Raw genomic sequence first — 70713 nt, 5'->3', positions numbered from 1 at the left:
CCAACCAACCAACCAACCAACAAACAAAACCAACCTACCAACCAACCGACCAACAAACAAACAAACCTACCAACAAACCTACCAACCAACCAGCCAATCAACCAACCAACCAACCAACCAACCAACCAACCAACCAACCAACCAACCAACCAACCAACCAACCAACCAACCCAAAAAACAAACCTACCAAGCAAGCAAGCAAGCAAGCAAGCAATCAACAAACAAACGAACCTACCAACCAACCAACCAACCAACAAACCTACCAACCAACCAGCCAATCAACCAACCAACCCTCCAAACCACCAACCAACCAACCCACCAACCAACCAACCAACCAACCAACCTTCCAACCAAACAACAAACCTACCAACTAACCAAGCAAGCAAGCAAGCAAGCAAGCAAGCAAGCAAGCAAGCAACCAGCCAACAAACAAACAAACGAACCTACCAACCAACCAATCAACCAAAGAAAGAAAGAAAGTAACAAACAAACAAAAAAGTCATCACGGAAACGAGCATGGACTTACGACGGAAAGATCACAAAGCTCTTGAAAGGAATAAATGGATAGGGTATATGTGAAGCTAGCTCCGACAGGAACATTGCGACAATGAGAGACTTAAATAAGACGCGATTAGCACCGCGGCATACATGATTTTACACCATTTGAATGAAATTAAAGTAACCATCTATTATATGTGATAAGACTGTTAAAAACAATCAAAACGCTCTGTAATGTTCCGTTTGTCTTATGAGAGGATGCGCTAAAGCACACCCAACAGCAATTAAAGGACGCATACCTGTCAATGATTGTTTTTGTTGTTGTTGTTGTTTCTAGGAATTGCTTTTTCATGTTCTTGGTACAATATTAAACACGAAAATCGCATACATGATGACAGTCATAATATCTCAAGTATATACAGTTGAGCACTTGCATGTGACGCGTGATGGATATGAAAGAAAACATTATGGCATCAAACTTGGAAAAGAAGTCATAAAATATGAAGAAACTACGAGTACGAGCTGAAATTTGCTCGTTATTGACGAACTCCGTATATCTATGTCAAAGTCAAACATCCATGCATTGTACAACCACTCTTATTTAAGTGTAGTGAAAACGATTGATGTCAGTGAAATTGAATGTATTTTATTACGATTATTCTGTTATATTTTCCTGTGTACAATTTTAATGTAAGAAAAACAAACAGAAGGAAGGACTAGATTAAAGCAGGATGGAGATTAAAGTCAAACCATATAGGCATATAATATGCGATTGTGTAAAAGTAGGATCTCTCTGGATGCAGCATTGAATCACACGAATGCTTCTTACAAGATACAAATTTAGTGGGAAAATGAGCAAAGAAATGGGATTCCATTTTCTTTGCTCATTTTCCACTAATTAATTATATTCTTTCTGGGGCCTGTTTCATTAAGCTGTTCGTAAAGTTACGAACAACTCACGAGCGACTGGTGATCAGTTCTGATGTGCTATTATTATCAAAATTTCCATAATTCAGCACAAGATCAGTTTATTCTGTCTTCATTTGTAAGATACAAATTTGTGATTTCTAAAGCTTAATGGATGATAATCACCATGCAATTATCATAATACAAATGACGCGAATATTCATCAAAGGCCTGATTGGTAGGAATGCAACAATCTTATGTAGACCTACAAACTTTACTGACATTGTCATAATTATAACACATGCTATAAGCAGCATCAAGATTTTGGTATGTTTGTTTTAAAGGGGAATTCCAGACACTTTCCATAAATTCGAATCATGTATAATGTAGTATATAAATTGATATCTCCATTATAGACTCATGGAATTTATTGTCGTCCTAGATCGGAAAAAAATAATACTCTGGAAAAAAAAGACACCAAACAAATTACACTGAACAAGGACGAAAGTAGTGATGTACTAATATATAAGTAATTCCATCACGCAATGCAGCTTACTTAACAAGTTCATCTGTGCAGAATTAACATACATGCTTTCTTCTTTTGTTCTGCTTGAACCTTGAGCCCATTCTCACATTCCTACATGCCTATGGTGAGGTTACATGTCATCATCTTTGCTCGTTATGATTTGTATTTTGAAAAAAAAAATCTTGTTCCTCAACCGAATCACAGATTCTGAATGTTGTACCCATAACCAATTTGCAGTTATTCAAATATGAAAGTTTGAAAATCATCTGGAGGTCTCCTTGAACTATCAAGAAGATTGTTGCATATCTCGATCTACTGATTGACGTTCAATGATTGAATACAGGCCTCGGCAATGACGTCATTGCTCTGCTGTTGAAGAATACAGTCTAGAACCGATCGTTCCCAAAGCGGCGCCACGGTTTGGTGCATTGACATAAAAGCAGCCTTGAAAGAACGCACCAATTTCTGTGGATTGCCTCCTGCCCTCTGAATGATACGTGGGACCGTGTAAAAACTTGCTGTCGTGAAGGACAATGCATATAACTCCGTTTGTTTCAGTCATTTTGTAGTTTTCTATTGGTTATAGACAGACTCGGAACATTGACGTGATATAGTAGAGTAATAGGCTAGCTAAGCTAAGTGTCATCATGTGTAGTGCTACTCCTCGCATATAATGTGCCTTTTCTATCAACGTTTCTCGGCGCAACTGGTTATTTTCACGCGGAAGGAAGCCCATCATGCTTCATTTGATTACACACTGACGTTAAAACAAAGTAACTGACGATATATCCTGATCATGTCTTCTCTAGCCATCGTGAAAATGGTGAGAGGGGAGGTGACGTACCCCTCTCCATATGCCAATGGTGACGCCAGTAGAGGACATCAAGGATTTCGTAGGACATTAGAAGAACCGACATTACTGGAATCGGAACACAAAAGTTCCAAAGCGAGTCTTCTGTCACCACCAAGAAGCAGTGCACAGGTTGCTTTAGCCAAGATGCCTTCTCCAGGCAGCGTGAGGAAGATGTTCACCGGGGAAATTTCAGCTGTGAAATTGGCAAGTATTATTATCATTATTATTTTTTAGAGTTAACATATTATACAGTGCTATGAGAAATTCACATGGGTAAACAAGTCATTCAATGATTATTGTTTAAATAACATTTTAACCGTTCCTTTTGCAAGCATCTCACTGAGATGATGGTACCAAGATCAGTCTGAATCTGCACGTCAAAATGAGGTGCAGATTCATGGCAGCATATAGACCGGTAGCTACCTCAAACCAAGGTATATAGGCCTTATACACACATGTTCATGACATGCAGTATGTCGTAAACTAAAGGTACATGTATTGGACTCGGAGCATGACATCGTAAGCCAAACAAGAGGTATATAGGATCTATGACAGCATGTTCATGCCAGCATGTCTGTGCCTCAAATCACAAGTAGCTACACTTGATGTGAAATGAATGCATAATAGCGGAGGGGTTCTTCAGTATTATGATAATATATACACCCCACTAATTTTCCAAACCACTCCTCACTATCCTACACTGTACCCTTGTTACCTGGTGTACAGATGCATGTGTAGGGATTTATTTGCACTCGCGCACATTTGGCAAGACAAGGACATTCAGTACTTGTATTTTGTTCTTGTTGCTGGCAAAACATGAGATCCGTCTACCCCTTCGACAGCACATCGATTTCATTGAAACTTTTAGGGTTATGCTTGTTTGATTAAGCATTGACCTTTCCCCTCCCAGTCGAATAGAATTATAAGGGATCATATACATGTAGTTTCCCAGTAATGATAACTTGAACGGGAAAAAAAAGTCGATAAGACAAACGTACTCATCCATCACAAGCGAAAAAATGAAAAAGTACTCATTTGAATAACTGAACTTGAAAATATCTGTTTGTTGACATAATGTAAAGGGCTGTAACCTTCGAGGATAGATTGGGACTACCCTATAATCTATAATCATAATCTGCTGTATAGCCAGAGACAATTCTACCATGAGCGACAACATAAGACGTGTGAGACATTTGGTCATCTTACCGTCGAGTAAGAGCTCAACCATTTATTTAAATTCATGGGATATCGATTAAAATAGCATTTGAAGTATTTAATGCTGTATTTAGGTGTTTTTTTTGTCACATCAGGAATTACGTTCACACGGCGATCCTTCACTTCCTTCACTATTGTCATTCATTGCCACGTGATGACATTAAAATTAACTTAAGACATACTGGTATACAGTGGCGTATCTAGGGGGGGGGGGGGGGCAAGGGGGGCTCGTGCCCCGGGCGCCACTCCTTGGGGGCGCAAAAAACGAAAAAAAAAAGAAAGGAGAAGAAAAAAGAGGAAAAAAACGAAGAAGAAGAAAAAAAAAAGAAAAAAGAAAAGAAGAAGAAGAAGAAAATGAAAAAGAAAAACAAACTCGCCCGGAAAGAGGGGGGGGGGGGGGGAGGGAGAATGGTGGGGGGGGGGCAGAAAACCAAATCAAACAAGATAAAAACAAGACATGATGATGACACGGACAAAATGACAATGTTTATTGTGTTCACACAAGAATTTCATGTTCTATCAGCTGAAATACAAAAATTTTCGGCTCGCTCACTGCGCTCGCTCGCCAAAATTTATATAAAAAAGAAGGTAAGAACAAAACATGATGATGACGCGGATAAAATGACAATAATTTATCTATTGTGTTCACACATGTCATTTTATATTTAGCAGGCAAAATGTTTCACGGAGCAGCGACTGCAATTTCTTTCGTTCTGAAGCGATCGCCAATTGGATCAAAACAAAGGCGCCAACGGTTTCGAACATAGGGGGAGGGGGGCGCAAAAAAAAAATCAAGCAGGATAAGAACAAAACGTAATGATAACGCGGAAATATACAAATTTCGGCTCACTCGCTCGTACAATTTAGAGTATTTTTTTCAAGTCCACAGTTTGTTGGTATAAATCGTTATCTATAAGGCCGTCACTCTATCTTGAGTAGAATTGTAAGATTTAATAAGCAAAAAATGACAACAATTCCATGTTTTGTAAGCTAAAACACAAAATTTTTCGGCTCGCTCGCTGCGCTCGCTCGCCAAAATTTATCAAAGAAAGAAGGTAAGAACAAAACGTGATGATGACGCGGATAAAATGACAATGTCTACTGTGTTCACACATGTCATTGTATATTTAGCAGGAAAAATGTTGTAAGGAGCAGCGGCTGCAATTTCATTCATTCTGAAGCGATCGCCGATTGGATCAAAAGGACGCCAACGGTTATGAACATGGGGGGTTGAGGCAAAAAAAAAAAACAAATAAAAAAAGATAAGAAAAAAAAAAACGTAATGATGACGCGGAAATACACAAATTTTGGCTCACTCGCTCGTACTAATTTAGAGTATTAGTCCTCAGTTTGTTGGTATAAATCGTCTTCTGTAAGGTCGTCACTATATCTTGAGCAGAATTGTAAGATTTAATAAGCAAAAAATGACAACAATTCCATGTTTTGCAAGCTGAAATACAAAAAATGTTCGGCTCACTCGCTGCGCTCGCTCGCCAAATTTATCAAAAAGAGAAAAAGAGAGATAAGAACAAAACGTGATGATGACGTGGAAATATACAAATTTCGGTGCACTCGCGCGTACTAATTTGGAGTATTTTTTAAACCCTCAGTTTGTTGGTATAAATCGTTATCTGTAAGGCCGTCAGTATATCTTGATTAGAATTCTAAGATTTGATAAGCAAAAAATGACAAGAATTCCATGTCTTGTAAGCTGAAATACAAAAATTTTCCGCTCGCTCGCTGCGCTCGCTCGCCAAAATTTATCAAAATTCATTACATTCAAATCACCCTCAAAAGACCCCTTTTAAGTGCTTGAAAAAGCATATGGACTTTGTCTGAGTTTGTCTTTGTTGGGGTCGAACACTTTTTCAGAAATTAGGGGCGCAATTTTCGCGCTTGCCCCGGGCGCCGTTTTCCCTAGATACGCCACTGCTGGTATACAAACGTGTCATCTTATTTCATGTCTGCTTTGATACATTAGTCGAGTTAACGTAAGATAATGTTAAGGTGCATTACTTTTTTTCCCCCGTTAAACCCAATTTGGATATCAATGATCATGATATAGTGCGATGACAATTTTGATCAGTTACACTTATAATAAGAGATAAGAATACATCCTTAGGTTCTATTTCCCAACAAGCAAATTACAAGTTCAACCATAAGATGGATGGTCATAAATAATAATCACACTACAGAACGCATCTTTCGTGGTTTGATTCGCAACAGATGATTGACTATTTTGTGTGTGTGTGTGTGTGTGTGTGTGTGTGTGTGTGTGAGTGTGTTGGGGGGGGGGGGGTGATAAAGCCTCAAATTAAGTGATGTACAGCTGTAGTTCTTTAATTGGGCGTGTTGGGAATTCCCCGAACACCCCAAGCCTGATCAACAACCGCAAATTCATGACGAGCGCCATCTAAAGTGCAACTCTGGTTGATTTCTTTGTAATATAGCAATAAGGGAGTTCATAGTTAGTGCATGTCTCATTTGACCCCTACACCACAGACTTTGAAATAACATGGGCATGTGTTATGATCAAGAATTCCTTCTTGAAGCATGTCATCTTGTATTAAATCAGTGTTGAGAAAGTGCATGGAAAGATTATGCTAAAAAGTGTTGATGAATGACTTACACCTGTACATTTCAATTTAGTCTGAAACACATACATTGTACTGACATAATTCAGATTCTCTTAGGGTGCGTTTATAAGATTTTGCGGGCCTAGAATCACTGTTTTGAATCACTGTTTTGAAACACTGTTTCAAATCACACTTTTGTCAGGAGAGCGTTTATAAGATTTTTTTTTTTTCTCCGAGCGTGTTGGGGCTCTCGCGCAGACTGTGCCATTGCGCAACTCACTCTGCGCAATTTTTCCTCGGCAAAAGGTCAAACAGGGTGCGCGCAAGGCATTGTGACGTCATTATAAACAGTGTTTGCGATCGCGGTTGCGTTTATAAGATTTTTGAAACACTGATTCTACAGAAACACTGTTTGTAAACGCACAAAATAGTGCGTTTACAAACAGTGTTTCAAAACAGTGTTTCAAATCACGGCGAGCGTTTATAAGATTTTTTTTTCGAGCTAGAATCACTGTTTGGCCAGAAACAGTGTTTCAAAACACTGTTTCTGGCCAGAAGAAAAATCTTATAAACGCACCCTTAGTTGCTCGAGACTTCTGTACATTTTAAAGTCAGTGGCAATTACATGGACATTCTCATTTTGACCTTTGTTCTGCACATGCGCAAATCACAACCGTGAACTCCCTTATTGATTGTCACACCTCTTAATTATTATCATTATTCTTTTCAGTCATAAATGTGTTTTCCATGATATTTCAACCTACATCGTAATGAGAAATTGCACATACAGCTGTATGATGGGTTGTAAAGCTACTCAAAGTGAAACTTTTGAAAATCATGCACATGGGGGGGGGGGGGTTCAAAAATAAATCTTGATGATTGTATAGTTCTGTATAAGATGAATATATAAATACATGCAGTTATCCTTGCATAAGGGGGTATCATCATCACCTTATTGTCTACAAAGTACAATGTACTGTGAAAGACTCTGATTTATCAAACAGATTACATTTGTGTATTTTAAACTGTTTCAGTGGTAGCCAAAACAAAGAAATACATTAAAATACCACAATCATTCAAACTGTCTTGTGAGATAATGACTACTTTTCTACTCATGAATTTAACTACTAAGATCAAGTACCACAAGAACATAATATACGAAAACAGAGTGTAGTTAAGCAGAGTTAGAGAAGGGGGGGGGGGAGGTTGGGTTGACAGAATAGATCAACATAAACCAGTAAAGCGGGTATGGGATGAATACATTCGATTGACTAGTGTGCATTACATGCATACTCTACAGGGCTCACAAGGGTAAATATTTCCACATAGAGAATTGTGTTAAAATTCACAATTCAAAAAATTCTGTAATATAGCTGAGAGAAATGAGAAATGAGGTGTTTCATCTTCAGTAACTTGAAAAAGTGAGACATACCCTTTCATCCATTAAATTTCCATGGCGGGTTCTTCAGCTCAAGCTCTGTTCGCAAAGCCAGACTGCGAGTTCTTTTCACTCAAAATATCACGTATTTTCTGTACATGCGCCCAATCAACAATTATACCCCTTTAAAATTCCATGACAAAAGCTTTCATCTTCCAGCCAAAATGCAGTTTGTAGAGGAATTCGTACTCAATATCCACAGCTATTCAGATTATCTTTTTTATGCCAAACAGCATTTTTGATTATTAATTTAATCTTTTCTTTATTTATTTTAGTATTTTTGGTACGATTTTGTGATGGGGTCAGGGGTATTCCATTATATTTACAAGTGTGAGCCCTATATCTTGTTCCATTGTGGATCAGTCATATTGAATCAGTTTCATCCACTCATCGGCAAAAGATAAACCTACAATGTACGTTCATCACGAGCTTCTTTTCTTTAACGTATCGTTAACGTATGTTTCTTTGCAACCTAAGTTCAATCTAATCAATCACAATCAACTGATGTTGTCTATCCAAAGAGGTTATCTCACCAAGTGATGTAGACGATATCATACATGACTTCAGTGATTGAGTTCGTGTGTAAAAGAAAGAAAGAAAGAAACAAACAAACAAACCTTGTATAATTATTATGTTGGTAATTTCCTTTCATATAAGCTGTTCGTGTAGCCCTAATAGACGAAGCTGTGCAAGCACGATAAGAATTTTACTATAGTATTTTTTCTTTATTATTTCATAGGAAAGAGAAAAGCTTCTTTGGCAATGTTTGGTTCGATTTATGTTGATAAGAAAATGAGTCCATGATGAAATTAAGTCACAATTAGTTTACATCTGACTTTCGGAAAACAAATCAGTTTTGAAGACATTCGTGTTTAAAATTGACAGAATTAGTCAAACTGTAGAGGTCAAACTTTTATTCGGAATTCATATAAAACATTGAATCATAAAAATGTCGTTAGAATATTTTATGTATCATACATCCTTCGATGAATTGTCTTGTGCTTATTGTCTAGCCAACGTCAGAGTTAGGTTGCCGTGACGTATTTGCACATGATTAATTGGTAGATTCGTTTCATGGCTCGCTTATTTTTCTTTTTTTTTTCTTTCTAATACAGTCTTAATCTCTTTTAAGGTAAATTAGGTGGCTTCCAGATTTACAGCCATTTCGTTTGTATGTGTGTGCGTGGGTGTGCACGAGTACCTATATTGCTTGCGTGTTTGCGTGTGTGTGTGTGGGTGTCTGTGTGTGGTTGAGCTAGCTGGTAAGATTTTCCCTTCAAAGCGTGTACTGAGTAGCATAGCATGCCTCGCCGGTCACGCACACGCACACACACATACACGCACACACACACGCACGCACACACACAAACACAGACAAATGTATAGCATAGTAATACCACAAACAATAGTACCCCAGCTCCCTGAAGACTAACATAAAGCTTTGAAACCCCATACCGAGTCACTCACTTTAAAAGAGTCTTTTTTTTCATAAAAGTTGCTGCGCCCTTTTTCTATCAAAAGGCACCCTTCTGTACCAAAACATCTCTGAATGATAGATTTTTTTTTTCACTTTACAAGAGTGAATGTCAAATTCGCTATGGCTGTGGCCTGTGGTCTCTATAGTTGTTTTGTATTCAATTCTATCATGATATATATCTGAGAAAGAAAGAAAGGAGGTCGAGCATATATGGTAAGAAAGCAAGGACAACTTCGAGAATGTAGTAACGACGTAAAGGTAGCAATGTTCTCATATCGATTCAAGCTGCCATGGGAACATGTGTATCAAGTGAACAGAGAGACTGAATCTCCGTATGAAACAAATGAAGCAAGTTATTACTAAAGGTGCATTTCGATTTATTGGACTCTCATGCCTTCATATTGCATGATAGGCTCTACATCCACACACTAACAGCAGCATGGTGTGCCTCAGTGACCTGCCATACTCGTGATACCCCCTTTTATTGTTATACCAAAGGATACAGCATGGTGTACCTCAGTGACCTGCCATACTCGTGATACCCCCTTTTATTGTTATACCAAGGGATGCACAGTTGAAGGGAGCTCCTAGCTAGTTTATTTTCCCCCTTTTTAGAATAAATTCCTATTAAACGTACTGTATGTATAACAGTTACCTCATCAAAGCGTTGACTTTGTGAAAAACAAATAAGGTCAGCTGCTATTTATTCACACTTTGTGATATGCAAATTAATACGCTTTGGAGAAGTCATGAATTTCGTAATTTATTGATATTGTATACTGAAATATCCATTTACATGTATGATTCAAATATTGGTTCCATGACGTATTTCACGTTCTGAGAAAAACTGAGAAAAATTGCGACGAATACTCTATAGATACTCCGAGACATTTGCACCGCCGATCTTTGCTCTGCTCATCACTGCTCTGCCGATATTTGCTGTAAATACCGCGGAGCAAATTGCTTGCAAGGCTGCATAAAATGTCGGCGGAGCAAATGTTGACAGAGCAATGGTTGGCAAAACAATAGTCTGCAGAGCGGTTGTTGGAGGAGTAATTGTCGGAGCAGTAAATGTTGAAGGAGCAGGAATGTCGAAGTCTTTGCCGAGCAGAACTTTTCTAATTTTCCGATGAATTATCGGAGGAGCATAAAAATAATAATGTCAATTAACTGTCAAGAAAATATAAAAAAATGAAGCTAGTGATACAGGTTCTCAGAAAGAAAAAGACAAAAACGGCAAAAATATATCAATAAAAGGGGCGGGGGAGAATAGGATCTGTTCACTTTTGTTGATTCGTATGACCACCACCTTGTAATGTTGCTACATGGACATAATTCGTCTGTAGGACAGTGGTAAACTTACTTAGTCATTGGAAGTAGGCTTAACTGTTCTCTAAAATAGAACAATGAAACATACCTTATACTCACCAAAGCTCTGGAATGTTTAACACCATTTTAGAATTGTACTACTCGTACTCGACATCTTGATGAAGTGACACCTGCGTCTTACAGCATTATACCACTACTGATCTATGAACACAAACGTGTCTGCTACACGATGCACACTGCCATTCACATCAAGCAATGTCAAGTGTCGGCCAGTAAATAGAGCGTACTTACCAACAAACCATACATGATAGAAATCCTTCTGCAATCTTAAAGTAGGTACAGTGTAGTTAATCTGTAAGTAGTTTAAGAACTATGTTCTTTATCCTGAATGCACATCACATAAACCATGACTATTAAGCAGCGTTTACACTTTGGCGAGTTGACATGGCGAGCTATGGCGAGTTAAGGCGAGTTGCCAAAATGAGGCACTCGCGATAACTCGCGTTAAGCTCACCATGTAACTCGGGATAACTCGCGACAACTCGGCATGGCTCGGCGAAGCTCGTTCAAGCTCGGGACAACTCTCCTTGAAGTCGTGAGCAGTCCCAAAATTTTTGAACATGTTCAAAATTTTTGCTAACTCGCTGTAACTCGTGCTGAACTCAGCTAGACTCGTTATATACTCGCGGTACTCGCAATAACTCGAAAGAAGCTCGAGATAAACTCGTAATAACTCGTAATAACTCGCCATATTTGGGTATACGCGAGTGCATTCCGAGTTTACTAGAGCGAGATACGAGCACTGCGATCGTATTACGAGTGAAGGAGAGGTGCCCGCGAGATTAGCGCGAGTTCAGATCGAGCACCCCGAGTTACAGCGAGTTTCGTATGAGTTTAGTCAGATTGCGTTGCAAGTGCGTATTGACATGCCAGCTGAATAATAAATATCCAGTGTTCTATATTTTTCCATATATGTTTTAAAACGAGAACACATTTTAATCGACCCACGCATGTACACGTACTTTTAAAACGGCCATTGTCACTGTATTATTACAACTAGCAAAAATAGGAGAGGAATATGCCCCGACCCAAGAGATCCAAGAGTTGTGGCCATTCAGGTAGTTAAACACCGAAAGAATAATGTCATTCAAACAAGGGTAGAAGTAGAAGAAGTGCAGGAAGAGAGAATGGAGACGGAAGAGGAGATCAATGACGAGCATGAGAGACAGGTAAAAGAACAAGACACCAAACTAGACCAGGTCCAAGCTCAAACTACTGAGCATCAGGCCTCGCCTGTCGAACTGGTTGGGGAGGAAAATGAACCCATTTTTCTCCACTCGCAAGGTTCTCCGTCTGGCACCCCAGGGAAGACGAAAAAAAAAAAAAGAACAAAGAAGTCCACCCCAAACAAGAAGTCCACCCCGAAGAGACGAAAAACACCTCACTGCATACACATTCACTGAAGAGCAAGAAGTAGAATAAACAGAGTGGTACAGATATCACGATTGTCTGTATAACAGGCGACTAAAGTCGTACAAGGATACTGCAAAGAAGACAAGGCTAATCGAAGAGAAGGCCAAGGAGTATACGATCCGGTGTGCTCCGGTAAGTGAAGATGAATATTAATATCTATTATTTAGGGGGGGGGGGCTGTGGCGGCAAAACGGAGTTTCGCTAAATATATTTTGTTGAATTCATTACCATGATTACTACTATGATTATGATTGCCATAATTATCGAAAATCCTGTAAACAACTGACAACACGACATGCATAATATTTAGTCCTGAAAATTTTGACCCCCACATATCGTTTATCCCGTTAGCTAGCTATATACTTCACTGTATGAGAAACAAGAATTTAATAAAGTTGTTTGTTTCTTTCCATTAATTTGTGTGATCTAAATTCCCAGTGTTCGATTTTTTTTTTCAGTTGAACAGCTGAACAATTTCCTCAAGTCTATGAGGACACAGTACAGCCGTCTGACGAACCCAAAGTCTGGAAAGGGGACCAGAGACACACCTTACAGTGAGAGAGATCAGTGGATTCTCAATACATTCCGCGTCCTGGAGGGACATATTGTGAGGATGAAAGGGAGAACATTGGGAAGGGTAAATATGCATTTGATTATATTAAGATCTGTAATAAGCTACATTTAAACAAAATATAGAAATCGCCATCGTGCGTCTTTCCTGTAAAAGATGTTGATCGAGTGATTTATTTATTTTTTGCAGACCTCTAAAGGACAAGTAGCATCCCAACCAAGAGAAGACGAATTAAATGCTCTTCCCCCGACCAGGATACTGAGACTGATGGGCATGATGACAGCAGTGAGAATGACCAGACCACCCAAGAAGCTGATGACCCCCAGCAGAGCATGAAGCTGGTTCCTCTTACACCAACTTATCAATTGTTGGCAAGGGCAAGGGCAAAATGAAAGGGAGGTGTACAACCCCCAAGGTGGCCTCTGAAGAAGCCAAGGACAGAGAACTGCTGGAAAAGGTGAATGTGAATTGTTGTTAAGAAAAGACAGTACGGATCGAGTAATACATGTATTTTATGAACAGTTATTTTTTGATACAAGTACATGCACGAATAACAAAATGACTAATCCACCATATTGTTAGAGGGTAAAACTCCGTTCGTGTGTTTATCATGATAACGCCATGATATAAAACCGGTGAAAAGGATACTCAACACGTACATTAAGGCCACTGCAACATTGTGGTTGATCGATTTTTAAAAATATTCTTAAAATGAGCTGCATGGCCTGTCTAATTATGTTCAGATTGATTAAAACAACCAAGAATATGAAAATAACGAACGACACACATTCACTACCAAGATGTTATATTTTTTTTATCATTATCTGCTACAATAATAATTCCAGAACAGTGGGGTGAAGTTTTAGGTTTTCACCTTTTGAAGCACTAAATGAAGCATAATTTTTTCAAAGGTTCAAAACATATATTCTGAAAACATGTAAGGACATGCAGCCCAGATTTTTTTAATGAAAATTGTAATTATCATCTGCTAGAATAATAATTCCAGTACAGTTGTCCATGAGGTGAAGTTTTAGGTTTTCACTCTGGAAGGACAGAATGCTTACTGTGAAGCATAATTATGTTTAATGGTAACTTTTACATCCAAACATATATTCTGAAAGCACTTTGACATGCAGCTCATTTTTTTTAACTGAACATAATGTTAAATACATGCATTACCTCTAACATCAAAACAAGAGATTAAACACGTAAATTGCGATTTGGACATTTCATCTCGACCATACAGAAACCTTATTTGTTTGAGTTAACTCCGTCAAAGTAAAATTATATGCATGCTTTCACCATAGGCATTTCTTCAAATTTACATTTTCGTCAACCAGTTGTATCCGAGTAATTGAAAATATTTAATCTCATTGTTATAAAGGAGTTACTTACTTTTAACATGTGAATTTCAAACTGTTCTCAATTTCGCTGATATTGTAGTTTTGTATATATCCACCTACATAATTATGTTTGAATTAATATGGCAGATGTTAAGGAATAAAGGTTCGCAAGTACATTTTAACACTCGATATTAAAACAAGCTTTGAACACTAAGTGTTGCAGTGAACAAAAATTTTGATCAGGCATTGTCCCATACACTAACATGAATTAAAATAACGCACAAAAGTATTACTAAAATTATTCAGTTCTTGGGGTTTTTCTGGGATACATTAATAGGTGATTAAACATTATGATAATAAACATTGTTCTGTATTAAAGAAAAGGAACAGTAAAGTGTGTCATTAATCTCAAGATCTCAAAATATGTTTGAGATTGTGATTATAACTGTGATTTTTTTTTCAGTACTCTCGAGATAATTTCGTGATACCGTATAATTCCTGGTTAACTGCTCAATAACTTAATAGTTTTGTGTAACATGGTGAAATATAAACGATGTACCCTTATGAGTATTGAAGTGACTGGTATCCGTTTATTATGTTGTAGCTCCTCCAGCGAGCAGATGAGGTCAGAGATCTACGAGGGTCTTCTTTCGCCTTGTCATCTCCCCCCGCAAGACCGCCCAGGTCTTCACCAGCTAACTCCGCCATCAGCGTCTCATATAGTGTCCGTACTTTGGCCTCCTCAACAACCAGGGTCTTGTCCAAAACCTCCTTTGAAGCATTTTGGTCCTCTCTTGAGAATCTCTTTTTCTGCGGCGCCTCCTTGACAACAGGGTCGCACCAATCGTGCAGAAGATCAGGGTCTCTTCTTCTTCAAGCAGAGCGAAAATGCTTCTGGCATCCATCTTTGAGCGCCAAAAATGTGCATTTCCCGCCCCTCGATCGTATAAAACTCTTATTACTCGTAATAAAATCTTGACAACTCGTTTAAAGCTCGCTTTAAGTCGTATAAAGGTCACTGCAACTCATACTAAGCTCGGTATGTCTCGTTTCGAGCTCGGTTCACTCGTACAACGAGCGTAGTGAACTCGGCGTTGAGTCTTATATCATTCATGCAAATTCCAGAAAAAAAAATTACATTTCGCGCGAGTTTGTGCGAGTTAACGCGAGTTGGAGCTCGCACAGCTCGCGCACGACTCGCGACTCCAACTCGCCAAAGTGTAAACGTTGTGCAACGAATCATCAGTTACTCGCGTAAAGCTCTTCATTCGTGTAATTCGGGATAACTTGCTACAACTCGACGCAGCTCGGCGTAACTCGGCAATACTCTGCTCAAAGCCGCGAGCAACTCCCAATTTTTACTTCTGGCAAATCGTTGCAACTCATTGCAACTCGTGCTAATCTCGTAATACACATGCATCACTCGTAACAAGCTCGCGATGAATCCAACATAACTTGTTATAACTAGTCACCTTGAGGTATTGTACATCCGAGTGCTTTTACGAGTTTCCAAGAGTGGAGTACGAGCATTATACTCACGACTGTGCTGCAAGTCAGGTTGAGTTGCCCATGAGATAACTAGCGAGTTTAGAACGAGAACGACGACTTATAAAAAGAGTTTCGCATGAGCCTATATTCAGAATGCGAAGTGAGCGTACCCTGACATGTCAGCTGACCTGTGAGTGATTTTCACTTTGCCCGAGTTTTTGCCAGAATCTCATCTGTTTTTTTTTTCTGAAACATAGTAGATCCGAAAGTTAAATCACTTTCTTGTATTTCCCTTCGTGTTATACTTATGTGTGTGTACATGTTCCCCATACAATTCATATTAAGATAAATTAAAGTAAATAAAACCCTTCCCCATTTTCCTAGAGACATTTATTGAACCTATAGATTTAACATTTTTGCAAAGTAGTGGCTTGATAAGCATAGTATTGGATCCTCGACCATGCATTTGGAAAGCACCAAAAGCGTTGCATTTCCCCACGCCTTATGCATTTCGTGAAAAGCTATATAAACGAGGTCTTGATAACTTAGGCACGACAGAGCCTCTGCGAATGGTGAGAAGCTTGGCGCGAATTTTGAGTTCTGTACAATGAAGATGAGACGTTTCAATATCCGTGCGATCGCTTTCTGCTGTGTTTTGGCTTATGCTAAAAAATAGATGTGCAATCTGCTGAGGTATTAGATCGTTAGACGATTCCTTATCGTAAACAGACACCCACATAAGAGAGGTAGATCTACGTTGGTGTCAAACTACAGTATGAACAGAAAAGTGCCGTGAAAAGCCTTCGCGGACAGTCCTGGATAACAGAGCCAGCAGTCACTTCAGCATCCATCATTTAGTCATTGGCGATATCTCGCTCTTCTGGTAGGCCCGTCGTCCCTATTATACGTATCTTGTGAATGCGATTGAGTGTCACCCATAACTTTCTGAGAAGAGTAGGTAAAGCAGACTCCAGAACAAGTCTTGAGTGGCAAGTTTGGGCTCTTCCCATCATTACAGAGGAGACTTATCGCAGAAAAGGGTTTGGTGGACTCGATCACAAGTGTCACCTATAAGGATTATCTCCTAAAGTCTAAAGTGAGGAAGAGCAATGAGATAGAGTAGGTTTTTACTGTGTGGATGTAGATTGCAATAAACAACATTTCCTCTACTTGCATAAATCATACGTATACCCACACTGTACGTTTTAGAAGATGACCCTCCAATAACTTGGGCTTTACGAAATTTCCACCTGAAAACTAGCGAAAGCACCTTCAAGTAGATCTTATTACTGAACAGACCAAAGTTCATCTTTGTCAGAATAACAGGTATAGATGAAATTGAGAATGAAATGATTCGTATGACACTACAAAAACAAATAAATTCAGTGTTTGGGGGTTATTTGTATGGATTGTACTACCAACCAATTTCATCTTGCTAAACTCTTTGCAAATGTTGGCAATGTTCAAAACAGGGACCTTGCTTAGCCGCAAAATCATTCGCTTTTAGAGTTTGACAAATTTCCGCATTTTCATGTTTTCGAGGGAATTGTGAAATTCTCACTGTGTTCCCCATTATTTCGTTACACTCACAGAGCGTGATAAAAATTTCCACCACGTTGTTTGGAAGTCAGACCCTGTACAATTCAAAGTTCGGCTTTGTTAAAGGGCATTTTCTTTTTATGATATTGCCACTGAGGTGGTGAGCAAACACAATGCTAGATGAGTGAAGGCCTTAACGACGATTAATAGACCGTGAAGTCAGCCCCTTGTACGTTGAAGGTAACATCTGACCTGTTGGATGTCAAGTCTTCATTCCCACACTCGTTTCAAAATCTCTATCTCATAATTCACAACTATGAAGTATCTTATTAAAAGATAGAAAATTGATCACGTGGCAAGGTTATTTGGCAAAAACGATGTGAAACTCGAGATTTGTTTCTGTATGTACAAGCAGAGACTATTCTCTTAGTATTATGAGTTCTGAGAACTGATTATAATTACTGTCATTTGGTTTATTTAAGGGCTATTTAAATTATGGTCGTGGTGAACTTGGCAAACATTTATTCATTGTCATTACTATGATTTTATTATCATTATTATTATTTTTTTACTGATGACCGAGAGCTTGCATTTACCCTGTGCGCAAAGTTTTAGTAATCTGTCAATCTCTGCACAACAAAGCTTGCCAAAAATCCCAGTTTTCCAACCAGACCTAGCAGGGAACCATATAGAGTTGTGTAGAGCGTATCAGGCCTATACTTCATTTTGGTGCAGACCGCTCCCGAAGCGAACCGCCCCAAGAAGTGTGTCTTTGTGTCTCTGCTTGAAGTTACAGGATGAAAATTTCACGGGCAAGATCAAAGATCACCCAAATTTACCATCATGCCGTAATTTTATGGCCATAAAATTAACGCCATTAAAGTGTACTAAAAGTGTCATTTATGACATTGTAGAACTATATCAGGAAACCGTTTCTTAATGTGGAAGGAATAATTCCAAAGAGGACGATATTTTGAAGATTTACACTAATATGAGGCATTGAAACAAATTTCGTTTCAAGTGTTGCTATGTTTTCATTAATGTCTTCTTCAACATAATTTCATCAGAGTATATTGGAAGCCTTAAAAACGAGTTCAAGATCGTACGATTTTCAACACTCTGCTGTCATGGTTCATTTTCATTTTTTGAACATTCGCTCTCGTTTTTGTATTTCATTCTGTTCAATTTAGACTGACCTTAATCTATTCAGTTTGACGACGTGAAGTTGTCATTCAATTTCGTGCCAACTGGTTAGACATTAGATACTGTATTATATTTCGTTCCAAATACAAATTTCGTTGCTACACTATGCACTCTGAACGTTTGATTTCAACTGTCGTATGATAAGTTTAGATATAGTTCTAGGTTTTTCTTATTGCAATTTATCATCTGTTTTTGGTTATGTAATTACCTTTTTCATTTTCGAAGGTTATTTAGATCATATCTTATGCGATTCTTTCCTCTTTCTCCACTTTCTCCATTTAATTTCTCCATTGCGCATTCTATAATATTCTTGCAAATCACGTCATGGTATCATTCATATCAAATGTACGGATCATTGAATACTTAAACACATAGCAAGTTATTAATGTTATTTTGATAGTAAACGTGTACATGACCCATGGTCTCATAGTACACTTTTTTGTTTATTTGCCGTTTTGCTTTGTTGATTGTCCCAATCAATATGGAGCTGTTAATTTGAAATACTGCATTGGGAAATGGCTTATATGGAATCTCTAAACCTGCATTGAACGTCATTGTATTCATTAATAAGCGAGTCAGGTTACAATGGAAGAAAGCCATTAAAGAGCTCACATACACATCATATAGATAAAATGTAATGCTGTTGTTCTTTTTTAGTTTTGCTATGTAGAAAATTTGATATTTGAATAGAGTTACACAAGTTAATTTGACACTTATATTGAAACAGTCGTTTAATTTTGGTACTCTTTTATTGTGTCTCTCAAAAAATATTGTTTTTTATTTCATATTGTGTAAAAGTTTTTATGTAAACTCTGACATTGATGTATCGGTATTGTTTTTGATGCACCAGGTGGGTTGGGGAGGATGGCCTGAGGGTTCAAGTCATTTAGTTGGCTCTTTCCAGACCCAGGCTGCCCAACCTGGTGCACCCATAACTCTCCATTGTATGTTGTGATTTTGTATTATGTAAGATTGATATTTGTGATTGAAAGCCGAATGAATAATCATAATGATGATGATGATAATAAATGATAATAATAGTGATAATGATGATAATAATGATAACAATGATAATTATAGTAATAACAATACTGCTATTAGTAAAGATATGGGTTTTCCCTCTTCATATCATTACAGTTGCAATTGTATTCACGGATAAACGCTTACATGGCCTATATAATTCATTAAATTCGTTAAATTTTGTTCAAACACAAATTTCAATTTTATATTCAAACTCCTTTATACTCCGAAAATTGGATTTAAATTAAACCATAGATAAGATCCTTCCTTCTGTATAATTCTTACGAAATGTCTTTCTTTTAAAATGCCATATTGCACTATTGTAATGATTTCACTTCTTTTCCATTATCATAGTTTACCTTAAACATAATTTATTTCTATATATTTTTTTCGTTTGTTCTTTCTTTCAAGTTTCATTTCATTCCTTATATTCAAATGCCGCCTTTGCACACCCAACTCAGTAGACGTCTTGCAAACTCTGTGTTGTCAGAAAGTTTGCATGGTGATGTAAATGGGGAAGGTTTGTGATATCACCATGTGTATGTAATCCTTGAAGGGACTGCTGTTTGGTTAAAGAACACCAACAAAAGAGGAGAGTGGAGGAGGGAATCTGTACATATGGAGAGTGTTAGGAAGTCAAATAATCAAAAGGTAGCGATGAGCCGAAATGTAAACAAAGTTGGTAAGTTATGGCTTTCCTTTCCCCTCTCTCCTCGTTTCGTGATACATCTTTCGGAATTCCACTTCTTCGTCATGCACTTCTTTTTCTCTATCTCCATGATTGTCCAACCTTCTCTCTCTCCCTCTCCCTCTCTCCTCTCTCTCCCTCTCTCCCTCTCTCCTCTCTCCCTCTCTCTCATCATCTCTCCTCTCTCTCCCTCTCTCTCTCTCTCCTCTCTCTCCCTACTCTCTGGTGCATCTTTCTTCTAACACAAACTTCCAAGCCCTTTTAACCTGGTCCTCACTGTATTCTTCTTTACAATATTCTCACTGTCTCCTATTCTCAGATCTCCGGATACTTGTAGTGCAGCTTCAACTTCCAGCTCACCCCTGCCCTTGAATTGTAACTACTGTAGATTTACCTTCCCAACACTCTCCCTAAGTTTCTTCACTCCTTCATGCTCCTCTTTCCAGGGTCAAACAAAGTCTTTTCAAGGGCTACGCATGGTGTACTCTTCCTGAACTTTGCATATTTTGCTCAAACGCACAACCACGAAAAACCGATGGATAATCGTAGTACAATGTATATAGGTTGAGGATGATGATGATGATGAGGAGGAGGAGGAGGAGGAGGAGGAGGAAAAGAAGTCCTTCTACTGATATTATCAATACTACAGTTACAAATTGAAATAATGCACGTTTTTCCTTTCGTCGACAAGTACCTGTGCAGGTGTTTGCGTTTGTTCAGAATAGTGCAGAATAGTTACGAAACTTTGACAGAAAACCCCTTGAATTTGCTGAATGCAATCCTTGCCATTCCTGTATAACTTTGTTATATTACTGACATGTAAACGAAACATTGTATATGTATCACCTCCCCACAAAAATAAACCCAACATTTATTCATTCATGTATTTTATTATTTATTTATCTATTTACCTATTTTATTTATTGATTTGAAATTCTACGCCGTATTTTTGACCTAAAGAAGTTAATCAGTTTTCGGAGCAATAAACCCTATGCAATTTTCGAATTATTGTACGGATTCCTTTTCATTTTGTATCAACAAACAGGATTTCACTTTCGAAACAATGGGCTCTTCATTATCTTGTTTCCCTAACTATTACTCAGAAGTATATTCAACACAAGATTTGAGTGATAATCTTAGATCCTTTCATTAAATGACTTCAAAGAAACTGTATATAGGCCTACATAACAAATTAATAGTTATCATTGACAATTCAGTTAATGCAGAGTGAGTGATAAGTTCGTCCGTAACTGTTTTACCCTCATTCTTATGGTCCTAATACTATCAGCCCGCACAAGAGTCGGGTAGAATTCCTTCTGCACAAAGCACATTATCTCAAGTTGAAATATTCATCTATTCATTGACAAATCATTCAAATCTGACTAAAGGCACCATAAAATCGTGTCTATTTTTGCGGCGTTAAAATCTTGCGAAGAAGATGATTGGATGTATAGCCAATACATGATAATTGTGACCAAAACAATCGTCATGATGTTTCATACTGTCATTATCAGCTGAGAAAGGTACATTTCGTGCTATTTAACAAAAATGACATTAATCTAATATGTGCCTAAACAGACCAGTGACATAAGAATAATTTTCGTGACGGTGGAGGGTGAGTACTTGACCAGTGACCTTTCGTAGGGAGTGAAGCTACTGAGCGGGGTTCAGATAGAAGGGGTATCTTTTCAGGCGAAAAATCAAGTAAGTTGATATCCCTCACACACGAAAAAGCTTTTACATTCTTCGAATTGAAATCAATCAATCTGGTGCACACTTTTGATGAAATATTTTGGAAATTTTCAATCAAAACGTAATCAAAAACTTCAAGGAAAATGGGAACAACTAAGTCCTGAAACCGGCGCCCAGTTTTCTTTTTCTTGATATATACTGATCAAATTATTTGAAAGTATAATATCCGTGACTATAGCAAGAGGCGAATCAGGAATCAGAACTGCCCCTTCCCATGTATCCTAACCTTACCTACCTCCCCGGCCATTGCCAAGTGTGGGTCATCCTGGCTCTCATGTATCTCGTTCATCCATCCACTGACTCTCAAGCCCGGGATTGGGAGATGGCTCCATCCGTCAAGTTTGTTATGAAAGCTTTGCTTGAAAAAAAATGAAAGAATTAGTCTTCTTTTATGTAATGAGCTTTAGGGAAAAGTTATCACTCTTTAATTTCGTCCCAACGGACCCTCGTCTCCAGTGGGGGAGAGGGTCGTTTGACGTCCCCCGTGACGGGCCCGTGAAAGAGAGCGATGTACATTATGTCATTAGTATGCAGATGCAGACCGACAGTTGATGAATTTTAATTAATAAAGTACGTTATCATAGAAGAGCATGCCTATGTAATCTGAAAGGGTGTCGCCGTCCAAAAGTACATACATGTACTCATCCATTATTTCAAGGTATATGTACAGGATGCCCTTTTTGTTACATATTGTGTCCAGATGTGACCCATAATTTGGTGAGGTAAAGGACAAATAGTTAATGACACTACATTACCTTGCCCATCATGTGGGACATTAAAGACAGAGGTTTCGTGATTGAGGGAGTCACGACTCCTCCCGTGTGAAATATTCTTCGCAAAAAAACAAAGCAAAACAAAACAAAACAAAATAACATGTTACCAAGCATGTGAAGTGTTGCTGCCCACAAACCAAACTCTGAAACGCCCCTCGTGGTCATAGCATTGTAGTCAGCAAACTCTATCAACTCGGCGCGTTGTGCGATACCTGGTACAACAACAAGGGCGACATTGATATTCATGCACGTTGCATTCGCTCAGATTTTACTCCTATTCAATTCGTTCTATAAGGGTTGGTTGGTCTCATTCGAAAAAACAATTCTCACATATATACATGTATGACGTCATTCAAAGTTGCGCAGACGGACTGACAAATTGGCAGCGAGGACGAAGTGAAGAGAACCAATCAGAAACATTGGACGTATCGGGGATACTTCCATTATTTCGGGGGTGTATGAGAAAGACTTCGGTGGAAAGAGATTGTAGGCTGATCGCCAAAAATCACTCATAAGGTCTTTGACTACTGACTGGTGCAGAAGAACCTCGAGATATCTTCAGAGACTTACATACAACGGAGTGTCAATAGTATGGCTACGGAGAGAAAATCTGTGAGTGATTGCCTTAACCAAACTATATCTTAACTGATATTATGGAATGGTTAGAGGATTTAGAAACGATATAACTCGATTTGTTCATATAGATTAGCTAGATCGACAACGTGATGTATAGGTTTCAAATGAGAAAACAGGTTCATGTTGCTGGTATTTACTACATCTTTGACGAAATATCAAATTACTTGACAATTGCATTCATGTGAAGTTACGTTGTCATTTCATTTTAGCTGATCACGGCCCGACGAAACGACGATATAATATATCACGTGTAATTTCGACTTCGTCAGTTAATCGAAAGTAAAAGTTATTATGACACCAATCATGTCATTGCATGTGCGAACAAAAATGACAAATAAAATTTCAAAGTGCAATTCAACAACATCTTCAAAATAAGCTATGACTCTGAGAATGAGAGACATTTCATCAAAACGGCTCATAAAATATGAAAGTTTGATAAGAGTTTCGAGTTGATATTTCCATAGAGTGGTGATACTGATCGCAACCAATATCTCGTATACCTCCTCATAGTCCTGATAGTTACCATTAGACTTATCCGTGGGTTTGTACACTGGCACGTTATAGAGTCGTGATTTGGGTCCATAATTTAGCAACCACTACTACGCGTTACCTCTTTAAAGATATCTTTGCTACATCTTAGTCGACTATAATAACCATTATTGCACGAAAGATACAACATGCAATGATTGATCATTGATCAAACATGGAATTTCGTGAAGGTTTATCTGCCAACAGATTGGTGATATATATATATATATATATATATATATATATATATCTTTTATATATTATGATGCTGTCATCACTTCTTCCAAATTCTATATATGACTATGACGAATATTACTGGTTTGTGAAGATGCATTAAGTGATATCTCTACGTGTCGTATTTTATGACCGATTTTGATGAAACGTCTGTTCGTGTCAATTACAATTTCTTGAAGCATCTTAAACGTGATGTCAAACACTGTCAAATTGGACTTTTTAAAGCTAAACAATTCAGGATGTTGAGTTGAGTTATACGCCAGGAACTTATGAGACTTCATATCTTCATAATACAGCAACCTTGATCCCGTAATGGTCTTCCATTTTCCTGATGCTTGTCTTCACAATTCATGCCTGATGTGTTCAGTCACAGTTGTATTAACGATGGATGACTTATTTAGTCTGCCAAGTACAGTTTAATTCAGCGTGGTCTCTGAGCTGGGTTCTGCAGAGTTGCACTTTAACTGAATAAATGCAAGCGTTCACTTTCCATGATATCAGTTTCTGCTATTAAACATCACGGAAATTATGTTCTGGCATTACGTGCCTAAGACTGTCTCTTTTTCCGCAATTATAAACTTGGACTATAACGCACCGCCATGAGAGTGCACAGAGCAAAGAAATTAAGGGAAGTTTAACCTATATAGAAAGCTTGTATACGCCTTACACAAAGGATACTGATGAATTCAGTGGATAACAGAGGAATCAAAAACCAATGAGCTGCAGGAATGAATTAGAGGATATCACTTTGAATCCTTGATTTTCTATACTTTAAACGTTTAATTCGCCCGGAAAATTACCTACACTGCAAAGCACACAGTCAATAGGTAAACCAAGGAATCCAAGTTTCACTGCCAAGCTGTCACTAAGGGAACTGCGAAGTACAGGGTCATCATCATCGCTAAAGTCACAATTTCTGAGGCAGCATGCTTGAGATTAATTTCCCAGCCTCCATATTACTGATAATGTATGTTTCCAATCAATTTGAACAGATTCCCAATGAATGAATAGGCGTTCATGTTCAATCGATTTTCGTCACCGCTCTTCTCTCAGAGTTAATCTTAATTCTTTGAGCATGCAATCATTTCATATGATTCCTTCTATAATTTTCAGTCAATTTTGAGGGGAAAAATCAATCAAACGACGCAACGTTGGCATTCAATTTTCTTGCCAGTGATAGGAGAGGCGTTCAATTTTGCCCTAAGTACAATTTTCAATTTCGTTTTTAGGGCACATCACAACTTCACACTTCGGATGTTCAAATTCAATGAATACAATCAAGTTTGCAGTTATGTAATTTATGCCACATTCCACACGTTGAATTTCCCCTTTTTTCAAAATTTCGAAGTTTCATGTAATCAATTAGTTTTAATCCTAGTTTGCGCATTTTTTTAATGTCTAATCTTTCTTTTGCAGTTAAACTTTATCCTCTAAGAGTGTTGGATTAACACTCGTAATGGTCAAACAGTATCTCATTATTTCTTACAATAATGTTTTGTATCCCTTCCCCTGGCAGCTTTTGTGCCTCCCCGGTGTCCATATTATTGGTGGCCAAAGTCGGCCCTGCAGTTACATTGAATAATGTGTTGATTATCAAATGCTTCAGCTACTATTCCGTCAGTATTCTGGAAATATACTCTCATCGAGGAGTCGCTAAAAGTCGGGTATAAATGAATGTAACACATGACTTGTGTGTCTGAAAGTGGAGATAATCTCATAACGAACTGTTGCTCTGATGATGGTTTGTCAGAGGCGTGGAAATTTCAATACAAGCACAGTTCCCATTTCACTAAAACTGGTTTGCAATAATTAAAACAGATGAGTAACTACAGAGAGCATCTACAGTGAAAAAACGCCAACCAAATGCTGTAGATGTTTGCCTTTTAGTGAATTTAAATTCCTTAACGTTAATCACGGCGGTGAGAAATTGAATACCTTTCTTATTCGTTTTGAATTTGAAGGCGCTTTTTACACGTAAATATGAGGACATTAAGAAATCGCATGCTCTTGAAATGGAATTGAAAGAACCACTAAGATATTTTAAATATTCATCTTGATTATTTCATCTTAAATCGAATGGAAATTTGACGATTTTGGGTGGGAAAACTTATAATAGGTTTAATTTATATTGATCTGAATATATTAGATGAAAATCTAATGCTCAGAGCGCACAGAAATCAGGTCAAAAGTAAATGTTGCACAAATTGTCAATTCAAAACATATATATATTTTTTTAATATCGACATACAGTTGTAATCGTCCAAACCCTTTTCTACTCTTATATGATTTCAGCTACATTTTTGATTCTTTGATTTCAGAATTGTTGTTTTATAGGCATAAACTGCACTGTACCTTCACTTGGTATTAATATTAATTTTGCAGTAATCACTGTACATTAATATTGACAAACAAACATGCATTCAAGGCGTGCAAGGGAACCGATATAGATGTAGTTACTCACACTTATTGGCACTTGCATGCTATACTTACTGGCTTTGTGACACAGAATCTTTGTTCGACACTAAGGCACAACTTTCAACCATTGAAATCATATCTAGATTTTGACAAAACAGCCCCTAGATTCACAATTCTATATTCTGTTTTTTTTTTTGCTCGTGACAGTAATTTCTTACGGTTACATTTAGGGCCTACACTGTAACTTCTTTTAAAATCAAACTCCAAATGATGTTCACTGAGAGAATGGAAATGTACCCACCAAAAAATAAACATCTTTGTGATGTTCTGCCCACTGATGGTGCCCAAAACGTTTCAAAAGCAAGCGTGTATAAGATATCTTCAGAAAAGGGGCGTTGACAAGGCTAAACATGCCGGGGGTTGAAAGTCGCACAAAGATTGCTCTTTGTTGTAGGCCAGAAATGTAAATTTATCTATGCGCCTAAGAAAGAACCATGACGCCCTTCCGTAATGGGTTACGGAATTTACTTTCTTGATTACCCCGTGAAACCTATCAAAGGGTCTGCCCGTGAAACCTATCAAAGAGTCTGGCAGGCAGACCGAATAACAAAAAGCTAGTCTATTTGCATAGTAGAGACGAGTTACAAAACCAGCAAGGTCGGTAAATATTGTGATTCTTTCTTTTCTATCTCTTACGTTCACTTTGAGCTGTAAACTCCATGTCCCAAGAGAGCTAGCGAGTATTAACTAAAGACATTTAAGATGGTAAATCTGAATGAAAAAAAAAATGATATTGAAACTTCAGCCTCAATATAATCGCTCAAGGATGAGAAGTCCAACTCACACGCATTGTATTTATAATTCAAAAAAGATTTAAAGTGATATGTTTTGTCATTTTCAAGTTGAAGTTTACAGAATCAGATTGAAGAAGAGAGAAATTTCATTATGGAATAGAACATGAGTAGGTTGTAGAAGTTTGAACTTTCTTCGTTTTTATGAGACAGTGATACGGAAATTTGATGAGATGACGATGTTATCAGCTTACTTTAATCATCGTAATCGATGACCCCGGGTATATTTTGTAATGACATTGCTACCATGACTACCATCCTTCAAATTGAAAGTTATTATGTCTGAATTATTGCAACTGTATAATATTTTGAGAGGAATATGAACTCAAATTCTGTTATTTCACAGAGCAGTGGCGGCTTGTGTGCAGGTCAGTGATCTGTGAGATCTGTGACATTTTCATCTCATTTAATTTGGACACATGAGGGAACATGCCCCTTAGCACTACTTCTTGAAAAAGCACGAAAACTTACATTTCTATTGCTTGAATGTGCTAATCACGTTTACTATAACTATTGCGTTCATTAAAATCAGAAAGTGGCATCAATCACCCTATTTTTTTTAACACACCATTAATTACTGTCAGCTGAGCGCTAGCTTGCGTCTCTTCAGCTGTGTGTGTGTGTTCGTGTGTGTGTGTGTGTTTGCGTGCGAGTCAATTGATGTAATTACGCAGTAAACTAAATGGAATACCAGGCTACCATCTTTTTGATTTGTATCTTTCTTATAATGATTTTAATATCGAAAGAAATTTGGATAAAGAGTGACAAAGAGTAATTGATGAACGTTGAAACATGAACTAACGTGGGGGGGGGGGGGTGATAAACTTGTCTCAGTATAGAGACGACGACGCATATCGAGTTAACGAATCATTATATGTATATGAAACTTTACGCTCGCACCTCATTGTCATGTCATACGAAACAAGTTGCCAGTCATGTCATGAATTATATTCTTGACGACAACCAAACGAACCTCCCCCCCCAAAAAAAAAAAAAAAAAATATATATATATATATATACATATACAAGAAAAATAAAAAAAAACCCAGCACGTTGATGTAATCTTCTCTTTTTCAGACAATACATGGTAAGGTCTTAGGAAAGATATTGTGGAAGCTTATCTCACTTGATATTGGAGCCCCGTGACTCCTATCTTTATGACATCATTGGAAAATCTAGGAAATTGTCTGTTGACCCGTGGAGCTACGATTGTGTAGCTCCATGGTTGGCCCAAAGATAAAGGTGAAACAGATTGATCACACAATTGCAAATTTTGTAGCTGTCTGTTCACTATAATAGAAGGAGGTAGTTACATCCATTAAGGCCTGCATTTTCATCGCGTTCATGTATTCACTGACGTATCATGCGTTTAGTTCAAGGTGGATTACCCTTGATTTTCTTTTCTGCAATACAATGATATTTGGAGGAATTGTATATGGGCTAGAGGCTATATAATCTCCTTGATTGTATTTGTATGACTTCGCAAAACGAATCAAGAGGTCATAAATTTAGATAACGACTAGTCGTATACAGGAGCATGTCATAAAGACGCTTTTTGACCTGCATTGCTCTGATTGTCCCCGTTAATGACTCTGCTGTTTGATAGCAAGCGCACCAGTACTGTTCATTTTCAAGTAACCACGACTTTTCATGATCATATTTCTTCTTTCAAAATCTGATTTACATGTATAGTCAACGAACTAACAACAAACAAACAAATCTGAGTGTTGCAATAGAATGCCGTTTCACATGGTTTATATTGGTCTCGACTGTTTATTTTTCATCACATAATGTGGATACTCAGGCTAACTGAGCTTCATGCACGAATCAGTCGACATCCTGAATTATCAATTCAGTGGAGTTACATTTAAATTTAGTTCTATATTTTCAATTGCAGCAACCTATGAGTATATATTCCAAAGTTATAAAGCTTTCCTTTAGAAGTAAATCATTTCACACTCAAAATAAAAGAGAGTAGGACTTGAGCTTTGCTCAGAAACGTATATTTGAACACAGATGTCAACGAAAATTGAGTGAATGCGCTGTAATATCAGTACATGTAGAACACATCTGTAAAGTTTGATAATAATCGGACAATCCGTTCAAAATTTATGCTAATAGTTGTCTAAATTTGATGTACTGTCACTGTCAAAATTGCAACATTTCGTGACGAAATGAACGGACAACAATGTAAAACCAATATATACAGAGAAAATTCCACATACACGACATATTTATATATTTTTTATCCTTATAATGAAAAAGTACTATACACTTGGGTCTTTATGAGAATAAGGGAAAGATATCTTTCTTCTCACTATTTCAATTAAACAAGAACACATTCTTATCCCGCAACACAATCTGATAAGTTTCATTTATATAATCCTAAAACAGTGATGGCTCTGAAATCTGTCAGACACACCGGACTCGATGTTTGGAATTCTCTTTCTTCCGAAATTCGAAGTTTAAAATCTATATACTCTTTTAAGAAAGCTGTAAAAACAGTGTTACTTTCTGGATATCAGTAATTTCATTGTCATTGTTTGTGTATTATACCCGAAATTCTTTCGCAAAAATATCGACGCATTTATTCTATTACGTAATCATGTGACTGACCATGAACTGTATTAACTGTTCACCTGTACCTCGATAAGTAAACAATACAGAAACCAATAAATCAAATCAAAGCAAATATCATTTTTAACATATTATGTTCATAAGTATCAAGAAGAGGTAATTTTGTGAGAAAAATAAAAATATGGAATTGTGACCAAAAAGGTAATAATGGAGAGAAAGGCCTGCTGGCATTATCAGCCATTTGTGTGCAATATCTTGGCTAATTCCTGACGGTTTTGTGTTGACTCACCCTAAAGGCTGACGCGGAGAAGGCGAGTCTAGAGCTGAAGGATGAAGGAGGTGAGGAGGAGAGAGAACAATGGGGACATAAAATGGACTTCATTCTCTCCTCGGTTGGCTACGCAGTGGGGCTCGGCAATGTGTGGCGTTTTCCTTACCTGTGCTTCAAGAATGGTGGAGGTTTGTATACAACATTGTACTTTAAATTACATTTTCATCATGTGGTTCAACCAATTGTGATTGTTATTCAAGCCATTATGTTTGATGCTCAAGTAAACATACAGTGAATAAACGTTAAATAAAAACAAAGTCGACGTATAACAGATGGTTAGAACTGGGAAAAGGACGTTTGCAATGAAACAAAAAATCAAGGATGCACAAGTCTGAAAACTAACTTTCTCTAACATATTTAAGGTATCCCTTCGGTTCTTCTGGAGGAGTTTCCCTCTATGATGCCACTAATAACAAAAAAAAAAGGAAAAGGAATGTTATATACATGACTATAATAATACATTGTTCTGTGCTAATAAAATTGTCAATAAGCACAATTTCGAATACGATGTCTTCCATACGGTCCATGTAGCTATGAATTGTCAACTAGTGAGCTATTATTGGTCAAATCGTCTGTCAAAGACTACAAAATATTCTGCCAACATCAGACAAAATGCATTTGGCATCCTCGTTTCACGTTCTCACATGTTGTAAATACCATGTCTGATGAACATAATTCATTCGAATTGTTTTCTATCCCCGAAGAAACAATAGAGCACTCAGCTGAGCTTTAATGTTTAAACTTCAGAAATTTCCATAGCATGATATTTGCAGTTTCCATCTCCAAATCTGTTACGACGTACGGAGTCGCTGTGTTTTGATATAAAGCCAGTGTCATACAAGTCGTATTAGTAGAGGGTACCTATGTGTGCACGAAGTTTCAAGACTGTATTACAAAGGCATGTAGGAATTGCCATTCTAGGGTAGCTAAAATGCTGACACTTGCATGTGCCATGCCTTAAGAACCATGATACACACCATGCTATTAACATGTCACAGACAGGTATCGTTAAACATATAGTAGCGGTTCCATTTCAAAACCTGACAAAATTTCCGACTGAGTTGTGCGAAGCAAATAAAAGTATTGGAAATAGTATGCTGTCATTATCACCTAACCTTTGCACACTTATATCACCTTGACAATTAACCGCTTACTCAATGGCTTATTCTCATTTTGATATCAACGGAAAATAAGATGGATTATATAGCATCATGAAGGATTACTTCCTAGAGCATACATTATAGCGTTGTAAGTGGATAACAAGACTTCAATAACTCATTATTTCACAGTCAGTATAGGGCACTTTATAAAGAAAATACATAAAATCTCATCAATGTGTTCACAAGTGTGCACATTCCTTCGATTGCTTACCCTTTGTGTTAATGGTAATATTAGAACCCTAACCCTAGCAATATGTCAAAAATGAAAATTATTATGTTGAATTCTTTTTACATTTCATTTTTTCTCTTTTTCAACATCGCTTGTCATTCTGCTTGTTGTAGTCTTTTCATCCATCGATGACTGCACATTATTTCACCAAAACTTTTGAACGGATTGTATACGGGTTCTCCTCAAACCTCATGCCTGTATGTATTGCTGAAACTTCTGCTTTCAATGAAATCCATATACATTGTAAATTTCCTTCAACGATAAGGTTGATGAAATCAGTCTGTGATAGAATAGAATGTACCTAGACTGTTGCATAAAAGTTTTCATGTTATCAAAGTCACGTGCAAAATACTGACATATTCATTCCTGATAGAAACATTGTCATTATGATACACTGTCACTATCCGTAATTCTTGTGGAGTAGAAACTGTGACTATTGATTTTTGTGATTCATCATTCGGTAAAGAGGCCACTGCTATGACTGTACTGCACACAACTAAAAATGCTTCACTTTTTGTTACATCTTATAGTACATCGAATTCATGCCTAACTTTTTGATATCTCATGAAACATTTCCATTTCAGCATGTTTCATTCCATATATTCCATGGTGAAGGCCTGCATAATCACAATGTAACCTTGTGCGAAGAACACAATCAGGCTCAGACACACCCACCATGCCCACTCACTCATGCGCGATGTACATCTAACACATGAAGCGGATAGAAAACTTCACGCATGGAACCTCTCCTTCATTTTGCTGTTGTTGCAGCGACAATCTAGTGAGGTTTAAAGTAATTGCAACTCGGACGCTAAGACGACGTACCTTCACTGGTTAGATAATGGAGACCGCTGTCTCGCGCATATTATGCGCAACATCATTTTCAGCCGAATAGCGTCGTCTTAAATTTCGCGTCGCATGATTTAAAGCTCACCATATTCTTTGCAGTTAGACCCCAGTCGTCTTGTGCCTGGTGTAACAAGTCGAAGACACGCGATTGAAAGAATATCACATATCATAATCATAGAAATTTGCCAAAAAGATCCCTTAACTTGCGTCATCTGGTGAAGCATGTTCCTCACTAGAAGTTTGGATCTCATGAGAGTCGTTATACGAAATCTTATATTCACGAATTCTTATATTCACGAATTTTTATATTCACGAATTCTTGTATTCTCACATTTGACAATATTGTACAATATTTCTCTTTGTAGTATTTCAATATCATTTTAGACTTGTCTACGAAGCTATCAAATATTTTTTTTATCGGACATTTGCGTGTCAAATGAATTCTTTCACATCAAATCATTTCATACGCACACTATTGATCCCCCGTCTATACTCGACGTCTCTAGTGAATCCAATATCTTTTTTTTTTATCAATGAAATTTTACCAATCTCTCAAAGGCTGCTTTACCAAACACTTACATGATAAATGAAATGAAAGCAGATAATAAATTATGATAACCATTTGCCCATAACCGTTAAATTTGATTTTGGTTTTCCTTTTCGCCATAGGTTTTCAAGGTCAATTTCATACTTTTGTCATTCAATTTCACTTAATAGGCCCTATGCATTCAAATTCCCACAGCGCACCCACGCAAAAATATTCGGGCATTCAGATTCAGAATCCCAGCGATCAATTTTATTTATGGGCGTTCTATTTCGTTTTCGTCAAATCAAATTCACGCTTTGGCGTTCATTTTCCATTTCCTACTAGTGCATTCAATTTCTCGCGATAGTCATGTGATAGTCCCAATGAGCTTGTTTGGAGCGTTCATATTTTTATTTTCAGGCGATCTAGTTCCTACTTCGTGCAATTAATCTAACAAGGAAAATGGAGTAGATTTTTTTCTTTAAGAAAGGAAGAGTGGCATGCATAACCAATGAAGGCTTGCATATGTAATGTAATTATGATTGTTTAAAGGTTCTACATTAATAGTTCTCTGTTCATGTATTCTTTGTTTTCATCTAAAAAAAACCCCATAAATTGTAAGGTCCAAGCAGCGGTGCATCCAAACATCACAACGACAATCTAATCATATTTCTTGATGATACTGCATGCTGACAACGCCCAAACCCAAACCACATAATGACAATGCATCAACTTAAAGACAAACTGACACACAATGACCTCACACAAGTAAACCAATAAGATAGCAATAAACAACCACGTATACACTGTTCATGATTAATGCTCCGTCACTGACCAGGGACGCTAACCTGGAAGCCTTAAACCGCACATTACTTGAATATGAGACCATTCTGAAGCAAATCATTTTCACACAACAATATAGATATACAATGAACTCTTGAATGAATCCCATAAGGATTGGAACAATCATCTCCCAGCATTTCCACTGATTCCCACTGATCAGTTACTAGCCTTCCCCTTTAAGGACATGTGCCTGTATATTCCTTTTCGTGAAGCCCGAGTTCAAATTTGTCAATGAATAGGTTGAACTATACAGCAATTAAAAGAAATAATATTAATCATAAATCCCAATATATTCAAAGCTAAATGAAAAAGTCACACGTACAAGGCTCCAAACTAACCAAATCCAGTATTTTTTTTTTATTGAATACAGTTATTTGGAACATGGTTGCCTTTTCACGAATTTGAAAGACCGACAAGATTCCGTCGCCAACTTGATATGAATTTGAATGCTCATTGCTGAAATGCATGCTCTTCTCGTAAATTTGAATGCTCCGATAGTGAATTTGAATACTCTGATAATGATTTCAAATGACCGGATATTGAATTCATTTGATTGCTAATTCAGTGCCGCGAGCGTGGAATGCGTGAAACCAAATGTTCGAAATACTAGTAGAAACTCGAATGACAAAAGTATGAAATTTACTGGGAAAACCTACATTAGGGGCTGCGAAATTCATGACACCAACTTGTGCTTTCATCTCATTTCCCCCTCGTATACTTTTAGTTGCATCCTTCGTATTCATGCTAGACCTATGCCCTACTTATTGATAGTTTGCTAATCCATTGTTGAAAGCTGCTTGTGAAATAGGAAAATTCAATGATCATTGCCATTTTGAACTCGTCACATCGGCGTCGTTGTTTGAAAACTCTGTGCGCAAATGCAGCTCAAGAAATCAATCGCACGCAACCGTGCCCTACATTATTTGCTTGTATAACTAAGAGGACTGTGTTTAAGCAACGGAGTCCATGTTCCAGATTCACATTTCATGCCGCAACTGTCAAAACATTCTCAAGATCATTTTTTTACACTGTTGTGCCATATTTCTGTGTGAGAGATGTGGGCTGATTTAGGTTAATCAGTTGTTAGTATTGACTGTTCGCACGGAATACAAATACACTCACACCTACAAACACACACACACACACACACACACACACACACACACATAGATACATACATTTCTTTGGTTAACTTTGGTGCATGTACCTATTGGTAATACAGATACGATTATAGGTACCGTAATACTGACTATGACTTTCTTAATTAATGGCAACTACAGAAACAAAAGTTTCCTTACATATTCAACACTATGTCACCCAGAAACTGACTGAGGCCAAAACGTTACTAATGGTCCATTGATACATTATCAAGATTTCTTGTCTGAATGAAGATAGTGACTCTAATAGAAAAAAAACCCAATCAAACGTATTTCCATTCCTTCTCCTTGTTTGTCACTCGTTTCATCAAAATGTACCAATATCAAAGCTATTAGCAACCTAATTTGTCATGATTATTCAGCTTCTACGTGTTCTACAGGTCTGGTCCAGCTTTTTCTTTTCTAGGTGTCTCTTTCTCCCTCAACCTCGCCCCAGACCTTATTTTATCTCTGGCGGTGGGAGTCGTGAGATAGCGCTCTGTCTGCACACAGGCGGAAGCAGGTACCAAAATATCGATTATGAGGAGGAAATGTGTTTATGTTAAACCTTTTCAGTGTTTTATGACTGTGAACTATGAATGGTTGGATGGGTAGAGAAAGACAGATAGAGAGATGAATAAATCATTGGAGAGAAGCAGATGGATGAATAGGAAGATAGTGAAAGAGAGAAGGAGATTACAGGAAGAGAAGAAAGAGTGACTGAAATTTGTCCTGATGTCAATTTATGTGGTAAGAGCGTGAGGGAACAGGAGAGAGAAAATGGAAGAGAGAAATGATCAAAAGGTGACTAAAGATGAGAGGAGGAGAGAGTAAAAGAGAAGAAGATTAATTTGAAGGGATATCATTAGTAAGTCTGCCCTGTTCGTTTTTAATTTCATTGAAGAATCGTATAAGTACGTATGTTAAGGTCTGGTATGACTTTTAAAGTTTTAAAGATCTTCGGAAATGGGACAATACAATTTTGGATTTCATAACATGTGTATCAGAATGATTTGACATCGTAAAATGATTTCAAGTTTAATTCTCTTGGAACTGGACGTAGAGAAAAGCTTGATACAATCCAAGGAATTGAGGCCACGTGAGAATGATGTTAGCATGCCTGGTCAAGTCTTTCATCAAGCCGCTAGAATGTCTCATTGGTGGACCTTGGCATCCGCGATACATTGTTGTATGATATAGTTAAAATTACCATAGCCCCAAGTAAGAGAAATGATTGTAGGTCCAAACACTGACGTCACTTAAGGTGAAAGTTCTGATGTCGCCGTAATGAAACGGTTTATGTGGTTTTGCCTGAGAACCAACAGTGCTTTCATTTTCTTTTAATCGAGTTTCATATGGAGTGAATATCGACCGTTGAATACACATTAATAACTTAATGAATACGTACTGAACGAGTTCTGTTAATGGATACTGTTTCGTTATGCCAAAGGTTCGTTAATCCAAAATCGAAATAAGGTTTGTTACTACGCATCTTGTTCCAGTTTCGGATTAACGAACCTTCGGAACAAAGAACCTTATCTTTTGATAAACGAACTTTCGGAATAACGACTCACATTGTACTTTATATCACTTTTGGTCTAACGAGTCTTTGGAATAACGAACCCTAAATTCATGTTCACACCAACAAACATCTGATAATTCGGAAATTTGTTAGTTGCGAAAGAACGAACCTTCGGGATAACAAACATCATCCTCTGCAAACAGGTTATAGTTTTATTTTTTAATCCCATTTCTTAGATTTTGTATCGCAGAAGTAAGACGTAATCAAGGGTGCCAAATAATTATTGAATCAGGATCAGAGTCAAAGAGAGAAATTTCTCATTGATTTATTTTTATCTAGAAGAATACAAGTGTCACAATAGAGCAACGAAATAATCATAAAGATAATTCCACAATTTCTTACAAAAGCATACATTTTTCAGAATAAGTTCTGCAATAAAGCTTGTTCTCTTCTACCGGTATTGCCTGTACACAAAGAAGCCTGATTGATTATCTTTAAAACGATACCTCACTTGCAATAAATGGGTGTTTCTGGAATGTGCAAACCTGAGTATGGGGACAGATCAAATGTGAAAAGTCGCAACAATTCTATATGTAATGGTAATGTACTATTGCGATGAAAAGGACCACTATATAAAATAAGCAATGCTGAAATGTGAGCGTTTTCAAAAACTTAAATTTCCTAAACATTGAATAATTGTTAATGGTCAACCTTTATGTTAAATTCTAATCTGCTGATACTGAAGTGCAGTTTCTAAATCATGGGTGAAGCCTGGAACGTAATGATAATCTCACAATGCTTTCTTTTCAAGCATATGCCTTCTCTGAAAAGATATAAAATGGGGGATCATATACTTATATACTGTTTTGCTTTGTTCTGATTTGTTTCTTTCCTCATACTCAGTCGTTGTGCATTCCGCGAATGCAAAATGTCAACAAGTGAGTTGTCATCGTAAATTAACCACGCTTTCTTATGACGTCAGCTTTTAATAAAAATAATGATGTAGTTTCAAAAGAAATAATGATACATGAAACTGGAATTGCAGAAATTTGTTGAAGGGTTATTTTCTCTCTGTTGTATCCTGCTGTTTTAAGTCTTCTTTTCCTGCAATGAAGGCACGCTGTTACGACCGTATTTTGGTATTATTTATTTTTTGCAAATTCTTAACTTTTAAGAGAATCATTGTCCGATTTTCATCCAACTTCATTGAAAATACCACTTCTGCATTTACTGATATGTATTTTACATTTACTATACTAACAAGGAACATCATATTTCATGGTCATTTTACTTTGCGATGGGGACTGATTAGTAGAAAGCATTATTGACGAGCCAGAAGGATTCGTATTTATCTTACAATACGTGCCATATACGTATGTTTTGTTATATATCGAAGCCACGGTGAAATGGAAAATTGCTACTGCTGTTTTTGCAGGTGCACGTCACGAGACCGACATCCTCGAGTTATACAGCCCACGAGTTATACAGCCCACGAGTTATACAGCCCACGAGTCATACAGCCTATGAGTTCGACACTATGAGCAAACAAAGCCCGCTAGACCGACTTAACCCTAACTAGGGTGGGGGCTCCGAGCCGCCCCCCCCCCCCTCGACGTTCCGCGCGATGTATCGCTATCGCGAAAAGCTATAGCCGCGATGCTTCCTGACTTTTTTCTTTCGAGTCTCCCGCATCTTTTAGCACCAAATCTGCGATGCTCGGGTGTGCGGTTCCGAAGTTGCGCGTAAATATGTACATGCATGTCAGACCAAAAATTGCTCAAAAACCTCAATTCGTGTACAATTTTAATGCAAACTGTGCTTACAGGCCAATTTCATATAAGCATGATTATTTTGGGGTTTTATTGATCAAAATCAATTAATAACATATCTTGCGCGGAACAAAGTCGCGGACAAATTTCATCGAGAAAACAATGAAAAACATAAAGTCGAAAAACATAGAAATACATAAGAAAGTAAAAAACAGTAAAATACTTGAGAAATTTTTCCGATGGCACATTTTTTCGATGGCACATTTTTTTTTTTCTCTTGCATTTGCTAAGGACACTAAAAAGAATATCATTTGCACAAAAAAAATGTGCCTGTTTTGAAGTTTATTTAGTGATTTATACCAAAGTTTTTTGAAAAATAACTTCATGGTACATTAGATTACGTCATAGGCACTGTGTGTGCCAAGTGTCGTCGCGATCGCGCGGTCGACTGCCGAGATCTGGAGGGGGGGGGGGGGGCCTGGGAGGCCACCCCCCCCCCCCCGACTCTATCATCTACCTAAATAGCCCGTGTTGTATGTGTCGAACTCGTGGGCAGACCTAGCAGCGTCGGTCTCATGGCCCTTATTTGCCTAGTGTCACACTGTCCTACAGTGGGCTGTAGGACTCGTGGGCTGTACGACTCATGGGTGTCGGTCTTTTGGGATGACCCCGTTTTTGCTCTCTTTCCAAACAGGATCGTTACAAAGATATGGCCATCAAGAATGTGTGCTTTTATATCACCATACTCACTGGTTTAATTAAAGTACATGAGATATTGACGGGAATTTGATTTCTCCTCTGTTAAACCAACAGGTGCCTTCCTGATTCCCTATGTCTTCTTCCTTGTCATCGCTGGAGCACCGCTCTTTGTCATGGAGTTTTCCCTTGGCCAGTTCTCCAGTTTGGGTAGTATCGCCTGCTGGAATATAGCCCCACTCTTTAGAGGTATTTATTTGAAGAGTTTTATCGCAAAATGAACTAGTTCCATTCTTGTTAAGTTGAGATATTTATGATTAAAGCCTCTAAAAAGGAAACGATAAGAAAATACTTGGTATTTAACCATATATAGCTTCCAGGATAATTCTTGTCATGTTAGAAGCGAGGTATTACTGGAAAAGTTTTATTTTGCTGTATCTGATGATGGACTTACTTTGAAAATGGCGCTTAGCCTATTTTGCGATAAACTCTTCAGTTACCCATCATTGCATGCAGCTACTGTCTGGAGCTCCCAGCCATGACTATTAATAGCTATGGCTCGACATGTGAAGAACACCTTCTGATTCTTCTTTTCTTTTCAATTTTAATTTAGGGGAGAGCGGGGAGAAGTGGGACATTATTTCAAGTTCGCCGATTTTCTTCTTATATCTTTTATAGAAGAGATGATTACATTTCCTTTCGGGCTTGCATGAAGGTTCATATGGTAGGTAACATAAAGAGCTATAAACTGGGGGTGGCACTGTTTTCAATTTTCTGCAGTTAATAAAAAGAAAAAAAACCTTATTTTGGGGGAGAAGTTGACCCACCCGTGGGTCAAGTGGGACAACGGCAAGGGAGAAATGGGACGGTGTTTGTAAAGTGTGACATCCTATAGAAGTGTCGGAAATGCCAAAGTTGGAAGGCGTAATGAAACATTGGTAATGAAAACAGTCAAACATGCTTTAAAATGATCTTTATTTTAACAAAACAAGTTTGAACAACATGTTTGAAAATCTGAACTGTTTTACATGTAATGCTATTATTAGGGACAAATGGGACACGTTGTCCCAACTGTCCCTCACATGGCATATACATGAATATGTACGACTGCTCAGTAACCACGCAGGCATTTGTCAAAAACAAGTTATATTAGTTGCATATCAATAAGGCTCACCACCAGCTTCAATTGTGCCCTTGAAATCATGAATACAAAGACAACAGGTTAATTAGCCTGATTTCAAAAAATGTCATATTTTGGGGAAAATGTCAATAGCAATTTATACATACTTAGAATTTGCCGAGCTGCATGGCTTTCTTAGTGTGATGTATGGTTGCTAGGGGCTTATTGTAGATATAAGCCAATCGCTGATTGGTTGAACAGTTTTTGATTCAGAGAACGTGTCCCACTTGACCCGCGTCCCAACTCACCCCGCTCTCCCCTATTATGTGTGATATTGATGGAACGTCTACCAAACTGTGTCTGATTCATTATTCGACACCCCAAACTTAATGCGATGTGGAGTGGCACTTGAGGCGCCTTCATTGTTATGGCGTTACACAGTGTTAGGGCCATCGTGTGCAACATTGTGTTTTGGTCAATAAATGCTGATATAACATTGGTAATTCGAGTTCTTTTTACTTGTCATATAGGTCTGGGGATAGGCATGATTGTGGTCTCGACGCTGGTGGCTCTGTACTACAATGTCATCGTCGCTTGGACCATCTACTACATGGGAGCCTCCTGTCAACGCACATTGCCATGGTCAAACTGCAACAACTCGTGGAATACTGAAAACTGCTTCGACTCAAGCGTGCATAATGGGACTTTTAATGCTTCGCTATCGGTTCGACCAAGTGAGGAGTATTGGCTGTGAGTCTTGAATAAAAGTATTCCGTTGTTGTTGTTTTTTTCCTGCTAAAGACTGGCAATCCTCCGCACGCAGGATACTAAAGGGCCTACTCGTATACCATATATAAACTGTTTTTTCCAAACCGTGCAAACCGATCATGCAGATATCATCTATGTGGAAGTGACAGAGAAACTATACTCTATATGGCACCTTTCATGTTATGTAATAATGATGTAGCAAATGTCAACTGGAAGTAAATGTTCCAACCACGAACATGGCACACACGGTATATAATTTTCTACAAATTATTATTGATACTCTCAAGGTCAATAGAAATGAACGTAAATAAATGAAACATAAACATTTGAAGCAGCTCATGCGAAAATTCTGGTTCCATTCTGACGTAAGCAACAAAATCTCTCGGTGTCCTTCTTAATGATGGTTCACTGGCCTTAAACAGCGCCCTCATGGAGATCCACATGTAAAACTTTGATCCACAAACATTCTTGTATCCTTCTCTTCTTTCTATAAAATAAGACAAGAGGTCGTGTCGTAGCTTCCTTTAGTTATTGCTGGAATGCCAGAAATACTATTATGCTGAGCTTTTTACCTCATCAAGAATTTGTGCAATAGTGGTAGTTTGAGCAGCCCTCTTTTTCACGTTGTACTGTGTCGTCTCTATAACGAACATGGTTATAACGAAATCTTCGAGACCAAGAAGTAAAAATTCAGGTCCAAAATTATAATCTATATATCATTATGTACTTTACTGTTCGGCTATAACGAAATTTAGATATGACGAGAGAAGATTGCTTCTTCCGAGGAATTCATTACGACGAGAGTCGCCTGAAATAGTCTTATGATTGCCCAGCGTCGTACAAACATGCATCGCAACCAATTGACGACCAATCATTGCCATAGATTAGAGCAGTTTCATTCGTTAGAGAAGATTTACGCTGTTAGTATCAATCATAAGAATAAATTCTATAAGATTTAGACAATATAATTTGCAGTGTTGTCTTCTTCATTTGATTCATCTTGTGTGCTTTTTGTCCTTCAGTTATCGCGTGCACCGCATCACAGACAGTATGGAGGACATGGGGTCAATGAACTGGGATATGTTTGGTGCTTTCCTGGCAGCTTGGATCATCGTCTATCTCTGTATCATCAAGGGTGTCAAGTCAGCTGGCAAGGTGAGCTGTTTCCTTTGTCAGCAGTCACGTGAAGGCAAGGAAGGTGTGGAAGGTGAAGGGAAGATGTTCTCTCCGATTTCAATGACAAAACCCCCCCCCCCAAACCCATCAACAATAACAACAACAAAGCAAAGCGGAGAATCTCGTTTCTGACAACTTTTGAAATTAATGCACGTATCTACAGTATTTCTCATTTCCCCATGTTCAGTTGATTGAAATAATAAACGGGGAATATTTACATGTAGACCCTACAGACATGACAGACAAAAAAGATTTGGTTGCCCTGAGACAGTTCATGAAAATCGTCAATGTATCTTATGCCACCGTAGTCTCCTGTCAGATTTCAAATCAAATTTCGCTGCATAGTTTTCTTTAGTTTTGTCTTATACCGCTTTCACAAATACAGTCTCCAACTATTTGCATAAGAACAATGCGCAGCATTTACAAGAACACGAGAACCAGTAAGACAAAAGCCTGGAAAAGACGTGTCATTTCATATGAAAAAGTACACATTCCCTGGACTTGTTACTGACATATGCCAAGGGTAATATTATTCCCCCTGCTTTCTGAAAGAGATAAATGTAGCTAGTTTTCATTATTCAAGAAAAGTGAAAATAAGTTGACTTTAACATTTTCTTTATGTCTTATTGCTCAATATATCGTATTACATATGTGATGTTATGATCTCATCCTGCGGTCTCGTCACCAAAAATTCAAAACTTCATAATTTTTGAAGGATTGTCTAATATTTCTTAAACTTTCATTGATGTATTGTAATAATATTGCTGCATTCACTCAATCAACATGCATTCTTTTTTTAATAGTTTCATTCCCCCTGTTTTAGTTCGTTTTAAAGTCTTCTTGTCAATAACGACTATACAAATTACTTGACAATTTTATTTGTATCGAAATGTTTTACACCGAAACCAGTAATGTAATTCGTCACCACTTTTAAAGGACAAGTCCACCTTCATAATAACACATGTGGATTGAGTGAATGCAGCATTATTACTAGAACACATCCTTGAAAGTTGGGGGAAAATCGGACAATCCGTTCAAAGATTAAGTTAAGTGTTTTTTTTTTAGTTTGCGAGAAAAGTGAAAATATGTTGAATTTTCTTTACATTTTCTTTGTATCGTTGTACTCATGTCACATCACAAGCTGTAGTAGTCTTCCCATGCACTAGTGACTGAGCATAAAAATTTAAAAATACATAACTTTTGAACGGATTGTCCGATTTTCCTCAAACTCTCACTGAATCACCCCCCGACATTTTCAGCGACCATTCTACGGCGCGAAACTTTTTTTTTTTTGACCACGCCGCTCGCTGACTTTTTACTTTCAAGTCTCTCACATCTTATGACACAATTTTCGCGAAAGCACTAGTGCATGCCGTCAACACTAGTGCCTTGTAATTGATTTCTGTTGACTTAATCCACCAAATATTCTCATATCATTAGATTGCAAAATAAATGTAAATGTACAGGAAATTCCACTTAGTGTATCCTGAATTTCATTAGTTCTTGTAGATGTCCAATGTGCTTTTGAGGCTTTGTTCGAATAAACAAACGTGCCTCTGAAATACCTTTCGGGCATTTGTCAGAAATGGGATTGAACGCTCCTTGAAACTTGCCAGACCGTGCACGCCACTATGGTGCCGTCTGAATTACTCTTATTTGCTCTGGTACGATACACTATGTAATGCATTGTGCTTTCTGCGGGCACGGCTTAGCGACTTATTTTGGACTGTACGCTGTTCCTTGAAATAAAAGATACTAAATATGACAAGATTTGCTGCAGAACAATAATTTTCGGAATCTTATATGTCGGCCTACCTCGATCATGCGACGAACACGAAGTACACCATCAAACAAGAATCTTATATCAACACTTTCAAGGAAAGGAAAACAGCTTGTCACAAGCTAACCTTCAGGACATATTCCAGGGTATCAAAAGAAGAGAAAAACAAATTAAGAGGAAAAAGGACCAAAAACATAAGGGAACAGGCATATGTGAACCATGCTATTCCCGAAGCCAAAATGCTGGTATATTACAAGATATAGACGTAATTTGGTGTTACTTTAATTGCCACAACACCTGTCTACCGCATCCGGTCAAGAGATCATGTACGCGTAACAGGATACAGGAATGCTACCTGATTAATCCTTTCCCATCCCCAAACGACGGGTATCGATGGTAAAGTCCATCGTTAACCCCCACAAATACACGTAATGAGCTTGTGCACGCAGACACTTCCAAAATTAATCTACTCACAAGTAGATTGGAATTTTGGTAACTCGCAATCATTTGATTTTCTCCTGAATAGGTGGTCTATTTTACTGCGACTTTTCCTTACTTGGTTCTCCTAATTCTGCTAATCCGAGGAGTAACACTACCCGGAGCTGGAAAGGGCGTGGCCTTTTACATCACACCAAAATTTGAGAAACTCTTGAGTCCAGAGGTATGTTGTATTCATGTTTCTGTGCGTTTCATACTTTTCGTTGAAAATCTCAAAGATTACAGTCATGTCGACAAACAAATTGCCTTTATTACCACCGCTGAATATAAGAACCTCCTTAGGCCTTCAGGCATAAAGTTAGTATAGAACCTGTAACAATACCAATAACAAAAAAAAAATGTTATACGTTTACAGCTACCTCTATAGGAAATATACAGTCATCAGTCATGGCGGACAGTAGCAATAAGCAATTATAGATTTTTGCACTTTGATATCATTACACACTCATAGCTTTCCGGGGACGAAGAAATCATCTCACTTTAATCAAAAAAGCTTCTACAGAAAGAGTAAGGGAGGTGGTCATATACACATATTGTCCAGTGCATATTATTGTAGTAATGTGGCGACGAATCGCAAAATAAACGTAAAGTCGTGATACTTGTACTTGCAATGACATTGAAACAAAAAGTAAGAAAATAAAATGAAGCATAATATTGCTAGATCCGTACATATCGAGTGATTTTATAAAATGCTACACTCTCACCTAGTTCCCTGTGTTTGATATCATACCCTTGATTCCTATGCACGCATCTATCTCCGAATCTTCAGTTCAGTTGCAATAATTTTTAAGGACTCTAGACCTTTTCCATTAGTTCTATGATAAGGCACAAATATTTAACAGGTGTCGTAAGATACAAGCACGTTAAGTTGCCTTTTATCGTTTGCTGGTGTGTCAAAATGTTGATAGAATAATACGGTATTTGCTCATCTCATCTTCTTTCCTGAACAGCCATGGAAGGATGCTGCCAACCAAATCTTTTACTCCCTCGGTCTTTCTTTCGGCAGTCTCATCACCTTTGCGAGCTACAACAAGTTTAAAAATAATTGCTACAGGTTTGTAGATATTGTTGATATTGACACAATGGCGTGATGAATATTGAATTTGCCATTACTATTTCATTAATTTAGTCAGATTTGGCAAAGTTTTGGCCAAAGATTTGAATAAATATTATTGTAACTAGTTTTTTTGTTGTGCAGCAGTTACAGGCAAATTAATTTGACAGCAATAGCTAATTTACAACTCGATAATTTTAGACAAATGCAATAACGGCAACAATCAGGATAGAGTTTCTAGTCTTAAATGTCGCTTTCGGCTACAACAGTAACTTTTTTTTGTTATTGTTATGTATATAGGCCTATATGTACTGATATATACGGGAAACGTGATTTTTTCCTCATCATGCTTATTCTCATTTGAAAAAAAGTGAAACCCATGAAAAAAATGGTATTCAGGGCACGTACAGTCTAAGCACAATCTGCTATATTTTGCAATTGACTAAAGATCTCAAGACACCTAGCCAACACTAAGTCGTTTGAATTGGGGTCGGAGTTTGGGCGTTACCTTCGTAGTATGACATGTATGAAAGAGAGTCAGCACTATGAAAGGCTGATTAAATGCACCTGCGATTTTAAATGTGATATTATGAACATATTCCTATCACATGAAGAGTTATCTTCAGTCCGTTCAAGTTAATTTGCAATTAAACGCGCTTAAAAAAGAAAATATTAAGAATATATGGAATAGTTGTAATCATATTAAACTTCAAGAATCTCAACTGATTGACAAACTGTCCTACATCGACGTTAATTACCCTATAAGCAACTCGACGCAATAATTTCGTTAATTTGAATAATTTTAAGAATAATTGTTATGCAACAAAAGACGTATTATTGGAAAGGTTTTACTCTGTTCAATTTGATGATAGACTTTGAGAAGGATTTACTTTGCTATCTAATGATGGACTTACTTATTCCTCTTTTCAGAAATGGCGCTTAACACGTTTAGTAAAAAAAAACAAAAACAAAAACAAAACTCTAATACAATATACTGTCACACGATGCGTACCATATACATACCATGCTGTGTACATCAATTTGCATACACTTTTGGCGGTTCTTCTGCCAGTGAATGGAGTGAGGGAGCTCTGACAATATGCGCCGTGCATATTGTTTTGTTAAAGTGTGAATTGAGATGCAAGCTGAAGTTCAAAAACATTCTTGTACTACCTCTAGGGACGCCATCATGGTATCTTGCATCAACTGCGGGACGAGTATTTTTGCTGGCTTTGTGATCTTTTCTGTGCTTGGGTTCATGGCGTATGACAGCGGACTTGAAGTTGAAGACGTGGTTGATTCTGGTAAGTTACTTTTCAGATCTATGTACAGCATAAAGAAGATAAAAGGAATCAAATAACACAAAGATACTTAAAAACAAGGAAAGGACTAGACAAAGGAAGAAAACTGAGTAGAAAAGAAGTAAAGACGAAACGTCTAGATCAATATATGCAGTTCAGATAAGAGGAAAGAGACCAAAGGAAGATGATTATTGGGAAGGATTTTCAAGGTACATACACAGAAAAGAAACACTGGAACCATTTTGCATCACAGAAAGATTATTTTGTTCACATGGGAACGCACTGTTTGTATCGGTTGTTCTTTAACGTTTTCAACTTGATTGACCTGGTGTAGGACCTGGCTTGGCCTTCAAAGTCTACCCGGAGGCTCTCTCCCGTCTTCCTCTGCCGCAACTCTGGTCTTTCCTCTTCTTTTTCATGCTCCTCACGCTTGGTCTGGACAGTCAGGTACGTAGCAAACCCTTGTATATATTACCTGATGAGACTATAGCTACCTTGGACTTATTGTAATTAACCTCACTTGCTGCCAAGACATCGACTGGTTTAGGTTATCAACAAAACATTTCTGTGATCAGTTTTCAAGGCTTATTCCCTGTCAACAAAGTTAGATTTTCTGTTTTTAGAATACAATTTGAATGGCACCTTAATTGGCATAAGTATATTTTGTACACTAGCCTTAAAAAAATAAAGGAGAATATATATCGTTCGCATTACAGTGTTCTGAAATTCATATTGCTTCCTTAAAATTCTATACTTTGATTTGTAGTTCGCCATGTCCGAAGCTGTGATCACAGCCATCAGCGATGAACTTTCGCCAGCCGTGAGAAAGAAATGGAAGTGGGCTGTAACTCTTGGCGTCTGTGCAGTACTCTTTATCACAGGTCTGCCTTTGATCATGCAGGTATGTTATCATATTCCAGAAAGTTGTTAGAACTGAAGAAATTACAAGAGTCTTTCTAGTCTATTCAGTGTCTGTTTATGGTACGGCGAGATTATAGCCATTGTTTGAAAACGAACAAGAGGATGAAGAGCGTGGAATAAATGACAATAGCAAAAGCTGTTTTGTTTATTGCGAATATCATTGTTGCTATATCATTGTTATCAGTCTGAGAATTTTTTTTTTTTGTTCCTTCAAAAAAAAAATTGAAACTGTCATGTGTTTTACAATATCCACAAAACTCGTCTGGAATAAACATTGTTGCTCTTTTTACTAGCAATTTTGGACAGGGTTCTAAGCGTTCCAGTGAGAACAGCAACATAAAACACCAAAAATGGTGTTGGTCGTAATCAGTATAATCACATACTACAGTAAGCAATTTGAGGCGCTAATGTCAGGAACTTACACCTTTCTTGTTCATAAAACTCTGACGTGTTTTCCATTTATTTGGCAACTACAAACCTTCTACCCTTATACCCCAAGGTCGTTAGTGCGAGGTCGGTTCAACGAAGATATCACAATTTTGATGCGAAGGGTACAACTCATCTTATGTAGACATCATGTCAAAATAAAAGGAAATCTTGTAGAGTTGTGAGGTGGTGTATATTATTATGTCCTCCAAAGCCTTTGCAGTTTGTCCTTGTATTGTTTCGTTAAAAAGAATATGTAATAAAGCAAAATTCTTTAATTTACTTAGGTTAGATATGGACGAATAATATGGACATTCCATTAGTTTGATATACAGTAACGTGTACGATAGGCCCTACATTGTACATACACGTATACGCCAACTTAAACATGCGTGAAATTGCCTTTTGAGGAGTCACTGTGCCTGTAACACTTCTGCATTTCAAATAGCATTTTGCTTGGGTGGCATATCACCGAGGATCAAATTAACACTGCAGAAAAGCTCTATAGTAAAGTAGCATAAATTTCATTTACCAGCCTGTGTAAAGTCATGCTCAATCGTTTTTTCTCATCACGCATAACCACTACCAGCTTTCTTGTTCTTCCTTTGTAAATAGAGTGAACTCTATGATAATGTTTCTCCACATTCTCCTCAAAAAAAGTAGCTAAGACCAAATCAAAACCTCTTTCTTATAAGTTTCACAAATTTCCCCCGAATTCAGTAAACGCTTCATTTTTACACATTATTCAGAACAAAATTGATATGCTCCTTGTAATCATTTTCTCCTTTATTCTCGACTGAAAATTCCTATTGACGAGGATGATGTAAATTGTTAATATTGACAATCCGATATATTATCTTGTTTTTCAGGGTGGCCTTTACGTGTTTACATTGATTGACTGGTACTCCGCCTACTTCTCACTGTTTGTCATCTCATCCTCTTACTCACTGGTGATCACCTACGTCTACGGTAAGATGAACATAATTATTTTTCTTCATTTCTCGAAGTATGATGCCCTTTAAATACCTTCCAATTAGGTTATACCAGACTTGGGTAGTAGAGTAGAGCTGCCAATGGCTTACGCCTATATAAATAATGTCTGATTTGTCAAGAATTGTAAGGTGGTGACGTTCATACATCGATATGTTTTCAATTTCTGGAGACTTTTAGTGAACTTTTCTTTTGTTAACAACAATGTCTCGACATGATGGTGTGAAAACCACCTGCGTGCTTAGTGCTCATACACATCAAAGATATCATTATGAAGGAAAAGAAATGACCCGAGATATTGAATTCAAGTGCACCTATATCATGCACTAAACGTTAATACTCTCGCACAAGAAGGTTAAATATGAATTAAGCCAGTGAGAGCCTTTTTGCTTTCTTGCGGTTAGTTAACTGGATAGTGGGGAAGAGATTACTGACGTTCATCTCATTTATTCGAATTTTGTGTGCATGAAAACCTTGCATATTGGGCTGTACAAAGCTGATTGGAGGCAAACTAATACAGATATGAAGTAATGGGTTCGCTATGCCACATTGACTTCTTTTTCTTTCTTTCTTTTTTTTGGCTTTATACGATATGCACATTTTTCTTTTTTTTTTAGTTAGTGAAGTAGTTACTATCCTGTTATCTTCATTATCATAATTGCTGTCATAGATACTAGTGTTATATTTTGTAAAGCCCATATCAAGCATTTATGGTTTATGCTAAAGAGCCGGGTCGGGTTGCTGGATCAAAATTAGGCCAAGAAAAGCAGCTGTATGGTGTCCTCAAAGAAAGTCCATATCACAGGATGAAAATCGATCGAAATATACAAAGGAAATAAAAAGAGAGAATAAAACGTAACATAACAGAATTAGAAAAGAAGCTCTGAGATTAATGTAAAGAAACAACAATGATTAACAGAGAGAGAATAGAAGGGGAGGAATTTGGAATATGGATGAATAATAGGCAAACCTTGAACGAATTTGGAGATGAAATAAAAAAAAATGAGAGACATATAGAGAAATGAATATCAGGATAAAGATTAACAATAGTAAAACTCTGTGTAGACATTCTGTTTATCTCGCTTATAGCTCTATCAAGATGAAAACAAAAGAAAGTCTCAATAAGACGGAGGAGTAGGCCTATGGTACTTGGAATAAATTTGCTAAAAAATTGTATCATTGATGACAATTTTATCGCTACCCGACTGTTTAGCCGTGTTACCAACATGATTAGACTGTTCTTTTGTAATGTGTTCTTTGTGTCCTTTTTTTATTTCACTTTTTTTTTTTTTTTTTGCTGCAGGCATTCGACGTTTCATAAAAGACATCAATGCCATGATCGGATACGACGTCTTCATATACTTCCCAATATGCTGGGCCTGTATTTCGCCGTTGGCTATGCTGGTTAGTGTTTTCAAACTTTCTCTTGTGAGGAACGTGGCAATGAAATGAACCCTTCACATTCCACATAATACTGATTCCCTGCGGCGTAGCTCTATACGTTTGATGATAGAATGCCCGGTTACAATGACATGACTTGGAAATAAAGCAACGTAATCAGTACTTGTTTAAACCATGCATCACTTAAAACTTGAAATATGTTGACCGTAATTTAGACAGAAAGATTATCCTACCTATTAAAAAAAAATATGGTAGATGTAAGAGAATAAAACTATCAAGCAAAAACACTGACATTGATCATCCTAAATAACATATTGATGAAGTTAAACAGTCAGTTAATAAATGAGATTACATGTAGCTGTCTTAATACACTATAGTAAACTGTGTCTGCGAAACGTTTGTTAGGCAAATCTCTTGTGAATGTGGTGGTAATGTGATTCTATTTTTCAGCTTGCAATCACGTGATTGTTGCATACCATCGGTTTCGATACAGCGAGGAGATAGCTATATGGCTTAATTGATCAAGTTACTACGTCTTTGTGGTGAAAGCTGCAATCTGGAGTTTTTAAAAGCCTTTATTTTACCCTTGATGTGTGCTGTCTCTATACAATCTGTTCACTTTAATTCTAAGGTACTACATCCAGCTTTGTGTTCTAATTTTTCTTCCCTCTTCATGGTCGATTGTGCTCATGAGCAATATATTCTACGTTGCCCAATCAGCGTGCCAATCGTTATATATTTTGTTCAATTCAATTCTAAGGTATTGCCTTTAGCTGTGTTTTTTTTCTTTCCTGTTCATATAGTCAATTGTGATCATGAGCTTTGTATTCTACGTGCCTGCGTATTACGGTTCCTACGTGTTCCCTGACTGGGCCCAAGCCATAGGCTGGTTGATGGCTTTTGCCTCCTTCCTCATCATACCGGTATACGCCACCTACGCCATGGTGTTCAAGGCCACGGGCTCCTTCAAGACGGTAATACGCATAACCACAATACGGAACTTCAAGAGTATGATTGCATCCCACTGTATTCTGTTTTAAATGTTAAATTGTCACATATTAACCCGAGGTCTCTGATGCATTCATCTCTACAAAATGATTCGAGATGTGTCTTGTCATTTAGTTAGTAGACGGCTGCAAAGAGTAAAGAAAAGCTATCCATACTCTTATAACGAATTATTAGAGGAGATATGCGATACATTAAATACGTGCAATTTATCGTCAATACGTCATGAGTATTGTGATAATCCCATCTTAGATTAGCGTAATTTCACATCACTAAATGACAAAATTGTCGCCATCAAAAATCATTTTCCTAAAACTATGCATAGTGACCATAGTCAACTGGATCTTTTTTTTTTTGGTTGTGGCACAGATTCAGGTGTAGATACGTAAATTGTTAGATGTACATTATGGGGGAAAAACTTAGGGAAAGTTCTCTAACAAAGGCTAAAGGTAAAAGCAATTTTCAGTACATTTGAGCTTAAATTTTTTTTTTCGGTCACAAATTTCTATCAGTTACTCATGGAGTGTATGTATATATATCATATAAATGTGTATATACAGTTGTATGCGAGAGATAGTTCCGCAACGTCCGCCTCAAGTGTAATTTCTTTCAATATATACATAGCTTTCTCCCCATATATATATATATATATATATATATATATATGTATGTATAATATACATAATATATATATATATATATATGTATATATATATATATACATATATATATATATATATATATATATATATATACATACATATGGGGAAAAAACCTAAAGATCAATCTGGGTAAGTGGTCAACATCAATGTACTTTATCAAAGTGTAATATGAACGGTCACGTACGATCAAGGGTAGAAAGAAATCATGGTAGGGGAAGGTATAGAGGAATCAAGTTCAAGTTCAAATTTATTCGTTTTCTCCACAATATTATATAAACATAAATCTCACTTTCTTGAGTGACAGAAACAATTCATGTAATTTGTACAGAGAAAACAACAATAATAGAAAAAAAATAACAGTAGCGATACGTTGCAATAGTTGCTGAGGTAACGAAAGTGAAATAGTTGTCAATATAATAATGCACTGTGTGAAAAAAAGTATTATGACTCAATACATTTGCGAATAGTGAATAAATGCAAAATCGAAACTTTTCTGGTGAGTGTTTGTGTGTGTGTGTGTGTGTGTGGGGATGGGGATGGTGGCAAGGGCAATGCTCGTAACTGGGTGAAAGAATTATCTACCCCCTTCTACGGGAAATACGTCGGGGCATAATTCCAGGATGTCCTGAATTTTGATGTGTTCTATTATCATTAATTTTTTCATTTCTGGTATCGAAGGATTTTTGTAAGAGAGAGTCAAGGAGGGAGGGGAGCTGCAGCCCGTCCCCCTTCTTTTCAGTTCCGCGGCCAGGTTTCTAGGACAATATATATCCCAGACCCATTCCGCTGTTATGACCTTAACATTCATTCTGATCCTGAACCTAATCCTGACCCTAACCCAAAATTTAACCCTAACACAGATGACGTTATTTGGCTTTACCCGGAAAATCACAACTTACTAGGACATCAGGCTACCAATCATATTCATGGGACTGCAATAAGCAACTTTTCATATCCGATATACTTATAGAGACGATGAAGCAGCCTAGTTCATTCTAGAATTATAGGCAAACCTTGAACGAGCAATCTACTCGATATTCAGATACGATTTAGGGTTCAAACATTGTAACACCAAGACAAATAGCCTTTAAGGTTTCATAATATTTCACATAAAAACTGACGTTAACACTTCCCGGTTACTGTTACCTGCCCTACCCCCATTAGTGTCTTCTAGGGATCTCTTGCTTACATTCTCACTTTTATTGTTTGAATAAGTTAATTGGATGTGTATAGCAGATTAATTATTTTTTTCTCTCTCTTTTCGATTACAGCGTTTCCTTTTCCTCCTCAAGCCCTCGTGGGATTGGGGGCCTGCTCTCAATGAAGATCGCATTAAGGCTGGTTACCTACCATTCTCTCCAGGCCGTGGTGGTGCTCTGCCCAATGACTATAGTGGACCATTCGCTTCACAGATGGACACTGCGAAATATGCGCCGTCTACCGGAGTCACTATTACCAGCGACAAATCTTACGAAGGGGACCGTGGTGTCGAGGCTACTCCCGACACAGCATCAAACGGGACCCCGCCCCCTGATTACAACACGGTCACTTACCAGTGATTTGGAACACCTTCAAAAGTGTAACTGCACCATTTCTAAGACAATATGTTTAGTTGAGGTTTATGAATACTTCCATTAAAACAGATGACAGGTAACATTACAAGCAATAAGACATATTTTGTCACAACATAATAATTACAGCAACATTCATTGAAAAATACGAGAAAACAAAATAATTACAGTGTAACGGGACATGTGTTTTGGAAGGGACAGCCTTATGTCTCTGAAAGACAAAAATTACTTCGACGTTATCATGTATTATGTTATTTGAATACTGTAATTTGAGAATGAAAACAATCCCATATTCAGCAAATTAAGATATGATTATTCATGCACAGCCACCCACCCACCCCACCCCCACGCACAACCTCACACCCCAACACAGTAAGTGGGCAGGGCCTAAGCGTCACTTACTATACCAACGTCTAAAACATTCAGGTACTTTTTGGCATGCGGAGATATTCAATAAGTTTATGTCGAGCTTTTTTTTCCCATTTACGGTCGTTAATATTTCAACTGAATGTGGCAGGCGAAAATATTTAATAAGTTTACGTCAACTTATTTTCCCCTTCACTATATATCGTCAATATTTCAATGGAAGTCATGAAAAGATGGCACGCGTTGATTTGGTGGGCGGACACAGCACTGACAATATTCTTATTGCAAAAATCAATTGAAATAAGCTTAAAACATGATATGTGTATGAGATGTTCACATTTAAATTATATCTTCACTTGAAATTAAATTGTTTGTATCAAAGAAATGGCTTTGTGTTGAGGTAATAATTTTGTATTTCATCCATCCTCTGTAGGCCCTATATTTATGTTGCTTCGAGAAATCAATAAATTCTATCATTTGAAAAAAAAAATATCTTCACTTGAAATCTAATTTACTGCTCAAATATTCTACCCATTTATATCAAAATATGAATCTTTACATATCAATTGAATAAGCATCAACGTAAATGTATCTGAAAGGCTTTGTTTTGATAAAATTTACCGTTTGATTCTGGACCAACAAAATGAAATTGTTTGGGTAATAGCGGTGGTTTGCAGTACACTGCAAGAGAAGAAAAGGGAAAAAAAAAAGAAAGTATGCATGCCAGAATTAAGGAATGGAGAAGACGATGGTCAGATTATGAATTGCGGATTTCAGATAACTACTAAGCTTGTATTGAATGTAATGTTGATTTGAAAATGTACAAAATAGTTCTTGAAGGTGTATAGGGTGTACACGGTGTAAGCAATTTTGTATGTCCTATCGGATATCTATGACTATAATCTCTGCTGCATCATTTGTTTACGATGCTTGTTCTGTTACGAGTTTAGTATTTGTTTATTATACTTCGAAGTCTTTCAGCACAAATTTACCAAGTAAGTATGTAAGCTAGTATGAAAACGTTGGCAATATATTTCTAAAGTCTTCATCCACTGAGTGATTTTATCTGTTCAGATCACCTAGAAAACTCTAAGTTGGCTTTCCTCAAGGTTTCTTTGGGATAGTATGAAATTTATAATCCAGTTTTGTCAAACCTTAAGTCGTTTGCAACCATCTAATCAAGTTACCGGAAAGTCAACAGATTTAGTGTTGTGTACAAGACTTTTGTGTGCGCTTTGTATTCTGTTTTTAATAGTAAACCCATGTTTCAGTCATAACATGGATTTCTAACTTCTCAACCAATGCATTATGTAAAGGTGTGCTTGGAAAGTCGTATGAAGCTCGAGTCAGTTCATTTTTAAATATACTTTTATATTTTTATAACACGTTGTGAATGAGTGTACAAAAGCCTTAGGTTCAGTTGACAACCTCTTTACAATGGTTTCCACTGAGGTGTTATATCCTCCCGCACACGAGAAAGGGCGAAAAGTGAGTTTGATTACAGAACCTGTACTCTAAAACTCCTTTAATAAATCTTATATATTTCCCGACATGTTGATTTTGAATTGTGTAGTTTGTTGAGAAAGCCCATTTTTATTAACTATCTAAAGTCTAAAAGCTGAGAATCTCTTTTTTTTTCAGAATTTAGCTTTATCATTAAAAAACTCACCTGCGACTATTTGTTTACGTTGTGTCGCAGAATCACCTTTTATTGTACCATTATTGTTACAGATCATGATACAATGTATACCGGAACGTCTATAAAATAACATTGATATTGATATATCCCCCTTTCGATAACCCATCAAGCATCATTACATTCGTCTCATTCCAAATCGAGAGAAAAGGGCAAAAATAAAGGAAATGATTGACAGATAGTAGTCCATTTTATTCAGCTTCGGATTTTAAAATTGCTTTACTTTGCAAACGTAATGTCATCATCTTAACAAAGCTTTTGGTTTTAGGTTATGCACGATTAAATGATGTGTGATAGCAATTTCAATGTTTTAACGATTGTCGTTTTTCCCCTTAGTTTGGTACTTTTTTTTGTATAAAAGGATTGTTCCTGTAGTGTGAAGTCAATTTGTTGGCAAATATCACTTGTCTTATACGAGAGTTACTATATTTTCAATAAATCATCGAATTTTCCTAATTCATGTTTGGTAAAAGTGTCTTACGTCTCTTTGACTTTCTAGTGTCAGTATGAGAAACAAATGGAAGTGCATGATAAGTTTTCCACGTGACAATTTCTGAATCGATATCATGTGTACTGATTTGTCTTGACGCCCCTGGTCATTGTTGCCACACAAATTGCCACCCCTGAAACAGGCGACAAATTGTCGCCACTGCACAATTTGTCGTCTTGCGATAATTTGTGCAGAGGGATGACGGCACAAATTGTCGCCCGCCCTTGAAGCACATTTTTTTTTTGGGGGGGGGGGGGGGTATATCATTCTTGGCATAGACATAAAAATACCATTACATATAACTTACATGACTATATCCATGCACACAAGCCATGTGAAAAGTCTCGTTGAGGTTTCAAGGAAGTGTGTATGTGTGCGTGCACATGATAATTGAGTGTCCGTTCGTGTATGTGTGTGTGTGTGTGTTAATGCATATCATGGAAGAATGTGTGTTGTTGGTTTTTATTCATTATGAGGACTTGTTTGAGTGTTTGTTGGTGCTTGTTTATAAATACGTATAATGTGTTTGGGGTGTACATATATATGGCAGTTCGTTTGTGCTAAAATCAACTAACGATTGAGAAATTATTTACAGCGTGCCAAAATTAGTCGCTAATGCATAAAGCATGGCAATCTTATTCTGGGACAAAGAATAGTAATATGGAAGTTGGAAGTTAAAGCCCCCGTTCTACTATCACGATCTGGCCCCCGATCCCATCTAGCAGATCGGGAGAGAGCGGCGAAAGCGTAGGGCGATCGGAAGCATCGTATTATAGCAGCAGAGCGTGCGGAGGTCGGGGTTGGAGCGGGCATTTTTTTTTTTCAGATCGGGAAGAAATTTTGAACCTGTTCAAAATTTCTTCCCGATCTCCCCGATCAAAACTGACCTATTTCTAATCGTACGGCAATCGGGGAGAGCGTAGTGACAGCGTAAACGCAGCGGGATGAGCATAAGAAGATCTTTCTGAGCAACAAGAAGGGAAGTAATTAGCTGTTATTTTCGAAGAAGAAGAAGAGATGAAGAAAAAGAACAGAAGAAAGTAGCGAAGCAGCTACCCAAAAGGCGAAGAAAGAGAGACTGCATGTGCTGCTGAAAGAGGAGGAAGAGGACGTAGTAGAATTTCGAAGAATATGAAATCATCTACAACTGGAGGAAGACGGACTATATAAGCAAAATACATCGAGAAAAAGCCTTGGAAAGATCAGCACGTCTTTGATTATATAACAATGCATTGCTGCAAAAGAACCGTGAGTTGAGTAGCCTCTTCGAGGTCCACAGTATATTTCTTTGGTTCTACATGCTAATAAGTTGACTGACTGCGGATCGACAGTCGAATTGGGGTACATCGGGGCATATCGGACACTTTTCAGCTCTCTGAACGGGGTAACAGCGTAATAAGATCGTTCAGAGCGTAGATACGGCGTGCATCGATGGGGTAACATCGGCAGCATCGCACTAACAATGTAGCTACATCGTCCTAAAGCGTAAGTGCAGCGGCAGAAATTGTAATTTCTCATTCCCGATCATCGTGATAAGAGCGTTACCGTACCGTACAGGTTAGGGTTAGGGTTTAGGGTTTAGGGTTAGGGTTAGGGTTAGCGTTAGGGTTTAGGGTTTAGGGTTAAGGGTTTAGGGTTTAGCGTTTAGGGTTTAAGGTTAGGGTTAGGGTTGGGTTAGGGTTAGGGTTAAGGCTAGGGTTAGGGTTTGGATTAGGGTTAGGGCTTGGATTAGGGTTAGGGTTAGGATTAGGGTTTAGGGTTAGGGTTACGGTTAGGGTTAGGGTTTAGGGTTAGAGTTAGGGGTTAGGATTAGGGTTAGGGTTAGGGTTAATGTTAAGGTGAGGGTTAGGGTTTAGGGTTAGAGTTAGGGGTTAGGATTAGGGTTAGGGTTAGGGTTAATGTTAAGGTTAGGGTTAGGGTTAGGGTTAGGGTTAGGGTTAGAGAGTTACGGGTATTCCGCAGTATATGAAGTATATAGTTAAGAGTAGAAATTAATAGGGTAGATAGTTCTCATCGAGACTAATATACTCCGAAAATTTCAGATCTTAACTCCCAGTAGTTTTTGCTATTATTATTATTATTATTATTATTTATTCGGCATTTGCAAAACAATACAAGTGATAACAGAGAAACAGAATAAACAAACAAAACACAAGAAAACAAAGTGTCAGGCTTTCCCTGTTGAGCTTCCCGAAGGAGCCGGGTTGGAAAAAAGCAATCAAAATCACTATGACCCTTGGGCCTCTCCAACCAACTTAAGGAAGCACATCAGGGAACTGTTGAACATAAAAGAAAAGAAATAATACAATTTTGAATTAAGCGTGTACACCAAGGGATTTTTTCTTCATACAAGCAAAAAATATCATTGTGGCAAATGGGTATTCCTTCCATCCCCCCCCCCGTAAAAAGAAAAGAAAAAAAATCCAGTATACAAACAAAATGTTATCAGAGTACATCTCAACAACAAATATCCCCTCTAACTGCACTGCAGTGTATGAAGCCAGCAAGTATCATCAACATCCCCCAAACCATCTTCAGTACACTGTAAATATAAAAATAATTTCAAAACTTTAACTTCATCATTACCCTGAGACTACATAACCCAGCACTTTCTTTAAAATTCCCTTGTGTGGTATTACATACACCACTGTGCAATATACATTATATATCACACGCCATAAGTCATAAATACAGTAATATCAAATAATGCAAGGCATGATTTAAGGCATAAACATTCCCCCAGAAAAAAAAAAAACTATAAAATTACTAATCAGTTCATGTTATGTATGTCTTACACCAAAAAATCTGAAACCCACAGACAAAGATATAACTGGGTCGCAAACAAAACTGAATATCAATCAATATTCTGTGTTTTATGGCAACCAAGAGCAATCATGATAAGAAAAACAGCAAAAAAAAAAATCACAATTATCAGGTAAAATCAATCATAATCTTCCTTTAGACGTGTCCTGCATCATCCAGGGATTGAAATTAGCTGATTTACAATATACTGATGACACAGAAACCTGAAAAAAGTCGGTAAAATCCTCTCCAAAATAATGAGAGCAGAAATCAGGGCACCAGGGCACCCGACCTGAGATAACACACTCATACAGTTTAACTTAACAAATTTGTGTATTTCAAACAAAGTCAAAGTACAGAGACTCTCATACACATGTACATTGTATGTTTATCATGCCTGTGGTTATCAATACACTACATTAAAATGAACCTCTCAGTTGTTGAAGGAAAGATGAGAGAGAATCAATAACTGCCGAGTCCCTTACTGAGTCAGGTAATTTGTTCCAGAGTCTGGGAAACCTACGGGTGGGGGACAGGAAGAGTACTTGGGTTCTAGACGGGTGGTGAGTGAATGTAAGAAGGTATGGGTGCCGGGTATTTATCTGAACAGTGTTGGATATAGCTTCACATTTAATAACCCCTGAAAGGCATTTTATGGTGAACGCGCATAGAGCATAATCCCTTCTGGACTGTAACGATGACCAATGGAGCAAGCGGAGGCGCTCATCGTAGGACATCTCACACCTCCTTTGATGGAGTGCGGCTCTGGTCGCTGTCCGTTGAACTTGCTCTAGTTTATGCTCCTGGGCTGCAGTGTTGGGGTGCCATGCTGGTATGCCATATTCCAGAATTGGGAGTACCAGGGACCGGTAGAGACAAAATATCGCCTGCGTGGAGGCCCCACGTGCGATGCAGCGAATAAAGCCCAGTAGCCGATTGGCACGAGCTACAACAGCGTCCACATGCAAGTTCCAACGGAGATCGGACGATATGATCACTCCAAGGTACTTGTAGGATGGTACATGGGCTAGCGGGTCATTGTTAAGGGTGTAGACTGGGTATTGATCCGGTATCCGCTTCCGGGTGATGTGCATCACCTTGGTTTTCGCGGTGTTAAGTGACATTTGCTTTGACGTGCACCATTCGTAAATTTTGTCAAGGTCTGATTGTAACACTGCTTGGTCATGTAAGGATCGTATCGTTCTGTAGACGAGGATGTCATCAGCAAAAAGAACTGTGGTGGACTTTATGGAGTGAGCCACATTATTGACAAACAAGTTAAAGAGACAGGGTCCGATCACGCTTCCTTGCGGTACCCCCGAAGAGGCTCTAGTCCAAGAGGAGAATGCGCCCTGGTACATCACACGTTGGTCTCGCAGAACAAGGAAGGATTTGAGCCATTTCCAAACCATTCCGCGAATGCTGTAATCCTTGGCAACTGTATCGAGCAGCGCAGAATGTGACATTTTGTCAAATGCTTTTGACATGTCACAGAACACAGCATCGATCCGGGGAGCTTTAGGTTTGTCGAGGGTACAAGACCAATCATGAAGGACATTGGTTAGTTGGATAACGCAACTTCTCCCTCTCATGAAGCCATGTTGGTGACAATTCCACATGCCATATGAATCCATGTGTGATTGAATAGCTGATGTTACTATTCGTTCAAGGGTTTTACAGAGCACAGAAGTTAGTGCAACGGGTCTGTAGTTAGTGAGCAACTCTCTATCACCCTGTTTGTATATGGGAGTAATGTTTGCCTTTTTCCACATGTTTGGTACAACCCCTGTATGAAGAGATGAATTGAATAGGGCACACAAGGGATACACAATCTCATAAGCAGTTTCCTTGATGATTTTAGGGTGAATTCCATCTGGCCCTGGGGGTTTATTTGCTGGAAGAGAGAGCAACATTGGAATAATCTCACCTACAGAAACGGACAACTGACTCAGTTCAGGGACTAGGCATGAGCTGTCTAGAGGTTCATCTGGGATAAGTTGTGCAGGGTTGAACACAGAACTAAAGTAATCATTAAAAGCTTGCGATATACTGTCAGGATTATTGAGAGTAGTACCATCATGAACAAACACACGAGGGGCAGATGATTGCTTACATGATCTAACATAGCTCCAGAACCTACGTCTGTTGTCGTTAGACATAAACATATTGTCTACATAGAACCAGTATGCTTGTCTACATTGTTTCTTGACATCATTTCGTACCTTGCAATATGTTTCCCAATCAGTTTTCAAGCCTGACCTGCGAGCTCTCTTGAATAACACATGCTTTTTATGAACAAGCTTTCTCAGCTCTTTAGTAATCCAAGGGGAAAATTTCGACTTTCGTTTGGATACTCTGGGAATAGAGTCATTTACAGCTGCATTAAGTAAGTCTGTGAAGATCTCTGCTGATGAGTTTGGGTCATTGGAATCCATAAATGCAGACCACGGAATAAGCTGGATTAGCCTTCGCAAGTGGTTAAAGTCTCCTCGCTGAAACTGCAAAAATGATCTCACGAGACTGTTTCGAAGGAGTGAATTTGAAGAGCGGCTCCAGCCGTTTTTAAAATAACCTTTTGTTGTGTACCTAAAAAATCAAAAGCGTCTGGAAGAAAAACTAATGATGGTTAAGGATTCATACTTTGGTAAAATTTTAAGTCTGGTGGAAGGTCGAACATATGGAAGTTTGAAAGTGTAAGTGTGATTAGTATTCGCTCCAGGCGATTTTTAATTTTTTGATATATACTATATGTACAATATTTGAAAGGGCCTGGAAGGAAGACTAAAATTAGTTTAGCACTATTACTTGAGAAAAAAACTTAAGTTCGGTACAAAGTCCAAAATATGTAAGTTTCAAAATCTAACTTGAAGTATTCTTTACTTCAGCCGTTTTTTAAGTTACCGTATGTTTGCACATAGAAATATTTGTTAGGGTCTGGAAGGAGAACTAATTGTATTGAAGGACTCATACTTGACAAATATGTTTAGAGTTAGGGTTAGGGTTAGAGGTAAGGGTTAGGGTTAGGGTTAGGGGTTAGGGTTAGGGTTAGGGGGTTAGGGTTTGCTAGGAGCTAGGGTTAGGGTTAGGGTTAGGGTTTGGGTTAGGGTTAGGGTTAGGGTTAGGATTTGGGTTAGGGTTAGGGTTAGGGTTAGGTTCAGGGGTTAGGGTTAGGGTTAGGGTTAGTGTTTAGGGTTTAGGGTTAGGGTTAGGGTTAGGGTTTAGGGTTTAGGGTTTAGGGTTTAGGGTTAGGGTTTAGGGTTAGAGTTACGGGTATTCCGCAGTATATGAAGTATATAGTTAAGAGTTAAAATTAATAGTGTCGATAGATCTCATCGAGACTAACATAATTCAAAAATTTTAGATCTTAATTCTCAGTAGTCTTTGGTCCAGCCGTTTTTAAATTTAGCATTTGTTTTGTACATAAAAAAAATGCAAAAGCGTCTGGAAGAAAAACTAATTATAGTTAAGGATTCATACTTTAATAAAACGTTAAGTATTGTGGAGGGTCCGACATATGGAAGTTTGAAAGTGTAAGTGTAATTAGTCTTTGCTCCAGATTACTTTGAATTTTTTGATATATACTATATGTACAATATTTGAAAGGGCCTGGAAGGAAGACTAAACTTAGTTAAGCACTCATACTTGAGAAAAAACTTAAGTTCGGTACAAAGTGCAAAATATATAATTTTCAAAGACTAACTTGAAGTAGTCTTTACTCCAGCCGTTTTTTAAGTTACCGTATGTTTTTACATAGAGATACTTGAAATGGTCTGGAAGGAGAAGTAATTGTATTGATGGACTGATACTTGACAAATATGTTGAGTCCGATGGCAGGTCAAACATATTGGACTTTGAAATTGTAAGTCCAATTAGTCTTCTCTCCAGGCATCTTTGAAATTTTTCCTTTGTACTATATATACAATATTTGAAAGCGCCTGGAGGGAAGACTAAACTTAGTTAAGCACTCATACTTAAGAAAAAACTTAAGTTGGGGACAAAGTCCAAAATATATAAATTTCAAAGTCTAACTTGAAGTATTCTTTGCTCCTGCCGTCTTTCAAGTTACCTTATGTTTGTACATAGAAATATTTGAAAGGGTCTGGAAGGAGAAGTAATTGTATTGAAGGAGTCATACTTGACAAGTATGTTAAGACCGGTGGCAGGTCAAAGATATTGGAATTTGAAATTGTAACTCCAATTAGTCTTCTCTCAAGGTGTCTTTGAAAAAATTCCTACATACTATATATACAATATTTGAAAGCGTCTGGAGGGAAGACTAAACTTAGTTAAGCACTCATACTTGAGCAAAAACTTGAGTTGTTAACAAAGTCCAAAATATATAAGTTTCAAAGTCTAACTTGAAGTAGTCTTTGCTCCTGCCGTCTTTCAAGTTACCATATGTTTGTACATAGAAATATTTGAAAGCGTCTGGAAGGAGAACTAATTGTATTGAATAATTCATACTTTGGGAAAATGTTAAGTTTGGTATAAGGTCCAACATATGTGAGTTTCAAAGTTTAATTATAATTAATCTTTGCTCCAGGCGACTTTGATTTTTTTGATATAAACTATATGTACAATATTTGAAATCGCCTGGAAGGAAGACTAAACTTAGTTTAGCACTCATACTTGAGGAAAAATTTGAGTTCGGTGCAAAGTCCGAAATATGTAAGTTTGAAAGTCTAACTTGAAGTAGTCTTTACTCCAGCCCTTTTTTTAAGTTACCATATGTTTGTACATAGAATTATTTGAAAGCGTCTGGAAGGAGAACTAATTGTATTGAAGGACTCATAATTCAGAAAAATGTTAAGTCCGGTGTCAGGTCCAGTATAATTATTGGACTTTGAAATTGTAACTCCAATTAGTCTTCGCTCCAGGCGTCTTTAAAATTTTATGGTCATTGCCTCTGAAGTCGAAAAATATTCTAAGTCGAAAAACCCATAGACTTTGTACATGAAATTTGAAGGCGTCAAGGAAGACTAATCGTTGTTAAGCATTCATATTTAAGGGAACTTTTAAGCCATGAGTAAAGTCTTTTATATGTGAATTTCAAAGTTTAATTCCAATTAGTATTGCTTCCAGACGTCTTTAAGTTTCTTTCCATACCTCCCATCTGCTATTCAACTAAATGATAAATGAATACCTGCATTTTTTATTTGAACTTTAGAAACAATGATTAAATATGAATATTTACTCACAATGTCAATGATGGAGCCATCTGTCGCCACCTTCAGTATTGCAGTAACTCCTAGCAAGTCCGCATTCGGTTGGAACACCCTTTCTTGTTTACGAAGGGTGTTTTGTAACAGAAAATTGATTTGAATAAGTGGGATTAGAAACAAATTGTAATCATCGAAATAATCCTATTGAATCAATACAAGCTGGTCAGTTTATCGCTTTACTTCATCATACTTCGTCACGCTTTGTTATACTTTGTGATATTTTGACCTAATTCATTTTAAATTTGGGTCAATTTAGCAAAGATTTTTTCTTCTCTCTGATGCTATTTTACTGACGCTAAAGGGTAGTCAGGGATGGGATAACAATGTAGGTTGCAACATTTCAAGAACTCACTGCTATCCATTCGCCAAACGCTCTCCAAAATTCGCCGTTTACCATGATCTGGTTGTGGTTGGTTTCTTTTATCACTTTTTCCACCTCTTCTGACGTGGTGCAGTGTGTAACCCAAATGTTGTCGAGACCAAGGCCCTCGGCTATATTGAATACAAACAGGAAAAAAGATACGTGTAAAAAAACGTGTAAAGAACCATTAGAATTGTTTTTTTCCTATAGGTTTTTTACACATTTTCTCAGCTTTTTTCCTTTGAATCTTTCTTTTTAGAAAATGTTGGAAAACAAATGTAAAGAATAATGTTAGTATGCACATGTATAAATTGCAATAATGCCCTCTTGTGGCAAGAAGAATGTAGTTTTTACCTTCATATCAATATCAATTGTATTAATGTTCACCCAAATACGTAATTTCATTTAAAAAAAGTACTTTATACATTACCCGTGCACGGCTTCTCAACCAGGAACTTTTGGATTCGCCCATTGAAGACAGCCAAAGGGTAGTTAGTGAGGACATAATGCATTCAGACCCTCGTCGTTTCCTACCTGGATAAGGAGGCAATGCTCGAAATTACACCTTCGTTGGAGGCCCTGATGATGATCGCTGTCCCACAAAAATACTTCTGCTTAAACTGGGCACGCATAACATTGTGATTTCCAATCAGGATGGCACTATCGATATCCCTGTTAATGTAAATTCCCGCTATGTGGTTTGAAATACTCAGAAATACAATTTGAATTCCAATTATACTACTTCCAATTCGGACGAGACTTAGGGTTAGACTGGCTGATTGTGGCTGGGAATTGCCATACTTGTCCTGAGTCTGGCTGGGGAATTTCCATACTTTTATGTATTGGCTATCATGTAAGAAGCACAACTAGGACTTGTGATTTAATTTTAATATGGCGCCAACTGTTAATATTTGAATTTCGCGCCAAGTGTTAAGGCGGGAAACTGGCTGACTGTGGCTACCATATTTGCTGAGTCTGGCTGGGGAATTTCCATACATGTATGTATTGGCTATGTAAGCAGTACAACTAAGAATTGCGATTTAATTTGAATGTAGCGCCAACTGTTAATATTTGAAATTTCGCGCCAACTGTTAAAGCGGGAAACTGGCTGACTGTGGATACCATACATGTGCTGAGTCTGCCTGGGGAATTTCCATATGTGTATGTATTGGCTGTAAGCAGCACAAACTAAGAATTGTGATTTAAGTTCAATGTATCGCCAACTGTTGATATTTGAATTTCGTGCCAACTGTTAAAGCGGGAAACTGCTTGTCTGTGGCTGGGGAATTTCCGTACATGTGCTGAGTCTGGCTGTAAAATTCCCATACGTGCATTTATTGGCTATGTAGGCAGACAGCTACGACTTGTGATTTAATTTGAATGTAGCGCCAAATGTTAAGGCAGGAAACTAGGTTAGGGTTAAGGTTGAGTTAGTTTTACTGTTAGGGGTTAGGGCTAGGGTTAGGGTTGAGTTAGTTTTAGGGTTAGGGATAGGGTTTAGGGCTTAGGGTTACGGTTACGGTTAGGGTTAGGGTTATGGTAAGGGTATGGTTTGGGGTAAGGGTTAGGGTTAGGGTTAGGGTTAGGGTTAGAGGGTTAGAGTAAATGGATTTGTGGGTTTGTGGATTAGTGAAACCTTTACGTTAAAGACTCAAAGTTGGTGTGTGGGTAGTACATGTCAAAGTAAGTGAATGCTAGGGTTAGGGTTAGGGTTAGGGGAAGGGTTAGGTAGGGTTAGGGTTAGGGTTAGGGTTGGGGTTAGGGTTAGGGTTTATGGTTTGGGTTAGGATCAGGGTCAGGGTCAGAGTCAGAGTCAGGGTTAGGGTTAGGGTTAGAGGGTTAGGGGGTTAGGGTTAGGGTTAGAGTTAGGGTTGGGTTAGGGTTAGGGTTAGGGTTGGGTTAGGTAGGGTTAGGGTTAGGGTTGGGGTTAACGTTAGGGTTTATGGTTAGGGTTAGGGTTAGGGTCATGCAGGGTCAGAGTCAGAGTCAGGGTTAGGGTTAGGGGGTTAGGGTTAGGGTTAGAGTTAGGGTTAGGGTTAGGGTTGGGTTATGGTTAGGGTTCGGGTTAGGGTTAGGGTTTAGGGTTAGGGTTAGGGTTAGGGTTAGGGGTTAGGGGTTAGGGGTTAGGGGTTAGGGTTAGGGTTAGGGTTATTGTTAGAGTTACGGGTATTCTGCTACGGTTAGGGTTAGGGTTAGGGTTAGGGTTAGGGTTAGTGTTAGGGTTAGGGTTAGGGTTGGGTTAGGGTTAGGGTTAGGGTTAGGGTTAGGGTTAGGGTTAGGGTTAGGGTTAGGGTATATTTGTATTAGATATCTGCAGTTGTGGTGTGCTCAGTGGTGGTCCCTTATCACTCTTAGTGCGATTGTCCTTCGTAGTGGTTGGCTTGATCTTGATGCTCTGTGTGCTTTTATTGAACTTCTGTTCCTCATTTGTTTCGAAGTATCTCTTACAATATTTTTACAGACTTGACATCTTTTGGGCTTTCAACCGCTTTTACCTGCTTCGATATTACTTGGAAATGTGTTTTTGATCACGTGATAGGTAAGTGTTTGTTCTTTTATGTATCCTTGGTTTTGTATTTTTTGTGTTTGTATAAAGTTGTAAATTTTGCTTAGTTTTGAAGTCCTCTTGGAAGTGGGGGCTAAATACGTCGCCATCTTTTTTTGATAAATTTGTTTCAATATATTTTTCTTTGTTTTTTGTTGTTGATAGATTGACCTTTTTGCTTTTGAGAAAGACATTTGCTGGAAAACATTGTTATAGATAGTAGTTTAACTGATGTTACATCACTTGATCAAGTACCTTGAAACGAACCTCATCATTTGTGAACTGCATTTACAAAGGGATTCAAAAGTCAGAGGAGGGGGTTATTTCTTATAAAATGATGAGTTATTTGGTTACGGATATATTGATGATTTAAAAATCAGAAAGTACCTCACTCAGTTAGTTTTAGGGTTAGGGATAGGGTTTAGGGCTTAGGGTTACGGTTACGGTTAGGGTTAGGGTTATGGTAAGGGTATGGTTTGGGGTAAGGGTTAGGGTTAGGGTTAGGGTTAGGGTTAGAGGGTTAGAGTAAATAGGATTTGTGGGTTTGTGGATTAGTGAAACCTTTACGTTAAAGACTCAAAGTTGGTGTGTGGGTAGTACATGTCAAAGTAAGTGAATGCTAGGGTTAGGGTTAGGGTTAGGGGAAGGGTTAGGTAGGGTTAGGGTTAGGGTTAGGGTTGGGGTTAGGGTTAGGGTTTATGGTTTGGGTTAGGATCAGGGTCAGAGTCAGAGTCAGGGTTAGGGTTATTAGGGTTAGAGTTAGGGTTAGGGTTAGGGTTAGGGTTAGGGTTAGGGTTAGGGTTATTTAGGGTTAGGGTTAGGGTTAGGGTTTAGGGTTAGGGTTAGGGTTAGGGTTAGGGTTAGGGTTAGGGTTAGGGTTAGGGTTAGGGTTAGGGTTAGGGTTAGGTTAGGGTTAGGGTTAGGGTTAGGGTTAGGGTTAGGGTTAGGGTTAGGGTTAGGGTTAGGGTTAGGGTTAGGGTTAGGGTTAGGGTTAGGGTTAGGGTTAGGGTTAGGGTTAGGGTTAGGGTTAGGTTAGGGTTAGGGTTAGGGTTAGGGTTAGGGTTAGGGTTAGGGTTAGGGTTAGGGTTAGGGTTAGGGTTAGGGTTAGGGTTAGGGTTAGGGTTAGGGTTAGGGTTAGGGTTAGGGTTAGGGTTAGGGTTAGGGTTAGGGTTAGGGTTAGGGTTAGGGTTAGGGTTAGGGTTAGGGTTAGGGTTAGGGTTAGGGTTAGGGTTAGGGTTAGGGTTAGGGTTAGGGTTAGGGTTAGGGTTAGGGTTAGGGTTAGGGTTAGGGTTAGGGTTAGGGTTAGGGTTAGGGTTAGGGTTAGGGTTAGGGTTAGGGTTAGGGTTAGGGTTAGGGTTAGGGTTAGGGTTAGGGTTAGGGTTAGGGTTAGGGTTAGGGTTAGGGTTAGGGTTAGGGTTAGGGTTAGGGTTAGGGTTAGGGTTAGGGTTAGGGTTAGGGTTAGGGTTAGGGTTAGGGTTAGGGTTAGGGTTAGGGTTAGGGTTAGGGTTAGGGTTAGGGTTAGGGTTAGAGTTACGGGTATTCCGCAGTATATGAAGTATTTAGTTAAGAGTTGAAATTAATAATGTACATAGGTCTCATCGAGAATAACATAATTCAAAAATTTCAGATCTTAACTCCCAGTAGTTTTTGCTCCAGCCGTTTTTAAATTTACCATTTGTTTTGTACATAAAAAAATTCAAAAGCGTCTGGAAGAAAAACTAATTATAGTTAAGGATTCATACTTTGGTGAAATGTTAAGTCTGGTAGAAGGTTCAACATATCGAAGTTTGAAAGTGTAAGTGTAATTAGTCTCCGCTCCAGGCGACTTTGAATTTTTTGATATATACAATATGTACAATATTTGAAAGGGCCTGTAAGGGAGACTAAACTTAGTCAAGCACTCATACTTGAGAAAAAACTTAAGTTCGGTACAAAGTTCAAAAATATATAATTTTAAAAGTCTAACTTCAAGTAGTCTTTGCTCCAGCCGTCTTTCAAGTTACTATATGTTTGTACATAGAATTATTTGAAAGGGTCTGGAAGGAGAACTAATTGTATTGAAGGACTCATACTTAGCAAATATGTTAGGACCGGTGGCAGGTCAAAGATATTGGAATTTGAAATTGTAACTCCAACTAGTCTTCTCTCAAGGTGTCTTTGAAAATTTTCCCATATACTATATATACAATATTTGAAGGCGCGTGGAGGGAAGACTAAACTTAGTTAAGCACTCATACTTGATAAAAAACTTAAATTATGAACAAAGTCCAAAATATATAAGTTTCAAAGTCTAACTTGAAGTAGTCTTTGCTCCAGCCGTCTTTGAAGTTACCATATGTTTGTACATAGAAATATTTGAAAGCCACTGGAAGGAGAACTGATTGTGTTGAAGAATTCATACTTTGGGAAAATGTTAAGTCCGGTAAAAGGTCCAACATGTGGAAGTTTGAAAATGTAAGTGTTATTAGTCTTTGCTCCAGGCGACTTTGAATTTTTTGATATATACTATATGTACAATATTTGAAAAGGCCTGGAAGGAAGACTAAACTTAGTTAAGCTCTCATTCTTGAGAAAAACCTTAAGTTCGGTACAAAGTCCGAAATATATAAGCTTGAAAGTGTAACTTGGAGTAGTCTTTACTCCAGCCCTTTTTTAAGTTACCTTATGTTTGTACATAGAAATATTTGAAAGCGTCTGGAAGGAGAACTAATTGTATTGAAGGACTCATACTTCAGAAAAATGTTAAGTCCGGTGTCAGGTCCAGCAAATTGATCTTTGAAATTGTAACTCCAATTAGTCTTCGCTCCAGGCGTCTTTAAAATTTTATGTACATTGCCTATGGAGATGTCGAAAAATATTCTAAGTAGAAAAACCCATAGACTTTGTACATGAAATTTGAAGGCGGCTGGAAGGAAGACTAATCGTTGTTAAGCATTCATATTTCAGGGAACTTTTAAGACATGAGTAAAGTCTTTTGTATGTGAATTTCAAAGTTTAAATCCAATTAGTATTGCTTCCAGACGTCTTTAAGTTTCTTTCCATACCTCCCATCTGCTATTCAACAAAATGATAACTGAATACCTACATTTTTTATTTGAACTTTAGAAACAATGATTAATATGAATATTTACTCACAATGTCAATGATGGAGCCATCTGTCGCCACCTTCAGGATTGCAGTAACTCCTAGCATGTCCGCATTCGGTTGGAACACCCTTTCTTGTTTACGAAGGGTGTTTTGTAACAGAAAATGGATTTGAATAAGTGGGATTAGAAACAAATTGTAATCATTGAAATAATCCTATTGAATCAATACAAGCTGATGGTCAGTTTATCGCTTTACTTCATCATACGTCGTCACGCTTTGTTATACTTTGTGATATTTTAACCTAATTCATTTTAAATTTGGGTCAATTTAGCAAAGTTTTTTCTTCTCTCTGATGCTATTTTACTGACGCTAAAGGGTAGTTAGGGATGGGATAACAATGTAGGTTGCAACATTTCAAGAACTCACTTCTATCCATTCGCCAAACGCTCTCCAAAATTCGCCGTTTACCATGATCTGGTTGTGGTTGGTTTCTTTTGTCAC

At 37.8% G+C, this 70713-nt stretch overlaps 2 protein-coding genes across 2 annotated transcripts; both read left to right on the top strand.

The window, feature by feature from the left end:
• The first annotated feature begins 12005 nt into the window (after positions 1–12005).
• On the top strand, positions 12006–13200 carry LOC139710606 (uncharacterized). Its single transcript, XM_071622530.1, has 4 exons — positions 12006–12122; positions 12339–12423; positions 12750–12928; positions 13052–13200. The coding sequence occupies exons 1-4, from the start codon at positions 12006–12008 to the stop codon at positions 13196–13198; spliced, it is 528 nt and encodes a 175-aa protein (XP_071478631.1). The 3' UTR covers positions 13199–13200.
• Positions 13201–13250: 50 nt separating this feature from the next.
• Positions 13251–53631, top strand: LOC139710605 (sodium- and chloride-dependent glycine transporter 1-like). Its single transcript, XM_071622528.1, has 14 exons — positions 13251–13319; positions 30206–30368; positions 39088–39219; positions 40621–40840; positions 41881–42013; positions 44341–44475; positions 45263–45366; positions 46546–46670; positions 47002–47114; positions 47434–47568; positions 48884–48983; positions 50308–50408; positions 51209–51379; positions 53344–53631. The coding sequence occupies exons 1-14, from the start codon at positions 13251–13253 to the stop codon at positions 53629–53631; spliced, it is 1989 nt and encodes a 662-aa protein (XP_071478629.1).
• Positions 53632–70713: the final 17082 nt, after the last annotated feature.

Source organism: Diadema antillarum, unplaced genomic scaffold, assembly GCF_040938485.1.
Source record: "Diadema antillarum isolate AM-2024a unplaced genomic scaffold, OU_Dant_1.0 seq00001547_RagTag, whole genome shotgun sequence".
Lineage (NCBI taxonomy): Eukaryota > Metazoa > Echinodermata > Echinoidea > Diadematoida > Diadematidae > Diadema > Diadema antillarum.
The sequence above is the reverse complement of the archived record's forward strand: the minus strand, read 5'-3'. Positions and strand labels throughout refer to the sequence as shown.

Bases quoted from the DNA above. Each gene is read 5' to 3' on its own strand.
- LOC139710606 (XM_071622530.1), top strand. From the start codon at position 12,006: ATGGAGACGGAAGAGGAGATCAATGACGAGCATGAGAGACAGGTAAAA. The intron at 12,123-12,338 runs GTTGGGGAGGAA...TCTGTATAACAG, and splicing joins AGGCCTCGCCTGTCGAACTG to GCGACTAAAGTCGTACAAGG. The intron at 12,929-13,051 runs GTAAATATGCAT...TATTTTTTGCAG, and splicing joins AAGGGAGAACATTGGGAAGG to ACCTCTAAAGGACAAGTAGC.
- LOC139710605 (XM_071622528.1), top strand. From the start codon at position 13,251: ATGAAAGGGAGGTGTACAACCCCCAAGGTGGCCTCTGAAGAAGCCAAG. The intron at 39,220-40,620 runs GTATTTATTTGA...CTTGTCATATAG, and splicing joins TATAGCCCCACTCTTTAGAG to GTCTGGGGATAGGCATGATT. The intron at 48,984-50,307 runs GTAAGATGAACA...TTTTTGCTGCAG, and splicing joins GGTGATCACCTACGTCTACG to GCATTCGACGTTTCATAAAA.